The sequence below is a fragment of the Dipodomys merriami genome, unplaced genomic scaffold (genome assembly GCF_024711535.1).
Source record: "Dipodomys merriami isolate MVZ:Mamm:240054 unplaced genomic scaffold, mDipMer1.0.p SCAF_29, whole genome shotgun sequence".
Lineage (NCBI taxonomy): Eukaryota > Metazoa > Chordata > Mammalia > Rodentia > Heteromyidae > Dipodomys > Dipodomys merriami.
In genome coordinates, this window is record NW_027204381.1 from 9,065,656 (window position 1) to 9,135,606 (window position 69,951).

Genomic DNA, 69,951 nt, shown 5'->3' on the forward strand with positions numbered 1-69,951 from the left:
TCATAGTTGCATTAACCAGCTTTTGTTACCACAATAAAATACTTGAGGCAGTTAATTTCATAAAGAAAAAAGATGTATTTAGCTTACAGTTCTGGAGGGTCAAGAGTATAGTGCCTGCATTAGTTCAGTTCTGGTGTGTGTTCCACTGTGGATAGTAGTGAATGGGAGCAGGTTGTTACATCTCAAGTCAGGGGCTGAAAGAGAGGAAATGGCCAGGTGTACTCCTTTTATAACAACCCTCTTTAAAAAAATTAGTAACATTATTATAAAGGCGATGTACAGAGGAGTTACAGTTACACAAGTCAGGTGAAGAGTTCCATTTCTTTTTGGAAAATGTCACTCTTCTCTCATTCTCTCCCAAGTAAAACAACCCTCTTGTGAGAACTAACAAGGGGACTCATGAGAAATTTCTTCTGACAGCAAACTTCCAATGGCTCAAAGACTCCCAATAGAACTTAACTCTTAGAGGTCCCATCTCTTCCCAGTATTTCCTTCCTGGTGATTCTGTCTCCAATCAAATGACTCTTAAGGATGATACAAATAAAATTATATCTAAGCCATAGCTCCAGTCATTCCTTCAAGTAGATTCCAATATGGCTTGACAGACTTAGGACTCAGTGTGTGTGAATGAGTCATATGTGTGTGAATGTACATGTGAATAAATGTTCTGGTGTGTGTGTGTGTGTGTGTGTGTGTGTGTGTGTGTGTGTGTGTGTGTTGGAGATGGAGGCATGCTTTTTGCCATGAATAAGCCTCATAGTTTCTGCTCATATCATAATCACAAGAAAGGCATATTGACTTAGAAAGAGACCCTAAAGCAATGGCTCGGGGACATATGTCTCCAGAGTGATGCATTTGGGTGTGTTTGTGTGAGTGGAGTGGGTATCCAAGTAGATTACTCAAGTGTTCTCTGGTTCTCCAGGTTATATTCAGATGCTAAAAATTTACAAGTGTGTTTGTTACTCTGCTGGTCCGGTGGGGATGGAAGTAGTCTCAGATTTTCACCTTCTTACAGCAATGAATTAATAAGGGTCACCTTCAAGTTTCAGTGAAGGGTGTTCTATCATTCAAGACCACTTCCTACACAAGGCGCATGCAAGTGTTTGCATGTGTGCATGTGCAAACGTATGAGTCTACACAGGGCAAGTTTCGCTCTTATTCAATTGGGAACCAGAGCTTGGTAGCTGACGTGTGCTTTGAGAGGATGAAATTCCTGCGGTCTCCTTCATTGTCCCTCTATCCTCCTTCCTTGGCCAATGGCCCAACCTAGGGTGTTAGGCGTGTGGCCCTCACCATTGCTTTCACTGCTTGAAAGAACAAAATCTTCACTACAGCCTCGAAATAGAGGCGATTGTAGATGTTTCCATGACACTCATTTATTCCTTTTGCAAATACAAATGTATTGGGGGAAGGGACGAGAAAAGACTAGGGGCAGGAGACCCGGCAATAGGAAGTCCTCCCAATTTTCTTATCCATGTTTTTCTGCAGGAATAGAAAACCCCTCTTCCCCTTTCACGGGGTCTTTTCCATCCCAAGCTGCTCCCCAAATCCATCTTGACTTCATGCTCTTGAGATGGGACTCCCTGTAAGGCAGAGAGTGGAGGGATCACATGTAGGAGGAAGCAGTGCTAATTCAGGGTAAGGGAAATTAACCCCCCCCACACAAAACTTTTATCCCCACAAGTTGGGGTTTAGTAATGATAAGCAGTGATGAGCAGTGATGACCGACACTGGGGGTGGCAGTGTGTGTGCACGCGTGTGTTCCAGAGAGGTCTGTGACACACTGCAGCTGAGCCAATGACTCATCCTAAATCTTAGTGACTTTTAGAGGTCATTTTAGTCATTCCTGGGTCTTCAGGCTGGCTGGAACTTAACTTAATATCACGTTTGGTGGAGGTGGTGTGTTGCTTTGGAGGAAGAGTGTCTGTGTGAGCAAGGGACTGGGGGTGGGGGAGGCTGTGCGTGACCTCTTTGAAAAGATCTCCAGCAAAGGACGTTCCCTACCTTTCCCAGGCTGCACGCCCGTGGGTTTCCCCCATCACACTGAATCAGCATGGTTCTCCCGGGAACTGCTTTTTTGCTGGATGGAAACCGGATGTTGGATTCCCTGAGTGGGCGGGGGCTCCATCCCTTCAGATCTGTCAGGGGTAATTGAGACTCCTAGGGACCCATCAGTCAGTCGGAGAATCTACCATTTATTTCACCAGAAACTTGCCATAAAGCCTAAGCAGAGAATAGAACAGAGCAAAGACGCTACAACGCCTTCTCCCAGGCAATGCGCATGATTCTGCGGCTCTGTTCTCACCGCACTTCAACGCACCTTGAAATGGGCTCGCCTCCTTCGCGCCCACGACGGGCAGACAGTTGAGCCAATCAGTCTTCAGACTGGTGGGAGGCGCCCAATAGGCAAACTGAGGGGGCGGGCTTAGAGGTCCGGCCCGGCTAGGCTTCACCGTGGACCTGGCTGCGTTCTGCCGAGGCTAGTAGTGCAGGTGCCGCTGCGCCGGGGCCGGGGAGGCTGCGCGCGGAGCCAAGCGGAGCCAGGGAGGGATGGAGAGCGGGCCGCCCGGGCTGCAGGAGCACCGGCAAGGGGCGTAGGCGGGCGAGAGGCGGGCGCTCGGGCACGAGAAGTGTGCGGGTGCAGGAGCACTTTGCGATAGGATGAGGCACTTGGCTGGCGCGCGGTAGTACTATGATTTGGTATGTGGCCACTTTGATAGCAAGTGTGATCAGCACCCGAGGTCTTGCGGCTCAAGGTGAGTTGAAGTGCAGCGTCCCTCCTCTGCCCCTCCCGGCCGGCTCTGTCGGCTCGTGGCTCCGGGGCTCCGGATCTCTGGCCACTCCCCCCTCCCCCCGGTTCGGTGCCGCTCCTTCCCGCTGGCGAGGCTCGGGCTCGGGCCAGGCGCGCCTCCCGGCACTGACCAGAGAGGGCCCGAGGGCTGATGGCCGGAGGAGCGGAGCCGGGCGGGAAAAGGCCGGTGCCCATGGGTCTGGCTGCCTGGCACTCGCTTTGGAATCGAGGTCGACTTGGTCCACTTTGGGCCCCGTGGTTCTGCTGACACCGGGTGGTGGTGGTGGCGGGGGTGGGGTGGAGGGGAGTCGTGCTTCTCCCTAACTCTGGCTGCCAGGGAGTTTGCGGGTCTCCGGGCAGGCTGCAGCACGCTCCAGCGCCGCGCACCGCTCCGCGGTGGAGCCCTCCCCGGGAGGTGCGACCCGAGCCTTGGGACCTTCCGCGTCCACCTCTTCGGCACAGGGTTCTATTGGCCCCGCAGGTGCCCCTCCCGCCTCCCGTCTCGGCAGCTGGAGGCCGGTCCCCCTCGCAGGTGAGAGAATTAAGAAAGCCGGTTCCGAGGAGTGTCATCTTTGGTCACCCCGCGCCCGTTTTAGCCGCACCTGGGTCCCCGGGCCTGGCAAAAGTTCCCGGGGAGCGGGCCGCGGGCTGGCCACGCGCCGCCCTCCCCCGCGGCCAGGCAGAGCTGCCTGGGGGCGAGGGCAGCGGGGGAGGGGTCCCCCGCGGTTGGAGTCTCGGAGCCGAGGGGGGATTTTTCTTCTTTCTCTTTCCGATTTCTCCTGATTGAGCTCGAGAAGAGCAAGAGGGAAGCCGCGCGTCGGGGGATACGTGCGTGAGCGCGCGGGCTTTTGCTTTGGAGACGGGCAAAGCGACTTGCAAGCCTCTGGGTGGCACCCGGGCTCTGGCTCTCCGCGGAGCCTGGAGGCTGCCAGGACTCTGAGCTCATGGTTCTCAGCGCGCAGACACGACCCGGCCGTGGGCAAGTTCACCGAGCCGGGAGGAGATGGCGGCGGGAGAGAGAACCAGCCCGGGGATGGGGGGGGGGCGCGAGGGATTGCAGAGGCGGGGGGGGGGGGGAGCGCGACCCGCCAAGCCGAGCCTCTACTCCTAGCGAGCACCGTGGAGAGAATCTTATCATCACCTGGGTGGGAGGTTTGGTGGGGAGGGGGGGGAGTGGTTTGAGAAAGTTTCAGGAATGGAAAATGTCTCCTATGCTCGTTGGGAGGGGGCGACTGAAAACAAGCGCAGAGGGAAAGGGAAAGGGTGTTTTTGCCAAGTGATGTGTTGGGCTGGCTGGTTTAAAAACTCTTCCTTTGTCAGGTAGGGAGACAGGCTGGAGTGGCCACAGAAGCTTGTGGGGGGGGGGGGGCGCGGACCAGCTGGCCTCATCCTCATCCTCTCCCCAGTCTCCTCGCCGTCTTGCAAAACCCGCATCCTCCTCCCCTTCAGGTTTTGGTATGTTCCTGCTATGGGACTGTCACTGAAAGCACAAAGGATGTGCTGGGATCTTTGAATAGAAGAGACATTGAAGGAAGGTTCTGAAATAGAGTCCAAAACCTAAGCAAGGGTGTGGGGTTTGGCCTGTTGTGTTGTGTTTTATTTATTTTTGCAAGTTTAAGCACAGCATAAAGGAAAACGGGTTTATAGTGCAGCAACACACGGAATGGCAGGGCAGAAGGAACTTCCCAACGTTGAAGGTTGTTGGGCATGAAGATGATGTATGTATACCTTCTTCCATAGTGCAGCAAGGTCTTTCCGCCCGGAATGGCTTGACATGCTCTCTTGTCTGAGAGCAGGGGTGACCTTCTTGGTCTTGGGATATGATGTTGGTCTAGGACCTAAAATGGCATGCATTCAAATCCCAATTCGATCACTTGCTAACCCTGTGACCTTGGACAAATTTGCTTAACCTTTCTTGATGTTACTTGCTTCAATGGAAATAAGTTATGATTATAAGCTTATAGAGGTATTTTTCCCCCTTGGGGTGGGGATAGTAGTGCTATAAATAAAAGAGTAGCTGCCACTCACATAGTATATACTCATGAAATATTGATGTGGTTATTATTTCAGAATTTTTGGGTTCCTGGCTCCCCTCTTATTTCCTTTCCCTTGGGTCATTCAGGGCATCAGGAGCTGGGTATGTGCTAGGAGGAAGTTCAGAAGGTTGTCTCTGTCAGGAAATGAGACTCCTTCATAGACTGACCTTGTCTGGGCAGAGCCTCTCATCCTCCTACATCCAGTGATGTGTCTAGGGTATGTGTGCTTCAAAGCTGCTTGAAAGCCCTTTGCAATGTGTTCAAAGCTAAATCCTTGTCAGTGTCTAGAACTTGTGGGAGGGTACAGAACTCAGCCTCTGGCAGGGAAAGGCTACTTGCTGTGTGTGGAGCTGGTATTGGGAACTTGCAAAGCCTAACTTTTCTCTGAGTGGCACAGATAACGTGTGGGGAGACCCCTGAGATGGAGGGACTTTGAGAGGCACCCTTAGGATTCACTGAAGTAGAGGAGTGAGAGGAGGAAGCTCCCTCAGGCCACAGTGAGTTGGGACTCTGTCAACCTACCTGTGTGAGATGTAGGTAGAGATGGACTGACTCTTCCTTTGACTCAGATCATGTGTCTGGGAGAGGACTAAAGTCAGTAGTCAGGTGGAAAGCATGAGGAGAAGTCAGTCTATTGGTGTCATCTCAGCATCCCAGATGTTTGCCTAGTAAGCTGAGGGGTTTCCACATTGTGGGAAGACCCTGGGCTAGACTTTGAGTCTGAACATCTCATCGCAGAGTCTTATCCCCAAGGCTGTTTTCCCTCTTGACCACAGATTCTGAATCATCCCTGGTACTAGTGTCCCCAAATAAAGTGGAGTTGTGACTCAAGTCCTGCAAGTGGTTAGATCAGTCCCCTCTACTCTGGCCTTGACCCACCCATCTCCCATTTGGGAAGGGGGTTTCACCCCATGTCCAGGAAGAACTGAGCAATGGCATTGATTAGTGGGTAAGTACATGGCTGTGTGTCCCAGCACACACATGATGGTGGTGGGGGTGTGTCTGGCAACAGATACCATGGGAGAAGCTGAGGAGGTTGTCACATAGGGCATGGCTGAGTCACAGTGGGAAGGATCAGCTTTCAGCTTCTGGCCAATGGCCTGACACATGCCAGTGTCTGGAGATATCATGTCTCAAGTCGTGAGTGGTTTCATGTTTATGGTTCTGACACAGAAAACTGATATCTGGTTACCTGAAGAGCAGGGTCTGTCTCACTGAGCTGCTGAAACCCAGCATCTCTCTGTCTCTCCCTCCTATGCCTCATTCTCTCTTGGTGCCTTCCTTTACTTCTCTGCCCTCTCCCCAGTCAGGCGCCAGCTAGCTTTCAGAGCCTAGCCTGCTTGCTCTATGCTTTCTTCTTTGGCTCTCTCTCAGCTCTGCTCGGTGCTCAACTGTCTATACACAGCTTTCCTGTTTGCTGCACTGAAGATGTGGGGGTGGGAGATGAGCCCCAGTGAGGGCTGAGATTTAACCAGTTCTCTATAAGAGCCCCTCCTCCATATCTGGTGACCTCAGCTGGGATGCCAGGTCTCCAGATAGCAGTACCCCCTCCCTCTGGTTCCTAGGATGGATTGTACAGCTTGTGTGAAGAGTAGATCTGAATGATGAAAGAGCTGTGATTGGTGAGAACTTTCTGCTGTCTGGAGGTGATAGGTGTATGTGTACTTTTGCATGCATGGGTACACCATGTGAAATGGTATATACACACATACATATACATGTGTGCACACGCATGTACAGGCACACGTACTTATATTTCTGTATATACTGTGTGCATGTCCATGTGATCTGCATGTATTTTGCCCTATACGTGCCCTATACATGCAAGAGTGGATGCCTGTATGTTTGTGAGTATATGCATGGACTGCAGCAGGACAGGGCCAGTTAGGTACAGGCCTGAGGTTAGTGTAACTCCTCTCTGAGTGACTACACCCAGCAGACTCCTTGTCCCCTTGCTTGGAACCTTCATCAAAGCAGCACAGAAGTCTCCAAAGTTGAAGGCTCTAGCCCAGAGGCTGGCTTGAAGGATGCCTGAGGTTCTGGAGAGAAAGCTTAGGCAGTAGGAAAGTCTGAGCTTGTGGAGAAGCTGACACTGGGCTATCAATTGCTAAGAGGGATGGGTAGCATCAGTTGGCATCTACTGTATCCACTCCAGAATAGAGAAGGAGGGGGAGGGGAGAAGAGACAGAATTATCATCAGTACCCTGCCTCAGGGGCACTGCTCAGGGGCACTGGTGTGGGCCAGTCTGCCGGAGGCAGTTGACCTATTTTTCTTAGGAATCTTCCTGCTTTTCTGTTCTCTCTTGCGTGAATAAGCAGGAAAGTGGAGAGCAGAGATGGGGCCTCTGTGAGGGGTTTGGAGAAAGATTCCACAGGACCAGGGATGTGAAGGAAGCTTGATTGCTCTTCTGACAAGAGAGACATTGACAACCCTGCCTTCTGCCTGCCTTCTCCCATTTGTAGTCACCCTTACCTTCCTCCTGGTCACGTGTGTCTACCAGGATGGGGGAGTAAGTGGTATACAACTTGCACACAGGCACACATTGTAACGAGGTGAGTCACTGTCCTCATTCTTGTTGGAGTAGGGAGTGTTGACAGTTTACTGGGAGTAAATATGGAACTTTGATCTCCCACTTAGTTATGGTGGCAATCTGGTCTCTTATCCTTGGCATGCTCAGCCTCAGTGCCTGTCCCTCTGCCTTCCTGCCAGCCAGCTTTGGGACACGGGATCTGATTGCAGGGGCTTTAGGGGTGTGTGGCTTTGCTTTTCTGCTGAGGAGCCATTAAAGGAACAGAACTGAGATTGAATTACCGACTTCCTTCCTGTCAGGGGCTCCTGGGGAAAGAGCTCTTGGAAATGCTGTGTAGCCAAGCAAATGAAGGTTGCTAATAGCATAGCTGCTGCCTCCTGGCTGCGGGGATAGGGGACCTCGCTAGGAGGGTTAAGGAGCAGAGTCACCCATAGATGAAAGAAGCTGTTCATTCCTATTCTCTCCTTTCTAATCCTTGCTGTTCAGTCTTCCTGGTTGTGCCCATTCTGGGGCTCACCTGGCCTCAAAGACCCTGCAGGCTGGATGGGGAGGGAGGCTGGAAGAGCAGTAGGGACACTGATCGAGAGGCCCTGGCACAATGTCTTTTATTAATGTATGTGTGTGTGTGTGTGTGTGTGTGTGTGTGTGTGTGTGTGTGTGTGTGTGTGCATGTGTGCATGTGCACATGAGTGTTTGTTTCTAGAAAGAGAGAGGGATGCTCAGGGTGGCCTCTGATCTACCTGCCTTATAAGGAGATCAGGACATCCCCTCCTGTTCTGGACACCGCTCTCCTCTCCACATCGTACTTCTTGGGTGCTTCTCATTGGGTAGGAGGGAGCCATCCTCCGGTGTGTGCCTCCCACTTAGTGAGAGCCCCAAGTCTGCTGGCTTCCTGGAATCTCCGGGAGCTTCCAGGCTTGTTGAGGAGGAGGGATTGGGGGACTATTGGGGGCTGTGTCTTTTTTGGACTCAGCAGGGATTATTTTTAGGCTGGCAGATGGAGGTGGTGGTGGCTGTCGCTGGTATTATTAGACAACAGGCCTGTGGTTTGGGAGTCTGGTGCCCAGAGGAGGAGGAGGAGGAGGAAGAGGAGGAGCAGCAGGAGGAGGAGGAGGAGGTGGAGGAGGAGGAGGAAGAGGCTGCAACAAGGATTTGTACTAATGATTCTTGGAGGCTGATGCTCAGCCACTACTAGACCTAGTCAGGGACTCTCAGATCTTAGGCTGAGTAATGCTCCTGGGCCAACTGGTCCAGCTATCATCTGAAATAGGTTCTTGGAAGTGTTCTTTGATCCTGGGCTGCAGAATCTGAGCTCTCAGGACCTGTGTGGTGTGAAGGTGCGGCTGGCTGAATGGGTAAAGAAGGGAAGGGGGCAGAAAGGAGAGGCCTTGGTCCTCTGGGGCTTTGGTGAGGGCAGGAAGTAGGAGAATTCTGACTTCCCTACCTGTTACGTGGGTAATTGTCCAAATAATACAGCTTTCCTATTGCTTGTCTGCAAAATGGAGACAAAAGTACTTGTGCCAGGGCCATTGCAGGCATTCAGTATCCCATTCGTGGCACAGAGCTTTATGGAGTAGAGCTAGTCCCAAATGAGGCTTTCTCTGCCCAGATCCAGTCTTTCCCCTGCTATTTAGATGATTCCCCATTCTCAGGACCCTTTTCTCCCTCAAGTCCGACAAGGTCCAGGTGAGGAGTGCTGGATGTGGGGCCGTGCCAGGCCCCGATGCCTCATGGTTCTGTGCCCAGAGGGGGTCTGCTGGCAGCCCTGGACTCAGCTACCCACTGAGTACCACCTGGCCCAGAGAACAGATGATTTGTATCCTATGGTTTCCTGGAAAGGTCAGCCAGCCTGCAGGGGGCCACTTCTTCCTCGCTTTCTTGCCAAGATGGCACCCCTTCAGGGGGGTCTAGGCAGACCCTCAAAGGCTCAGGGTGTACTGTTTCCTTCCTTCTTTAGTACCTCTGGGAGCCCCCTACCCATTCTCAGGCCAATCAGAAGAAGCCTGGCCCCGTGGTTCCCGTGAAGGGGAAGGGCCTGAGGGTCCCCTCCCTTGCAGGCACTATCCCCAAGCATTCTCACCCCCTTTCCCTGTTCCAGCTGGCCTTACTTCATGCAGGCTCCCCTCTGTCCTCCTGGTTTTCAGGTGTTCTGAAGGCCCGTGTCTGTGAGTCTCCATGTCTCTCTATCCTGTTGTCACTGCCCCCAGCCATCTCTTTGGTTGGACTGGGTCCATCTGTATCTCCGCACTTCCTTGCTTCTGAATTGCTTTCACTGTGGGATTTGGGCTTCGTTCCCCAGTGTTTGAGTTTATCCATGTCTCCTCTATCAGGCCCCTCTTCCCTCTTTCCTGCCAGCCCGAGTACTTTCTCTCTTTTTTCACACTGAGCTTTTCTGGAGAGAGTGTTTATTAGACATGCTTTGGCTCAGAAAGGATCAGGCTGTGGGAGATGGAGTGAGGGAACACACCCTCTGTGTGTGTGTGTGTGTGTGTGTGTGTGTGTGTGTGTGTGTGTGTGTGTGTGTGTGTGTGTGTAGAAGAAGAGCAAGAGCAGATGATAATATATTAGGATCCTGGAAACCAGGAGGACCTGGGATGACTTTTCTCTGTCTACTTTTGGAGACATTGGTCTCGTTTTGTCCTGTATGTCATTTTTGGGATGCACCTGGTCTGTAGATGCTCCTCCCTGATTGGAAGGGTCTCAAGAAGAGATGCTAGCTGAGTGTGTATGTGTGTGTGTGTGTGTGTGTGTGTGTGTATGCACTGTTGCTTTGGGGGTGGGCTTTACAATGGGCTCTATGTTTAACCCAGGGACTGGCTGGGACTGGGGCTGGGCTTGGGACTGGGGCTGGGCCCGGGACTGGGGCTGGGGGTGGGGGACGGAAGGTGTCAAAGAGCTGTCTCATTGCAATGCAGCGAGAATGAGGCAGCACTAGGTGCAAATGAGCAGTGCACAGCCATGTCAAAGCTGACCCACCTTCTAGCATTGCCAGCACTCCAGAACAAAACCGGACTGTTAGAGGTGCCCAGCGGTTCCCCTTGGTTCTCCTTCTGCTACTTGTGCTCTAGAGACAAAGGAGCCATCCTGCCCCACCCCAGGTTTCCTTCCCCCCCCCCCCCAGAAATAGCTCTTTCTTCCCTCACACATCTGTACTTTGTCTCCTCGTCTCCTCACAGGCCAGTCCTGCAGATGTTCGGTTGTTGCATGTGTGTACATACATATGTACATACATGTGTGCATGCATACATATACATGCTGCTTCTCTTGATGGTTCATGGCACCTGCTCTCCACCCATTGTCGTCGGTCTAGCACTGGTTTGTGCTTGTGGGTGAAGCAGGGCAGGCAGGCAGGCAGGTGTCCCTAGGGGTGTGGGGGAGGTGCCTGCTGCAGCTGGGCCCTCTCCTCCTTTTACCCCAAGAGGCTGGGCTGCAAACTCAGTCTGAAGCCAGGCTGGGGGATGAGGGGGGGCTTGGGAAACCTGCTGGGGCCTCTGGCAGGTGAGTGTAATGCTGCTTTGCTCCAAAAATACTCTGTGATCTTAGCTCTTTCTCTAGAAAACAGTGATGTCACTGGGAGCCAATCGGCTTCTGGAAGGGCTTGCCTCCTCCTCCTCTTCCTTCTGCAAGTTACAGGGAAGGGGGAGCGGGGAGAATGAGGCACGCAGAGGCACACAGAGATGACATAGACTGACATAGAGATTCAGACACAAGAAACACATATGCACACGGATACAGAGCCCCTCCATGCAGAAAAGCATGTGAAACCCCTTGCCCTCAAATGGACCAACAGCAATTCGTGGTTCTCATCCTCCAACACACACACACACACACACACACACACACACACACACACACACACACACACACACACACTTACCAGCTGATAGAAACAGGGAAAGGGACAGGCAGGTAGGCAATTACCCACATGTAGTGCTAGCAAGAGAAAGAGACAGAGACACACACGATGGAGGGACCTGGAAGACAGCCAGAGAGTCATAGTGAAGGAGCAGGAGAGAGAGAGAGAGACAGAGAAAGACAGAGAGAGACAGAGAGACAGAGAGAGACACACAGAGAGAGACAGAGAGAGACACACAGAGAGAGACAGAGACAGAGACAGAGACAGAGACAGAGAGAGACAGAGAGAGACAGACAGATAGACACATGGAGAAGAAGCTAGAGACACATAGAGAGACTTGGAGCTGAGCAGGAGATTGACAGACAGACAGTTGAGGGATCGACACAGCAGACACTAGAGAGAGGGAGAGACAGAGATAAACAGAGACAGACACGGAAAGAGCCAGAAAGGGGGGGAGGGTAAGGAGGAAGAGGAGGAGGAGGAGGAAGAGAAGAGACAGAAAGAGAAAGCAAATGTGAGAGACAAATAGAGATAAAGAGACAGAGATATAGAGGCAGACTGGAGATGGCGCTTTCTCAGATCACATGCATATGAGCATGCACGCACACACACACACACACACATACACACAGAGTGAAACACTGAGACATGAAGGAGAGACCGAGGCAGGTGGGATCCCATAGGGGTCAGAGGATGCAGAAAGAGCTCAACTTAGGCAGAGGGACAGAGGTGGGTTGTTCTGCCTTCCGTCCTTTCCCAAAGGAAGGGCCCAGCCAGCTTTGGCTCCAGGCCCAGTCTGCGGTTGCTGTCCTAGGTGCTGCCCGGCACCGTTGAGGTGCCCAGGCTGTGGCCTGGAGGGGAGGAGTGAGGTGAGAAAGGGTGTGGTCATCTTGGGAGGGGTAGTGCGGGGGAGGCAGGACTGGAGCTGCCCCTCGCTGTCCTTTTCACTGCCAGCACTGGACAAGGTGACCTTGCAGTCTCCCTGGCCCTGCCTGGTTGCTGGGCGCTGCAGATCCTGTTTGGGGCCCAGGAGCAGGTGCCAAGGAGGGTGGGCAGCGACCTGTGAGTCCTCCACCTTGAGTCTTAGGTGGGATGGGGGCCTCTTACCTGCCTCCTTCCCCACCTCTGTCAGCCAGGATGGGGGTGCCCTGTTGAGCTGTCCAGCTTTGATATTCTGTGCCCCAGGGTCCCCCTTCTCTGACCCAGCCTCCTGCTCTCGGAACAGTGATATCTGATAGATTTGAGCCTTGGAAATAAATGGGAGGGCTGCAATGCCGAGCTTCCTTCTGCTGCAGGGCTGCGCAGCAGGGGTGGGAGGAGGGGCTGGAGAGGCCAGCTCAGGCCGGTGGGGTTTTCCTCTGGTGTTGCCTTGAGCAGCCTGCTTAGCTTGTTAGGGATTCCCAGCTCGGCTCGCTCCGGTGTGGAGCACTCTTGTTTAGTGCTGGAACATCAGGCAGAGCTGGGGGTGGGGCAGTGGAGGAAGGCTGCCTTTGCCATCTCCTACGAGGCTCTAGAGGGAAGCTGCTTCTGGAGGAATGTTCCCTTGTTTGTAGGTGGTTATGGCTGGGCTGAGCTATTCATCAGTGTGTGTGTGTGTGTGTGTGTGTGTGTGTGTGTGTGTGTGTGTGTGTGTGTGTGTGTGTGTGTGTGTGTGTGTGTGTGTGTGTGTGTGTGTGTGTGTGTGTGTGTGCCTGCCTGGACTGAGGCTTTACCTGGGCACTATCCCTGAGATTTTTTTTTGGGGGGGGTCATGGGGCTTGGACTCAGGGACTAGGTGCTGTCCTTGAGCTCTTTTGCTCAAAGCTAGGTCTCTAGCATGTTGAGCCACAGCTCCACTTCTGGTTTTTGAGTGATTAATTGGAGATAAGAGTCATAGGGACTTTTCTGGCTTGGAACTACAATCCTCAGGTCTCAACTTCCTGAGTAGCTAGGATTACAGGTGTGAGCCACTGGTGTTTAGCTTGACCCTGAGCTTTTATGCTCAAGGCTAGAGCTCTACCACTTGAGCCACAGCTCCACTTTCAGCTTTTTTTTGGTGCTTAATTGGAGATAAGAGCCACACGGACTTTCTTGCCCAGATTGACTTCAAACTTTGATCCTCGGATCTCAGCTTCCTGAGTAGCTAGGATTATAGGCATGAGCCACTAGCATCAGGTTTTGCCTAATGGTCTTTGGAGCTGAGATTAGCTTGTAGAGCTAAAAAAATAAAAATACCACCCCCCTTTTTTCCAGTCTCGAGGCATGAACTCAGGGCCTGGGCTTTATCCCAAAGCTTCTTTTGCTCAAGGCTAGCACTCTACCACTTGAGCCACAGCACCACTTTGGCTTTTTCTGAATAGTTTATTGGAGATAAGAGTCTCATGGACGGGCTGGCAAGGTAGCTCAGTGGTAGAGTGCTTGCCTTGCATGCATGAGGCCCTGGGTTCGATTCCTCAGCACCACATAAGCAAAAAGAAAAAAGCTGGAAGTGGCACTGTGGCTCAAGTGGTAGAGCGCTAGCCTTGAGCTGAAGAGCTGAGGCACAGCGCCTAGGCCCAGAGTTCAGGCCCCACGACCAGACACCGCCCCCCCCCCCCATAAAAAAGAGTCTCATGGATTTCTCTGCTCAGCCTGGCTTCAAACTGCGATCCTCAGATCTCAGCCTCCTGAGTAGCTAGGCATGAACCAGGCAAGAACGACTTGGCACTTGGAAAAGCTTTCTCTCTCTCTTTTTTTCCCTCTCCCTTCTTTTCTTCCTTGGCTATATGAATGCTGGCTTGAAGCCTTCAGGGCTGAGGGAGTTTTGGGTAAGAGGTAGTAGGGGTGGGGTGAGGGTGCACAGGGGCCCTCAGGAAGGCAGAGGGTGGTTCGGGGTCACGGCTTTCACATCGGCATGAGGTTGCGGGGGCAGGAGCTCTTTGTCACCCACTGGTGTCCCACCTTGGCTGTCCCTGTTAGGTGCCCACGGCCTACGAGAAGAGCCTGAGTTTGTGACTGCACGAGCTGGTGAGGGTGTTGTTCTGCGATGCGACGTGATCCACCCGGTGACGGGACAGCCCCCGCCCTATGTTGTAGAGTGGTTCAAGTTCGGGGTTCCCATCCCTATCTTCATCAAGTTTGGCTACTACCCTCCTCACGTGGACCCTGAGTATGCAGGTAAGGTGTGGGTGCCGAGGGCCGTCCCCACTTCGCCTCTCTTTAGTAGGCGCCTTCTGGGTCTCAGGGTCGCCTCCCTCCCCTCCCAGGTCTCAGGTCCCTTTGCCTTTGTTCTGATCAGTTCTGCTCTGTCTCCGGACTGGCCCATCATCTCTGTTTTTATCATCTCTACCTCTTTCCCTCCCATCTTTGCTTCACTAGGTTTTTATTAAGTGAAAAGAGGAGAGGGAGTAGGAGTTGAAACAGACCTGAAAGTCTTCAGAACGACACAGCCTTGGGAAGGTAGTGAGCGCTCAGCAGTACCAGGGCGAGCTAGAGAGAGGACTCCTGGGAGGAAGCAAGATCCCACACTGTCCAGGCAAGAAGGAGAGTCAGATAGAGCTGCCTTTAACCACACGTGAAGAAGACAAGGCTGCAGGATCTCTTGTCTGCACACTCCTTTTCTCTTCCCCCCTAGTTCGGAGGTTGGGGCATACTCCCATTCCCAGTTCTAGTAGCCACCCCCTTCTGTGCCTGACCCTGCCAAGACCTGGTCTCTATCTCCTCTGCCACTCACCCTCCCCTTCCTTCTCCTGGCCCTGTTTGTGTCTTGTTCTGCAATTACTCTGTCAGCAATGGCCTCCCTGTGACTCATTGCTACCGCCTGCCAGCCTGGACAGTGCAGTGTGTGTGTGTGTGTGTGTGTGTGTGTGTGTGTGTGTGTGTGTGTGTGTGTGTGTGTGTGTGTGTGTGTGTGTGTGTGTGTGTGTGTGTGTGTGTGTGTGTGTGTGTGTGTGTGTATGTGTCCGCGCGCGCATGTCCATCGATGAATATGTGCTGGAGTTGAAAGGATAGGAAGAAGCAGGACACTGCTTCTACTTTTGTCTCCCCTGTAGCTTATAAGGTCTGAATTGCCTTTTCTTCAGGAAGCTTCCCTTCCAGCCTTTCTTTCTCTCCTTCTTCCTGTGGTCAGGGGTAGCTTGGTTTGTCTGAGTTTTTAAGGTAGATTTACAGATCCAAGATGAGGAGGAAAGCAGAGGAGGTGGTGGTGGTAGGGATCTTGGCTTGGTTTGAAAGAGGTTTGAGTAGCTAGCACAGATGAGGTGAGCCCTTTAACGTGGTATCCCAACTGCCAAGCCAGAAGGGCCTCCTTTCTCTGTGTGAGAGGAACACAGAACTGTCTTTACATGGACAGAAGGTCCTTGCCTGCGGCTCCTTGTCTTGATTTTCCCCCCTTTTTTTCTTTTTTTTTTTTGAGACATGTTGTCTATAGACAGGGCTGGTCTTAAACTCACTATATATGCCGGTCTATGGTAGCTTACACTTGTATTACTAGCTACTCAGGAGACTGAGATCTGAGGATCATAGTTCCAAGCCATCCTGGACAGAGCCCTTACTTCTAATTAATCAGCAAAAAGCTAGAAATGAAGCTGTGGCTCAAGTGGTAGAGTGCCAGCCTTGAGTGGAAGAAGCTAAGCCAGTATATATGAAGCCCTGAGTTCAAGCCCCACTACTGGGCACAAAAGAAACCAAAGATAAACAATAATAACAAAGAACCCCACATTTTCTTCCTGCCTTGGCTTCCTGAAAGCTGGAACTATAGGAGGAACCATCATATCTGGCCGTCCTTAGCCCTGCCATCCTCAGCTCATGGAGTTGCTGGGCTTTGGGAGGGGCTGGTAGCAGGATCTAGAAGGACTCTAGAATCCAGTTCCCAGATAGCCTTTACTCTATCCTACCTTAGGGAAATCAGGCAGACAGGAAAGTGTGAGGTAGTCCTAAGCATCCAGCTGAGACGGGTGTATTATTTAACCTGAACAGAGATGCTCTATAGCCTGTAGGGCAGCCCCAGAAAACACTCATCTGTCTGAACTCTGTCATTTCCTCATCTCTGTGTGTCATCCTTTATAAGCTGGGAGCTAGTGGTGCATACCTGAAATCTTAGCTATTCTGGAGGCTGAGATCTGATGATCACGGTTCAAAGCCAGCTGGGCAGGAAGTCCATGAGACTCTTATCACTATGGTTCAAGAGTTAGAGCACTAATTTTGAGCAGAAGCAGCTCAGGGACAGTGCTCAGGCTCTGAATTCAAGCCCCAGGTCCAGCAAAAAAGAAAAAGAAAAAGAAAAAGAGCCAGGAAGGTATTGATGGCTTGTGCCTGTCATCCTGGCTATTCAGGAGGCTAAGACCGGAGCATCTCAGTTTAAAGCCAGCTATGGCAAGAAAGTCTGTGAGACTCTATCTCTTAAAAAAAAATAAGCTGGCCTGGAGGTGTGGCTCAAGTGGTAGAGCACCAGCAAGAAAGCTGAGGAAAAACGCAAGGCTCTGAGTTCAAGCCCTGGTACCAACACACAGATACCCAGAATGAATGTTTGTGTTCTAAGTTGTTGAGGCTTTTTTTGGGCTCACACAGTTGGCTGCTGTTGTGGGCTGGGGCAGAGTTGTCTGGGGATGGACAGTGGTTTCATGGCCCACCTTTTCCTTGGCTACCTACTGGTGTGTTGGTGGGTACCAGAGGTCATTTAGGGCTCTGCTATGGGAAGTAGATGGGTTCCCTTCTTTGGTTCAGGGAAGGCAGAACTGCTAGCCCTGCCCTGCTGGCTTACTGGGCTTTTGTTCACTGTTTCCCCCCACCAGGCCGGGCCAGTCTTCATGATAAAGCATCCTTGCGGCTGGAGCAGGTACGCTCTGAAGACCAGGGCTGGTATGAGTGCAAAGTGCTCATGCTGGACCAGCAGTATGACACCTTCCACAATGGCAGCTGGGTCCACCTTACCATCAATGGTGCGTATGAGTCCCCTTCCTTGGGGCTTTGCTCTGCCACCCTCTGTCCTGACTACTGGTCTTTCCCTCAGCCTTTGCCACCAACAGGAGCCTTGGGAAGCCTTGGTCCTTTGAGACCTCAGCTTGCTCCTCCTGTGCCCCTGGAGTCCATGGGGGTACAGAGGTGCAGTAGCTCACTGTGTACAAGGTGATGTCAGAGTTCTCCCTCTCAGGGAAGCGATCTGTTTCTGGGAACCAGGAGGGTTAAGGCTTTGTGGAGGGCAAAGCAGTCACTGCTGCTGTGACTGCTCTGCTGTGGGAGGAGCCTGGGAGCTCAGGAAAGGTGCTTTCCCTCTCAAGTGGAATTCCTACAGCCTCAGCATTCGTCTTTTTAGGTCACTATTTGGTTTCTTGTTAAACGTATATTTATTATACAGAGAGTCTGTTACAGGCTTGGCCCCAACACCAGATGGTGGGGGAAATACTGACGAGCAAACCCAGACATGGTCCTTGTTCATACAGAGTTTATTAGCTAGTAAAATTAAGGATCCTAGGGAGAGGATGTGCTTTAATGGTCATCAGTTATTTATAGCTCAGGTTAAATGGGTTGTACTGTGTACACATACAAGTATCTGGGTGGGCAAGTGTTAGGGTAAGCTTGTTGAGTTCTGAGGCTGGGAGCTGGGGTCCACAGCAGTGATGGAACATAGGGGCAGGTCTTCAGTGTCTCCATGGAGGAAGAGTCTTCCTGTATGTCCTGATGAATCCTTACCTGGGAGATACTGGCACCATGGAGAAAGGACAGCAAAAGGCATCCACCCAGTGGGTGGGGAATGAGGGTGCTCTCTTTCTCTCTCTTTTTTCAGTCTTTCTTTTCTTTCTTTCTATCTTTTTCCCTCCCTCCCTCCCTCCCTCCCTCCCTCCCTCCCTCCATCCCTCCCTCCCTCCCCCCTCCCTCCCTCCCTCCCTCCCTCCCTCCCTCCCTCCCTCCCTCCCTCCCTCCCTCCCTTCCTTCCTTCCTTCCTTCCTTCCTTCCTTCCTTCCTTCCTTCCTTCCTTCCTTCCTTCCTTCCTTCCTTCCTTCCTTTCTTCTGCCAAATCTGGGGCTTGAATCTAGAGCCTAGGTGTTATGCCTGAGCTTTTTTGCTCAAGGTTAGCACTCTACCACTTGAGCCACAACTCTGCTTCCAGCTTTTTAGTGGTGGTCAATAGGAGATAAGAGTCTCATAGACTTTCCTGCCTGGGCTGGCTTCAAATCTCAGCCTCTTGAATAACTAGGATTATAAACATGAGCCACTTGGCACCCAGCCTTCTTTTTGTTTTATTTCATTCTTTTGGCCAGATTCTTATTCTTCTCTATTTAATAGATGACAAAAAAATGTTTTTGGCCACCACTGTGTCACAGACACCATGCTAGTTATTGAGTCTTCAGTATCCTGGATATGCCACATACCATATAGATCCTTCTGGTTTTGGTGTCTGAGACTATAGAAGTTGTGGTTGGAAGATAGAAATTGATGTTGTTCCTGGCCTGGAAGCTTCTCTCGTTATTGATCTTCTCTCAAGACTGGCTCTGTCCACTCTACCTACAAAAGATGGATCAGACTCAGGCTGCTTTGGAGCCTTGGAACCTATCCAGAGTCTTAAAAGAACAGAATTTTTTTTATTAAATATTTTTGTTTTGGCACTGTTGGGGATCTGGCCAGAGGCATGTGAAGCAAGTGCAAGTACTGTACTATTGAGCTAAACCCTCACCTCAGAATAGAAGATTTTAGCAAAAGCATTGGCCTGTAGCACAGGAAACTAAAGATGGCCTGAGGTGAGAGTTGGCTCAGGCATTAGGTACTGCTGGCTCCAGCCAGTTGGTCCCAGGAGCCTGATGGGAGTTAGACTTTAAAGTCTGTACCTATCCAGGCATCAGTGGCTCACAGCTATTATTCTAGCTAATCAGGAGGCTGAGATGTGAAGATTATAGTTCAAAGTTAGCCTGGGCAGCAAAGTCTATGAGGCACTTATCTCCAATTAATCACCAAAAACCTGGAAATGGAGCTGTGGCTCAAGTGGTAGGGTATTAGCTTAGAGTGAAAAAGCTAAGGAACAGTTTCCAGGCTCCGAGTTCAAGCCCCAGCACAAAACTAAAAAGAAATGAAGTTTGTCTCTACCACTGCAGGCTTTTTGTGAATCACCTGCTTTTGATTCCAGCTGTCAAGGGAATGAAACTCTCCCTTAATATCACTCAAGAAAGACAGACTTAGGAAGGTAAATTTGCTGCTCAGGGCTTTCCTCATTGTACAGCAGGAAGCCAAGAGTCACCAGTCCTTTCCTCTCTCCTGGGCCCCTCCTTAACTGCCCCAAACCATCCTGAGTGAGGGCCTTTTGTCTTTCATATCCTGCTAGTTGATGGTGTCCATTCCAGGGATCTTTGATACCAGCCATTTAGCTGACACTCAGTTGAATTTGGTAGGATATGGTTTGGAATTGTGTGTTCTGTTGAATGTCTATCAAGTAGGATTTGATTCTTTGGTGATTTCTGACTGCTCTTAAAAGAGTTGGCTTATTTCATTACTGTTCACCAGCAGTATTACCCAAAGCCAGTTAAGTCACCTCTCTGAGCTCTGTTTCCTTGGTTATAAAAACAATGTCTGTTTGCAGGGTGATTGTGAGGATTCAATGAAATTCTGTAGGGGAAAGAATCTTGCTGTGTCTGGACAATTAAATTCATGGGGGTGATTATGGGTAAGATGCTAGCCATCCTCCTTGGGAAAGAAAGAAAGAAAGAAAGAAAGAAAGAAAGAAAGAAAGAAAGAAAGAAAGAAAGAAAGAAAGAAAGGAAAGGAAGAAAAAGAAAGAGAGAGAAAGAAGGAAAGAAAGAAAGAAATAGAGAGGGAGGGAGGGGAGGGGGGAGGAGGTATAGTTAACAGGGGGCTAGAAGCTATCAAAGACTTTGGTCATTTAACAAAGACCCTCTAACCAGACATTGGCCCTGGTGGCTCATGTTTGTCAGCCTAGCTACTCAGGAGGCTGAGATCTGGGATTGCAGTTTGAAGCCAGCCTTGGCAACAAAGTCCATGAGACACTTATCTCCAATTAACCACCAAAATGCCAGAAGTGAGGCTGTGGCTCAAGTAGCAGAGCACTAGCATTGAGAAAAATTGCTAAGGGACAGGACTCAGGCCTTGTGTTCAAGTCCCAGGTGGGAAGAGGGGAAGTCTCCTCCAGGAAGAGGGAACAGCATGTTTGGGAGCCTCGAGGAGGAAAGCAACTCATTCAGAGCACACATGTAGGTTGTTTACCACAAACCACTAGGTCTCTAGAGCACTAAGGATGAACACCATTTGTTGCACACTTGAGAGCCAGGACTTAACAATATAGCAGAGTTTTGCCATAACCAAGAAGCCTACCTGAAGACCAGGCAGAACAGAGCAGATGTGTCTCATCAGGAGAGAGCTATTACTTCTCTTGCTTCTCCTCTTTCCCTCTTCTGAGTTTCAAGGTTCCTTCTGTGTAAATATTTCCACTATCCAGGAATGGCTCCAAGTGCCAGAATTCCACTGCTTCCAGACTAGAATGTTTCGTGTCAGGCATTTCCTGACGAGAACACCTTTGGAAATTGAAAGGCCAGTGAAGAATTAGAATTACAAATCATTCTCATTTGCCTTCTATGTTTTCTTTGAAGACCAGTTGGGTGGAAACAAACCCAATTATTTCTTTATCACATGTAGAATACCCAAAGAGCCCCAGCCAAGTCTTGCTTTAGGTCGGTGAATTACTTGGAGGAGAGGCCTGCCTATTTCTAACCTGCACTATTAATTATAGGCCACTTGCAAAAAGAATTAAGCCTGGAAATGCAGCTGGCAAGCTAACACCTAATTCAGTAAATAACGGAGAGTCAAACCATTATTTTCCTAAAAACTTGAAATTGTTCAAAGTACTTTCCTGATTAGCACCTAAATAATAAAGTAATTATGTAATTAGCAATTAATTTGTCACTTCAGGATGTAATTTAATTTATTATCTTTTCTTTTAAGCTTGACACTGGAGGTAATGGAGGCTGTGGCTGCATTAATTGTATTTCAGGGGACAGGCTGGGCCAGGGTGGGGGTCTGAGATGAACAGGGCCTGGAGGCCAGGGTTCCAGAATTCCTTTACAGGACTTCAAATGGCCTTTTGCTATTATATTTAGTATATTCTTAGACCCTGTATGAGAATCGCTTTCCCTGAGGATGTGTGGTGTATGCATTCTTGTATGCTTAAGGCATCCCACAATCCTTCAAGTGTCTCTGTGTGTACATATTGGCTTTGGAGATCAGAGATCCAGCGGTCTGGCTGTGGTCTTCCTTTTGAAAGGTTTCATGTATTCGTATGTGTGTTGGACCCTCAGTATCTAGATTCACTTATTCCTTCATTTTATTCAGTGAATGTTTCTTGGGTCTGCTCCTATATCCAGGAACTATACTATAAAAGCCGGGCTTTTTGTGGAATTGCAGAAAGGGTATCTGCTCTAGAGAACCACAATTTCCATTAATGGGGACAGCTAGGAAGCAGGTTTCTCTACAGGTGGAGTTCAGTTCGTGATAGATGAGAAAGGTGCAACAGGGACTAGGACCTTCTGGAAGTGCCATCACAGATGCACTGGTCAGGTAAGGCAGAGATGGCAGTTCACATGAACTGCACGAATGTGAGGGCTGGGAATAGAGATCCGGGCAGAGAAAACTGCACACACAAAGACCCTGAGGTTGAGAATCCTTGGCATTTTGGAAGTGGACAAAGAAGGCCCAATATGGTTAAAGAATAGTGAAGATAAAATGTGGAGGGAGATGAGGGAGATGTGAGGCAACACTTCAATCCTCCCAGGACAAGGTCACGATAATAATAGCAGAACCACTGAAGTTTGTTTAAACATATGTTTACATTCTACCAGGTCCTTTCCACAAATATCATTCTTCACAGCAATTCCAGAGGATGGAGGGTGGGGAGGCTGAGAAACCTATCTAAGGGTATGCAGCAAGGGGCATGCTAGCACTTGAACTTGGATCCTGAGTTCTGGGTGGTACCTTGAGAGGAATTCAGGATGTCCTGTCCTGTCTAGCCCAGCCCCGGGACCTCAGGGCTGGAGTTCAGAAATGGAAGGCCATAGAACCGCTAGTCCAAAGGTTTAGGATTGACCGGATTGTCTCTACAAGCAGCTCAGGCAAATGGGACTCAGACTCATAAAAGCCGATTATCCAAACAGGATGGTGTTTTAATCACATCTCCAATGCAGCAGGAAGATGACCTGGAATAATCAGAGACTTAGGAAAGAAGTAGCCCCTAGTCAGGCTGCACATCTGTATCCACAAGAGCCACAGAGAGACAGGTGGAGGACTTTCTTAATAGAACTGGGCTCTGCAATCTTGACCTGAGACCTGTGTGAGATGACAAATGTCCTGGAAATGAAGGATCCTAGTGAGGATGGAGTTGCACAAAGAGGGGAAACCCTCAAGTTAAACACTGACGTGTGGTAGGGGATTCTGGGGTAGGGAGGCATGAGAACTGTATTTTTCGTTTTTTTTGTCAGTCATGGGACTTGCACACAGGGCCTCGGCACTGTCCCTGAGCATGTTTGCTCAAGACTAGTGCTCTACCGCTTGGAACCACAACTCTACTTCCAATTTTCTGGTGGTTAATGGGAAACAAGAGTCTCACAGACTTATCTGCCTAGGCTAGCTTCAAACCTCGATCCTCAGATCTCAGCCTCCTAAGTAGCTAGGGTGACAGGTGTGAGCCACTGGCGTCCAGCGAGAGCTGAGTCTTATTTACATCATGTCCCCAGTGCTGGTTGTGGCATTTTTCCTAGTAGATGCTCAATAAACATTCCCTTTCCCTCCTCTGGGAAATAGTGACGTTTTATAGGATGAGCAAATTCTGAAATTTGGGCCCATCCAGATTGAGACTGGGACCTGGATTTCCCCTCCCCTGTGATACCAGTGGGCAGGACTTTGCTTACCCCTTGTGTGTTCCTTCATCGGTGCATTCTGCCGAGTTGCAGTGCACACAGGTGGGCTGATTCCATCCCTCACCTTTGTGGTCTCCTTTGCAGCCCCTCCCACCTTTACAGAAACACCCCCCCAGTACATCGAGGCCAAGGAGGGTGGCAGTATTACCATGACCTGCACAGCTTTTGGGAACCCCAAGCCCATCGTCACCTGGCTCAAGGAGGGGACGCTCCTCGGTGCTAGTGGGAAGTATCAGGTGAGCTGAGCGTAGCCCTAAGGCTGAGGTGCTGCGCTTGCTCCTCCTCTCCTTCTCCCCTTTGCTCTTTTCCCCTCCCCGCAAGGCACTGTTTCCTGACATTATGTGCACTGGGTCAGGTGGAGGCAGGAAAGCCTATAGCCTGGTCTGGTTGAGGCATCTGCTCTGTCTTGGAGGGGGATGGGTAGGCAGGCACCTGCTCTCTACCTTCCTGTGCTATGTCCCCCATACCTTCTCCAAAGCAGCAGCTCTCCCTGCATCTTTCTGCTGGAGGAATGTGTTGGTGGGGCTCCCTGCTGGCTGCTGAGTTATGTCTGTCCTGGGCCCTTAGGTGAGTGACGGCAGCCTGACGGTGACATCAGTCAGCCGAGAGGACAGAGGCGCCTATACCTGCCGAGCATACAGCATCCAGGGGGAGGCTGTGCATACCACCCACCTGCTTGTCCAAGGTAAGAGGCCTTCTGTAGACTCAAGCCCTTGAGCTAGCAAAGGCTGCCCAGGCCTGCTGGGCTATGGATGCCGTGTTACCAGGGCACAGCTGGGCTTGGTAGAGAAGCCGGGTGGTAGCTCCTGCAACCAGCGTGCCTTGCTGACAAGGACATTGTATGCTGCAGCAGCAAGGTCTTGTGCTGAGCCGTTTCCGGTTTTGCTCTGTCTGGGGAGCATCTCTGTCATGGCTCCACCTCCCCGAGGGAGGAGACCTCCCTCCGGTCATCTATCCATTAGTGTTGGCATCAATAAATAAAGACAGAAATGCAGTCCAAGCCCCAGATATTTAAACACTACTGAGGGCATTTGGCAGACCCGGGGTCTGTACAGTCAGCACTGAGAGATGCCAGTCTGTCCAGACTGTGCTCCAGAATGCCCTAGAAGGGCTGGTCACTGACTACTCAGAATGGGCAGGGCTGTCTGCAGGGGTCCCTGCCTCCCTACCCTCCATCTAGTGAAGGGATACAGTAGGAATTAATGGCTGCTGAGTCTAGTTGGAGGGACAGAGAAGCTGTGGTGGCATTCACTTCTCCTGCCACTGAGGGTTGAGCAGCAGCTGGGACCACAAGTCCCTCTGCAGCTTGGTGAGAAGCTGTCCCTCTCTTGGGAGAGGGCCAGACTGCAGCCTGCCAGTGTCTGTCAAGCCAGCCCCAGCGCCTGCTGGAATTTTACCCTCCCTCTGCTCCCCAGCCTCCTCTCCCTGAGCCACCCTCTTAACCTCTGGCTTCTGCCCTGTGCCTTCCTGTGTGCTCTTTCCCCATCAGGACAGGTGATGTTTGTTCCCTGTTCCCTCCAGGGCCTCCTTTCATCGTGTCCCCTCCTGAGAACATCACCGTCAACATCTCCCAGGATGCTCTGCTCACCTGCAGGGCCGAGGCGTATCCCGGCAACCTCACCTACACCTGGTACTGGCAGGATGAGAATGTCTACTTCCAGAAGTAAGCAGCATCTTGTTCTGACCCTCTCCCAGGGGTCCTCCTCCACCCCAGATTTCTAGGGGCAAGGATCTGTGTATTGGGGGGAGTTTGGGGCACGGGGTGAGGTGAAGTTGACTCATTGTTTGCCTGGCTTGGACAGTTTCACCCACCGGCCAACACCCTTTATGTCTCCTTAACCACTCTGCAGTGACCTGAAGCTGAGGGTGCGGATCCTGATCGATGGGACATTGATCATCTTCCGGGTGAAGCCGGAAGATGCCGGGAAGTACACCTGCGTCCCTAGCAACAGCTTGGGGCGATCCCCCTCTGCCTCAGCGTACCTGACTGTGCAGTGTGAGTAGATAGCTAGGAGAGTGACTGCCTCTGGCCATTCCAGAAGGTTCCAGGCTATGTGACAGCCAGGTTGGAGGCCAGAGGGCACCGAAGAGCAAGCACCTTGTTTTGGAAAGTGTGCGTGGAGGAATGACCAAAGGAGGAAAAGACAGGTTCTGAAAGAGTCCATGACCAGGCTGGCCGGTCGGGATGAGCTGACACTTGCTAGGCAGCTTCTGTGGGTGAGGCCTGACCATGAGGCGTCAACTAACTCAGCACTTCAAGCTTAGGTTGGGTTCAAGAACATGCAGACCTGTCCTTTGAACAACTGCCCTTTGGGAAGATGATCCTTACATTGCATGCTGGCTCATCTGTACCTCGAGTTGCTAACTACTAGGTGCATTTTTCAGGTGTCTGAGGGTTGGATCTTAGAATCAGTGCAGGGTTCATTCCTCTGGTAGCTACAGCACTCAGCTTCCTATACTATGAGGGGAGGGGAGTAGGGCCTACCAGGGTAACTCAGTCCAGTTTCTACACCCTCCTCTCTGGGGGGGTGCGAGAGATCCAAATGAATGTGCTGCCTCTCAGCCAGAACAATCGAGGGGTTCTGTGTCAGCAGAATAATTCCGTTTGCTTATCTTTAATACTTGAGCACCGGTGGTGGTTTCCTACCTCTTGGCAGGCTGAGCCTTGTGAGAGAGGGAGAGAGAAGGATCAGTAATGAGGATTAATGTCTTCCTTCTGATTAGTGGATGGCTCTGTCACTCAGGCAACAAAGGCCCCAGGTTGTTGCTGACTGAGGCACCATCATTTCAGGGCTGCTGTGGGAGATTTGTACGTACTCAGGGATGTGGAGTGTGGCAGGGGTGATCAGTAAAGCAATGTGGAGATGGGCTGGTGCGGGGCCAGCCTACAAGCTGAGGACGAGTAGAGGACCAATGGGTGGCCCTGGGAGGCAGAGCCACTCTGGCTGCTGCAGAATGGGTGTGTGGACCAATCTGTGTTGATAGTAGGCTGGTGGAGCCACCTGGTTATGCGGAATCCTATGGAAGTCTTCCCTTCCTCTCACTTGGTCTCCTCATCTTCATGGATAACTTTGTGGAGGAGTCAGAGGCCTTTGTTGTCTTGTACCATGACAGCTCAGAGGGAATTGTAGCATGCTGGAGTAGAATTCCAAGCAAGTGAGATGCTGTTCATATGTGACTTAGGATGTGGCCACGCTAGAGAGGAAAGACAGGTGGATTCCATTCTGGACACAGGCCAGGCCTTCTGGCCACGAAAGTGGAAAGTAGGGTGAAGAAAGGGAGCACAAAGCTGTAGTCTTCAGAAAGATGGTGAAGCAGCCAAGGCAAAGGCCCCTCAAAGCTGTAGGCCACCAACCTGTTGGAGAAGTGTGTTCATTACCAGTCTCTCCTTGGCACCAACATCTCTACCCACTCCAACGTCTTCTTTTTTACCTTCTTCTGCTTCAAAGGGAATCCAGGGGGTTGAGATTTACAGGTGGGTGAGACAAGGATCTTTATTTCTGCTAAGGAGCAGTGTTCAGAGTATTTCCCATTCATTCATAAACCCTTTGAAAACCCTGGAGGAATTAAAAAAAAACTCTACCATACAAAAGTGGGAAGCTATGTCTAAATATATAACTCCGCCTGGTATTTATGTAATGCACTGTTCTCTGAAGAGCTCAAAATGCTTAAAAGGTACCACCAGCTTATTCATCCTCAAGGCCTCCCTCATTCTGAATCTTCTTCTCCATAGCCCTCAGGGGTATCTGGGGGAAAACTGAGAGGAGGTGACTCAGTCTGGAGCGCAGGGCTGTGGGGTTCTTCATTGCTCTGCTGGAGGCTTGCCTCCATTTTGTGGCCAAGGTTGGGTCTGCGTTTCAACTGCAGGGTCCATGGGACGCAACACGGAAGCCGGACAACCAGCAGAAGGAACAGAGAGGAGGAAGAAAAACTATAATACCCACGTGCTAGGCCTGCGATGGCCTTGCACATAGACCTGACATTGCTCTTTTGGCTTAGGATGTCTAGAGACATCTCTCTTGCTCCCAAGAGAGACTTCAGGAAAGAGAGGGGTTGGGAAAGGGCATGGGTTTATGGTTCAGAATTTGAGGGCTGGAGAAATGAACTGGGCAGTCAAAGCACCTTGCTTGACAGGCAGTCTGTTTTAAGGTGCGTTTCCAAGCACTGCACACTTGGGCAGTTGAGAATACCTCTGAATGTCTCCAAGCATTTGAAAACTTGCTATATTTCTTACAGTTCTTAAAAACACAATAGAAGGTAGGTGCTCCTGGCACATGCCTGTAATCACAGCTCCTCAGGAGGCTGAGATCTGATGACTAAGATTTGGAGCTGCATCACACTCTTATCTCCAATTAGCAAAAAGCCAGAAGTGAAGGTGTAGCTCAAAGAGTAGACTTGCAGCCTTTACTGAAAAATCTGAGTGAGAGCTTGAACCCCTGAGTTCTAGCCCAACTGCTGGAACACACACACACACACACACACACACACACACACACACACACACACACACACACACACACACACACACACACACACACACACACACACACACACACACACACACACACACACACACACACACACACACACACACACACACACACACACTAGATTGGGCAGACCAGAGAAAACTGCAGCCTGCTCCCCCACCAACAGTACGTAGCCCCTAGGCTTTACTTCTAAGAGAGTTAGGTTAGTTATTCTTATTATATGCTCTAGTCCTGGCACCTAGAACTGAGCCACACAGTGAGTCTGTGGGCTTGGGGGGTGGACGCGAAAGTTCTGCTTTGTTGGTGGGAACATCTGGGTGTGCGCTGGCCTGCCTCTGCCTCCCTTGCTCATGTGGCTTCTCTGACAGTTTTCTGTTCTGCTCCTGCTGTCTCTCTGCAGACCCAGCCCGTGTGCTCAACATGCCCTCTGTCATTTATGTGCCCGTGGGCATCCATGGATATATCCGCTGCCCTGTGGATGCAGAGCCCCCAGCCACCGTGGTGAAGTGGAACAAGGATGGGCGCCCCCTGCAGGTTGAGAAGGTATGAGCAGAATGCACAGCAGGGCAGTGGTGGTGTTGGTGTTAGTGGTGTGTGTGTGTGTGTGTGTGTGTGTGTGTGTGTGTGTGTGTGTGTGTGTGTGTGTGTGTGTGTGTGTGTGACCTGAAACGCTAGGATTGTGACCTCTAGCCTGTGGTTTTTGCCAGCTCCTCCTTCCTCCTCCAAAAAAAACCAAACCAAAACAAACCATTAAACAAAAACCCTTCTGGGAAAAACCAACAGCTGTAAATGCTAGAACTCAGTACCTGACCGCAGTTTGCAGGCATCCTGGTTCTTCCTGTCCCAGGTTGTCACTTGCTCTTCTGTCCTGTGCTCTGCTGAACCAAGCTCAGGTCTTGCAGGGAGCGGGGGCGGGGGGGATGGAAAGGGAGGAGGGGGGGAGACGGACTCCTTGTCTTTCCTGACGGTCGCCACCATCCTTGTCTTCTCTGGCAGAACCTGGGTTGGACGTTGATGGACGATGGCTCCATACGCATCGAGGAGGCTACAGAAGAGGCTCTTGGCACGTACACATGTGTGCCTTACAACACCCTGGGGACCATGGGCCAGTCTGCCCCTGCGAGGCTTGTCCTGAAGGTGAGGCCCGATGGCTATCTGGGGCCTCCATGAGAGCAGGTCGCTGGCTGCCAGCTCACACGTATGCCTGTGTCCCTCTCAGGACCCCCCGTATTTCACGGTGCTACCAGGCTGGGAGTATAGGCAGGAAGCTGGCCGGGAGCTGCTCATCCCTTGTGCAGCCGCAGGGGACCCTTTCCCCGTCATCACCTGGAGAAAGGTACCTGGGCTCTGAAACTCCTGGGCTGCAGGGAGGATGGTTATCAGTTCTGCCCAGACTTGCTATGACAGGCCACTGGTCCCGTGGGAAGGTGACATCCTGGAAGCTGTGGGTGCTGAGGAGGGTCAGTAGTGGTCTGAGGGCCCAGGGATGGCCCCTTACCATCCTCCCCCTTCTCCTCCTCCTCCTCGGACTCCCGTTTTACCTTCTCCTAATCTCCATCCCTGCTCCCGCCCTCCTTCCTGCCCCCTTGTTTGGCAAGGTAGGGAAGCCCAGCAGAAGCAAGCACAATGCCCTGCCCAGCGGGAGTCTTCAGTTCCGCGCCCTGAGTAAGGAGGACCATGGGGAGTGGGAATGTGTCGCCACCAACGTGGTCACGAGCATCACTGCCAGCACCCACCTCACTGTCATCGGTATGTGGCTGGCTGGGTCAAGCAGGGGCCCGGCATGGGAACCTGGGGCACCTTCCCCAGTGACTGTTCCTGGGTCAGCCATCCCTGAATCCAGCCTGTCACCTGTAGCTGTCATCCTGTGGGAGCTGGGTACAGGAATGGCCACAAAGGGCCCCTGACCTTGGGGAGGGGTGAGTAGATGGACTCACCTGACACAGTGGTAGCTGTGTGGCCAGCAGGGAGTCTCCTGAGTGTGGGCAATTGGGAGGGACCAGAATCAGGGAGAATCAAGTGGGGACACTGTGCTCAAACTTGAGAACTGGAGGAAGCTGATTGATGTCCCTGGTTCTAATTACCTGGGACATGTGTGTGTGTGTGTGTGTGTGTGTGTACAGACACTCAGCCTCTCCCTCCCTTTTAGCCTGGCCCTTTGAATCCTAATGGCCAACACTGAGCATTTACTACCTGTTTATGGCTCTGCATCTCATCCTTCACAACCTCAGAAAACACCTGGCTTCTCCCCAGAGGCAGGACCCATACCTGGCATTACCAGGACTCAGACCCAGGCTGATGTGTGTGCCACACCAGCTTTCTAGTGGCGACAGGAAACATTTCTTGGTGTTTCTGAGTCCAGTAGAGCCCAGGAGTTTGGTTTAAGATGAGAGCAGTTCCCAAATTCACTGGACCTCTTGCTAGTGAGACTTGATTGCATGGTGGGACGGCTTCCGGGTCAGACCTGGCAGGGTCAGAGGTAATGGAGCCTCAGATTCTCCATCATCCTCTGGCCTCTTGGGTTTCCTACAGCAGGATGGCAGGTGCCCAGCTAATGAGCTCAGCTCCTTTCAGTCTGAGAGGTCTCCCTTGGTCTCCAGGCACCAGCCCCCATGCCCCGGGCAATGTCCGTGTCCAGGTCTCCATGACAACTGCCAACGTGTCCTGGGAGCCAGGCTATGATGGAGGCTTCGAGCAGACATTCTCAGTTTGGTACGGACCTCTGTGAGTCAGCCCTGCATGTTTTGCTCTCTGCTTCCCCCTCCCTTGCCCGACTCAGGCAGACCCAGGGTGGGTGGAAGGTCCAAGGACACTGTGGGTCTCTGTCATCTGCCACCTCTTCAGACAGCAAAGAGGCTCAGACAGTGACTAGGTTTTATGGGTGACTCAAGACACTCCGTGTTCCCACAAGAGAAGTTGAGGAGACCAATTGGGGTATTCACTTAAAAGTTAACCCTGACCCTCTGCAGCTTTCTCCCTGGCTTTATTTCAATGCCTACGCCACACCCCGATTTTTGTGTTCTGTCCCATTCTTTATCCAGGGTCCTCTGGCATCTATAGGAGAATACCTTTTTTGGGGGTGGGGGGTGGGGAAATGGTGATAGTACTGGGTTTGAACTCAGGGATTTATGCTTGTTTGGCTGCTTGATTTGCTGGTACTCTAGCCCTTGAGTCACACCTCCAACCTTGCTTTTTGCTAGTTGTTTTGGAGATGGAGTTGCATAGGCTTTTCTACGGTGGCTGCCTTCAAACCATGATCCTCTGGATCCCAGCCTCTTGAGTAACTAGGGTTACAGGAATGAACTACCACTGTCTGGCTGAGACTCTGTGTTGAATCGTTAAGGGTATTTGGGGAAGAGCCCAGGCTGAGGCTGTCCTTTGCCCAGTGGTTCTGGAGACCTGGCGTTCATGTTCCTGTACTTGTCTTCAACATCACATTACCTCCCTAAGGCCCTGGGTCCCTGTTGTTTTCATGTCCTTATTAGTAATTTAGGCAGATCAATGATGTGAGATCTTTGTCTCAACCTTTTGGGTAAATACAGATCTCAAAATTGTATGGACCATGCTGCAGATAGGAGCATAAGAAAGATGGGAAGAAAAGCCCAGAGGAATCCTTCCCATCGCTCTGGTCTTCCCTCTCCTTACACTCCTGTCCCGAGCCAACAACTGCAGGCTTCTGGGTCCTGGTGATAGAGCCCTCCTCCTGTCAGATCCAGACTCACATGGATGTCTTTCCAGCCTGGTTCGGACTTGAGTCTGCAGAACACAATGCCGGGGGATCCTTTGATACACCTTTAAACTGCATGGGAGGCTGCAGGAGGGTCTGTGAGGATCTGGGCCCTGATTTCTGTAGTGGTTTTGGGGAACTGTTCCCAGGCAGGATAATCTGTGGGCGTTTTGGATTCTAGATTTGGTGAATTGTGACCTGGATGATGGCAGCAGTAGCCAGAAGATGCCCCCAAGCCTTAGCTCTGTTCCTCCACAGTGGGTGTGTAGGGGTGAGGTGGGGGAGGGTAACACGGATACGCAGGATCAGAATTCCCAGCACTGTGAGGGAAGGGGTGTTTGGTGTGGCTTCAACCATCTTTGGGGGTGCCTGTGTGGGTTCCCCTTGTTGCTTGTGGCGCTGCTCCACACCGTTGCTCATCTGCATTGCTTTGTCACCCTTTGCCCACCAGCTTTGGTGCCCTGGACGGGGAAGGGCAGGGTGTGGTGTGCCCAGGTTGTGTTGGTCCTCTATTTTTCCTTTCTTTCAGACTGCCTTCAACTCTGTACTGACTCAGATATTTGGTTGCCAGTTTTTTTCTTTTTCGTTTTCTTTTTTTTTTTCTTTCTTGGCGATGCTTGCTTTCTGCTGCCTCAGCTCACCCTCCTGGGCAAACATGATAGGGAGCCTTTCAACCTAGCAGGGAAACCCAGTGGGCACCAGTTTAGTTACAGTTCAGGGCTGCAAGGAGTATGCCAATCACACGGGACAGCGTCTCCTCCCTGTGGTAAGACAGTGGTACTGCACTGACCAGGGTGGTGTCACTGCCTATTGGGACTTGGGGGTTCCTTTAGAACAGTGGGAAACCCTCAGGCCTCATCTCACGACTCTCCACTCGCATTGTGACCACCCCTTGACTGTAGTGTTGAACCCTCAAGCCTTAGGAATCCTGGTCCCATGTTGGGGATATCTCTGGTCAGTTTTGTAGTATATCTTGGACACTCTTAGATGACCCGATGTAACTGGACTGAGTGAGCTCCCAGGGTTCCTCTGGGTCCTACATTTGGCTCTCCGGTTAGGGAGGTCAGCCAAGGTCACTGAGGTTCCTTTGCTAGTCCTGATATTGCTCATCCTGACATCCAGTGTCCCCACTCTCCCCAGGCAGAGCCCTCTTGCAGGGTGACACTCAGGATGGGATTTTCCCACAAAGCACCTGGTCCTCTGACCAGTGTCTTCAGCATGATTTGTACTTGTCAGGCTCTTTCTGTAGGGATGCACCAGCAGGGGCAGGTAGCCGGGCCGCAGGAGGGTTGGCCAGCTAGAGCCGGGCAGGTCACTCCCTCACCCCCCTACCTTGGCTATCCTCTCTCCCTTCCCTTGAACCTGGGAATGCTTGTCCCCTCACTGCCTTCTCCTTGAGGACCTTGTATGCATGCTCTTCTCTCCAGTGTGACCCACCCCACCCCTTGTCCCCCATCCTCTCTCTCTCTCTTGGCCAGGATGAAGCGGGCACAGTTTGGGCCCCACGACTGGCTGTCCTTGTCAGTGCCACCGGGCCCTAACTGGTTGCTGGTGGATACCCTGGAGCCTGAGACTGCATATCAGTTCAGTGTCCTGGCCCAGAACAAGCTGGGAACCAGCGCCTTCAGTGAAGTGGTCACTGTGAACACTTTAGGTGAGGCCAGAGTCTTGGGGGCTTTTCCTAGCAGAGCTGGGGTAGACAAAGACAATGATAGCAATGGTCTTAGTGTCAACATTGAAGGGCTTAGTAAGTACCAAACACCTTACTTACTAAGTGCTCTCTATAATAGTTCCATTTGGTTTCCCAATAGGGATTTTCCATGTCACCCTGTAGCACTCACCTATTCCAAATTCCTATGGCATCCTCAGATGGAAGGGAGAGATTCTGTATCACACCCTTTCTTATTAAGCTACCTATTTGGTGGGTTTACTTCTGGTTACCATTGTGGGTGCTCTGTGAGGCAGAGCTGGCTCTTCCTAGATGAGGGAAGGGGAGAGCGCAACTCTCGCTGGTTCCCCCAGTCCTTTTCTACAGGGCCACAGGTAATCAACAAGTGTGTAGGATGCTCATCTGAGCTCTGAAATGCCTCCACTGGGTCTCATGTTGTGCTCTGGGGCCAGAAAGAGAATCCAACACAGTGAACAGTGGGTGAAGTTTTCCTCCTTCCTGGGAGGCAAACAAAAGCTAGAATCATGTGTCGCTTAATAACAGGGACATATACTGAGCATCCCCAAGAAGGGTGTGGTCAAGCAGTGTTGTTGTTGTGTGAACATCACAGTGTGTATTTACACAGACCAAGATGGTAGGACACAAGAAGAACAAAGATGCAGCCAAGAGACACGGTAAACATGGGATGGATGGAATGAGTTCTGGCAGAGCAGAGTAGTTTTGCCAGAAAGGTTTTCTTTCTTTCTTCCTTTTTTTTTTTAAAAGTAGGTGTATACTTTAACGATAAAATGTATACAGTAGGGTCAAAACGCAAGTCGGCAACATCATCCTCTAATTTCTGCATTAAGAATTCTGGGCTGTACAGAGCTGCACATTAATACATGTAATGCACCAGCTTCACCACGAGCACCAGAGGGACCTGCTGTCCCTGGAGGCTAAGCTCTATTTTCATCTCACAGGACTGCAGTCTTCTGCAGTTCCTCATTGGCCATGCGTCATGTAGCACATGACTAGAAGCACACTTAGTTCTCCCTTCCCTATAGTTGTCTTTTGAGGAGGTACCTGCTTCCCCTTGTGAGAGTTCATTGAACCTACCATGGAGGTAGAGTCGTGAAGCTCTGGCTCCGTCTTCCCTTGAACAAGGAGGGCTATTCTAAATCCCATTCTCTTGTCCTTGCAATGCCACATTCATTCCTGAGTGGGCCCAGGTGGGCTCCTGAGTGGGTGGGGGAGGCCACCACAGCACTCTCCACCTTCCCGGTGCCAACCTCCTTCTCCCTCCCTTGCTGCAGCATTCCCTATTACAACTCCAGAACCCCTGGTGCTGGTTACCCCACCAAGGTGCCTCACAGCCAATCGGACCCAGCAGGGTGTGCTCCTGTCCTGGCTCCCGCCTGCCAATCACAGCTTCCCCATCGACCGCTATGTCATGGAGTTCCGAGTCGGGGAGCGCTGGGAAATGCTGGATGATGCCATTCCAGGAACTGATGGGGATTTCTTTGCCAAGGATTTGTCACAGGTCAGCCTTTGCTTGTCCTGGCCTATTTATTTTTTATTTTTCCCAGTCCTAGGGATTGAACTCAGGGCCTGGATGTTGTCCTGGGTCAAGGCTAGCGCTCTACCACTTGAGCCACAGCATCACTTCCAACTCGGAGTAGTTTATTGGAAATAAGAGTCTCATAGACTTTCCTACTTGGGCTGGCGTTGAACTGTGATCCTCAGATCTCAGCCTCTGAGTAGCTAGGATTACAGGTGTGAGCCACTGGTGCCCTGCTTTTCTTTCCTTTTCTTTTCTTTCCTTTCCTTTCCTTTCCTTTCCTTTTTTTCTTTTTTCTTTTCTTTTTTTCTTTTCTTTTTTCTTTTCTCTTTCCCCCTGATTCTAGAAGTGACACTGGAAACTTGGAGTGACCCAAGTCAATTGAAGGAGGTCATATTTTATGTTACATCTTCTCACCTACACTCCTGGCTTCTCCTAGATCTGCTGGTAGGATTTGAACTTGGTCCTCAAGATCCAGGGGGGCCAACTTGGTGGCCATGGGGGACTGCACTGATGGTTCTCCCTAACAAGCAGACACCAGCTAGGGCAGGGAAGGTCAAGGTGAGAGGCTGGCATGGATCATTAGAATCTGGATTCACCTCTTCACTAGGTCAGTGGAGTGGGCTGAGAGGGTCTCAGAAGGATGTGTCTTCTAAGCTTGCCAAGGGAAGGACCCTTCCTTTCACCATTTAGAGTTCCCGGACAAAAGCATCTAGCTTTTCTCCAGAGGACTCCTCAAAACCTGAATGTCTCTGGATCTTGACAAAGGCAGCAGCCTGTTTCCTAGTTCTGATCTAGCGTATCCTGGAAATCAGCCCTGGTGGGAGTATTTACACCAGAGCCATTGGCCAGGGTGAACAATCACTTTTTATCATTCCATACTTACCATGGTCCCATGGGAGTGCTGAGCAGGATCAGTAGTGTGGAGGCAGGAGGGGGAGGTGGGAAAGGGGTGGTGTCCCTAGTCCATCATCTGACTGGATATTGTCCTTGGGGCTTTAGGACACCTGGTATGAGTTCCGGGTTCTGGCTGTCATGCAGGATCTGATCAGCGAGCCCAGCAACATTGCCGGAGTCTCCAGCACAGGTACTCCAGGGTCTAGGGGTTGTTTTACACTGACAGAGACGTCAGCCGCAAAGCCATGTGAGTCCTTCTGTGGAATAGCTAAACCAGGAGGCCAGGCTGGGTTGGAAACTAAGGAGATGTCTAGTTGACACTGCACAGGTCCTAGCATATTGGAAACCTGTCCAGTCCGTGCATCTATGATGCAAAGTATTTTATCCCTTTTAAAAGACCTTCTGACAATTCTGCAAGATAGTTGTAGGAGATTCCATGACTCTTCTCATCATGGTTGTCAGAAAGAAACTTGCTTTAAGTGTTAGTTGGTATATGTTTCCCCCTTTCTTCTGGTGCTTTGTGCTGTCGTGGGGGAAGGCCTGGGAATTGGAGGGTCAACAAGTGTTTATGGGGTGCCTATTATAGGCTTCTTTATAATTATGTGGGTTTTATTTGGAAAATTGTTGTTTGGTATTGTTTTCCTCCCTTCCTTCCTCTCTGTAGATTTTTTTCTTTTTTCTTTTTTTTTTTCTGTCAGGCTAAATAAAGCCAACTCCCTAGCATTTTTCTCAATTTATCTTTCTTTGTCTTGGCATGGGTCCCATATCTTTACATCTCTCTCTAGCTCCTGTTCGTCAAACACAGAGCAAGTTTCGCTCCCTGCCAGAAACGGTGTTCTTGGTATGGAAGAGGCTCCTGCCTAGTAATCAAGCCACTGCATAGAGAGACACCTGGGACCCAGGGGGGTGGGCAAGGATCTTGGCCAACCAAACAAAACAATAACAACAAAACCCCTGCCATGTATGGGAGCTTCCAGGAATTATCAGAGCATTGTGGTTTGGGCAGGTTGGGGGAGGGAAGAGATTGGGGGAGGGGAAAAGAGAGTGTGATTTCTGTCATATATTAAGCCACTCTGGCTTCTGTAAAACAGTTACCTTCTCTAGGCAGCAGAACCCAGCTTCCTTCTGTTTTAGCTTCTAACAAGGGATCAGACTTGGAGAGATGGAGGAACAAGAAAGGCAGGCCACAGCCAAGGCCCAAGTAGAAAGCTTGCCTGTTTTGAGGGCTCACTTCTTCCATGCCTGCTTCTGTATGTAGTAGCTTTATGCCTGGCTCCCAAAAGGAAGCATGTAGTCTGAGGATTCTACACCACATTCTACCTCAGTGTCATCTGGATTTAAGGCCCCTCTTACCCCGCCCCCCCCCCCCATTTCCCAAGGCTGTGGCATTTGTTTCCACTGAATCCATCAGCGTAATTTGGCGTACTTTTCTCTGTTATTATTATTGACATGGCACTGAACTCTGTCCAAATGTACTCAATATATCGATTTTTGCCTTTGATGAACCTGAAGAAGAGCACTTACTGATCTGACTGTCAGTGGGTCCAGGAGCCTGGGCTGAGGTCTTCGTCCCTGCCAAGACCTTGAAGTCTAGGGCTAGGGTTCAAGTTAGCCCCATGAATCTGTGTAAAGGAGGAGAACTGAGCCCCTCTCACCTAGCAGTCCTCCATGGCTTGGGTGACCAGGATGCATTTAATCCTTGCTGTAAGACGTTGCATGCTGTGTCCTTGAAATGACTTAAGAGATGGTGGGTCTTTTGCCAAGACAGCATGAAAGAAGGCAGGGAATCCAGGAGGTCAGAACGCCTGAATCTGGCAAGGGCATGAGCAAGTCACTCAGATCCAGTGGTCAGTGCTGCCTGTACCATGGGAATAGGCCACCTCTTGTTCACAGGAGAAGTGCAGGCAGTTCTGATTACCAACATGTATGGTACTAGGCAGATGTAGGTGGTTTACTGATGGGTGAACTCCTCGGGGAGAAGATGTGCATATCATTTCTTCTTTATGGCCTATGAAGAGGTTACCTGACTTTGGTAGTCTCTTTTTCTCCTTTTTCAGACCACCAAATGAACTTAGAAACTTCTTTTTTTTTTCCAGTCTGGGGCTTGAACTCAGGGCTTGGGCACTGTCCCTGAGCTTCTTTTGCTAAGGCTAGCACTCAGCATAAATTCCAGCTTTTTCTGTTTATGTGGTATTGAGGAACTGAACCCAGGGTTTCATGCATGCTAGGCAAGCACTCTGCCACTCAGCTACATTCCCAGCTCTTCTTTACATTTTTTTTCTTTTGGTGGTATTTGGATCACACTCTGGGCCTCACATTTGTTAGGCAAGTCCTCTATCCTTTGAGCTATGCCCCCTGGTATTTTGGATTTTTTTTTTCAGATGGGATTTCATATTTTTGTTTGAGTTGATCTCATACCTGGATCCTCCTACCTCTGTCTCCCAAGTAGCTGAGATTATAGACAAGTACCACTGTGCTCAGGTTGTTGTTGTGAGAAAGAATTTTGACCTTTTTCTCCTGAGTAGCTGGACTGGGAGATGTGCACCATTACATGAAGTCCCTCCCTCCCTCCCTCCCTCCCTCCCTCCCTCCCTCCCTCCCTCCCTCCCTCCATTCCTTCCTTCCTTCCTTCCTTCTCTTTCTTTCTTTTTAAAATAAATTTATTTTAAAATTATCTTTAAATAGTTGTACAAAGGGGCTTCAATTCAACATGCTGATTTATGAGTACAATGTATCTTGATTAATGCCATCTCTCCCATCATTCTTCCTCCCCATCTCTCCCACCCCATCCATCCCCTCAAACTTCCTAGTTTCATTTGCGCTTATTCATTCCCCACTCCTTAAAGCCGCTCTCTTCAGATAAAACATGCTTCAGCTTCTTAATATTCATTTAATTAAACCATCTGCTAATGACTCAAAGGAGCTTAGTTCCTTTCTATACCTCTTTAAAGACTCCATGTTGGAACCAAGCAGTAGGGAAAAATCCTTGGGGATGGAGTGTCAGAAGGGGTAGATGATGCTGGAGCGGGTCTGGGACCCATGCGTGCTCCTGCCCTCCTTGCAGACATCTTCCCACAGCCGGACCTGACTGATGACGGGTTGGCCCGGCCTGTGTTGGCTGGGATTGTGGCTACCATCTGCTTCCTGGCGGCTGCCATCCTGTTCAGCACTCTGGCTGCTTGTTTTGTCAACAGGCAGCGCAAGCGCAAGCTCAGGCGAAAGAAAGGTGAGTGCCGTCGCTGTCCTAGCTGGCTCTGTCTGGATGCTCTCTCTAGGGGAAGGCCTTGTCACATTCCTCTCCTTCCCTACTGTGGGGAAACGGAAGACTTATGGGTAGAGATGCCAGTGAGATTGGGTTTGAAGGAGAGAAAGGGGTGAGCAGGATTGGTGGGGAGGGTTGGATAGTCTTAGGGTACAGGGGTGGGGGAGCCACAGACTAGTGGTAGTCACAGACCTAGAAGCTGGTTTCGTGTGAGGACTCCCTGTTGATGCTGGGTTATGGAATGTTGGCGTTTTGTGAGCTCAGACCTTAATGGGTTCTCTCCCTTGCTTTCTCCTTCCAGATCCTCCGCTCTCCATCACTCACTGCAGGAAGAGTCTCGAGTCTCCGTAAGTGTCTCTGGCTGTAGGTGGTGAGGGGGAGGGGAAGCTGCACACAGTGGGCAGTTTGCCTCCCTTGGCCCATTTTTGTGTGTTTGTTAAGCTGTCTGCGTGGATGGAAAGAGCACTTGTAAAGATAAAGTCCATACCAACAGGCTGTTTCTTTCTCTTAGTTTTGCAGTGGGTTGCTCTCATTTCTTTTTGACCTGATGGATTTGTTTCCTTAATATGTCTTGCTTAAATCAATGTTAAACATGAGTTTGCTTTTCTTGAACAACTGGGGAATGGCACTGAAGGTGTGCTTAGAGAAAGCCACATTTAGGGGAAGGCCCGAGGAAAAAGTAGTGATGTATGTGTTCATCTCCCAAAGGGACAATGCACATCTGCACCGAGGAGTCTGCTAGGGGGCTTCTGACTGAAATGAAAACAATAAAAATATGCAGCCCATCTAAGCTCCTTTTCTCTCCCCCCCTCCCAGTTGTAGGGCTTAAACCCAGGACTTGGGTACTGTCTCTGAGCTCTTTTGCTCAAGGCTAGCATTCTACCACTTTGAGCCACAGTTCCACTTCTGGGTTTTGAGTGGTTAATTGGAGATAAGAGTCTCATGGGGACTTTTCTGCCTGGGCTGGCTTTGAACTGTGATCCTCAGCTCATAGGCTCCTGAGTAGCTAGGATTCTAGGCATGAGCCATTGGCTCTCAGCTAAGAGCTTATTCTTTACTATTGCCTTGGAAGGTATTGGTGGGTTTTGCTAAGACAGTGAAAAGAAGCTGTAGACCCCACTCATTGCTTCCTTTTCTTAATTCTCCCTGTAGCTTGTCCTCTGGCAAGGTGAGTCCGGAGAGCATCCGCACACTCCGTCCCCCATCTGAGTCCTCTGATGACCAGGGCCAGCCTGCTGCCAAGAGGATGCTGAGCCCCACCCGGGAGAAGGAGCTGTCCTTGTATAAGAAGACCAAGAGGGCCATCAGCAGCAAGAAGTACAGTGTGGCCAAGGCTGAGGCCGAGGCTGAGGCCACCACCCCCATCGAACTGATCAGCAGAGGTCCCGATGGCCGCTTCGTGATGGACCCCTCTGACATCGAGCCCTCCATGAAGAGCCGGCGCATCGAGGGCTTCCCCTTTGCTGAGGAGACAGACATGTACCCCGAGTTCCGACAGTCTGATGAAGAAAATGATGATCCACTGGTGCCCGCATCTGTGGCCGCCCTCAAGTCCCAGCTGACCCCTCTGTCTTCCAGCCAGGACTCTTACCTGCCACCACCAGCATACAGCCCTCGATTTCAACCCCGGGGGCTTGAGGGTCCCAGTGGCCTGGGAAGTCGGCTGCAGGCCACGGGCCAAGCACGGCCCCCCGCCCCCCGGCCCTTCCATCACGGCCAGTATTATGGGTACCTCAGCAGCAGCAGCCCCGGGGAGGTGGAGCCGCCCCCCTTCTACATGCCGGAAGTGGGCAGTCCCCTGAGCTCGGTCATGTCCTCTCCACCCCTGCACTCGGAGGGACCTTTCGGCCACCCCACGATCCCTGAGGAAAACGGAGAGAATGCTTCCAACAGTACGCTGCCATTGACCCAGACACCCACGGGAGGACGCTCCCCAGAGCCCTGGGGTCAGCCGGAGTTCCCCTTTGGGGGGCTGGAGACCCCAGCCATGATGTTCCCCCACCAGCTGCACCCATGCGATGTCGCCGAGAGTCTGCAGCCCAAAGCCTGCCTGCCCCGAGGACTGCCTCCCTCCTCCCTCCAGGTGCCCGCAGCCTACCCGGGCATTTTGTCTCTGGAGGCACCGAAGGGTTGGGTAGGTAAATCACCCGGCCGGGGCTCTGTGCCAGCGCCCCCGGCCACCAAGTGGCAGGACAGACCTATACAACCTCTGGTCAGCCAAGGGCAGCTAAGACATACTAGCCAAGGCATGGGCATACCTGTGTTGCCTTACCCCGAGCCGGCTGAGCCGGGGGGGCACGGTGGCCCCAGCACATTTGGCCTGGACACCCGGTGGTATGAACCCCAGCCCCGGCCCCGGCCCAGCCCCCGGCAGGCCCGGCGCGCCGAGCCCAGTTTACATCAAGTGGTGCTACAGCCCTCCCGGCTCTCACCTCTGACCCAAAGCCCCCTCAGCTCTCGCACCGGCTCCCCTGAGCTGGCTGCCCGAGCCCGGCCTCGCCCTGGCCTCCTACAACAAGCAGAGATGTCAGAAATCACCCTGCAGCCTCCAGCTGCAGTCAGCTTCTCTCGCAAGTCCACGCCGTCCACCGGCTCTCCATCCCAGAGCAGCCGCAGCGGGAGTCCCAGCTACCGGCCTGCCATGGGCTTCACCACTCTGGCCACAGGCTACCCCTCCCCTCCACCGGGCCCTGCCCCTGCAGCCCCGGGGGAGAGCTTGGATGTGTTTGGACAGACATCTTCCCCTCGCAGGATGGGGGAGGAGCTTCTCCGGCCAGAGCCCCCAACAACGTTACCTACTTCAGGGTAAGTATGAGCTTCTGTCTCCTGCCCATCTACCCTGGTCGACTCCCTGCCCGCCCTACCTCGCCCTGCCCACCACCACTCTCCATCATCCCCCAGCATGGTTGGACTTGCGCAGCATCCCTGTCCAGGCATTGGCAGGGTGTGCTCACCGGGAGAGCTGGGTTACCTGCCAAGAAACTTCAAGGGGCCCAAGGGGCTTCTTACCCTGCCCAGAGCTTTCCAGACCTTCCTTCCCCCCACCCTCGAATGTGGGGAAGGGGAGGGGGACTTGGTATAGGGGGCAGTGATTTCTGTGATTGGAGTTGAGGCCCTCTAGGTCTCTGTGGTTCATATCCAGCCTCCTCTTCCATGGCCTCTGCTTGCTAAGCAAGACCATGGAGTCCCACCTCCCTGGACTACCAGGTCAGGACTCTCCTGTTCCCGACCCTTGCCCCTTAGCAGTTCTAGTAAGCACTTGACTTCGGGCCCTGTCCACAGCCTCTCCAGACAGGTGTATCCTGGAGGTAAGGCCAACAAGCTCGGGCCTTAGGTTTAGGGAGCCACGTGCCCCACCCTCCTCCCCCCATTCCACCTATGTGCCTCGTAGGAAGCTGCAGAGAGACAGACAGACAGACAAGCTTCTGCGATCAGCCCGCCTGAGAGAGCACATTCTATACTGTAGCCGCTGGTATTCCAGGTACCAGAGTCGGCCTGGACACCTGTCTGTGCCTCTTCTCTGTCCTCCTACCCTTCTTCTCCCTTTCTTCCTCTTTGCCCTTCCTTCCTTCTCAAGTCAGTTCTCTCTACCTTTTGTCCTTCTCCATCGACTTTGGGGGTTGACCTGATTTGCTCACAAGAGCCTGCCACAAGTAACTGTAGCATTCCTCTGTCCTCCTTTCCCTCCTCCCTTTCCCTTTCTGTCACCCCCTTCTGGTGCTGTACTTTGGTCTCTCTTCTTGATGTAGCTGCCTGTGGTGGGGAGCAGAGTTCCAGAGGAGGCTGGCTTGGTCGTAGGGGCTGGGAGGTAGTTGGGGAGGAGGGATCCGAGCGCCTTCCCTGTCCCCCTCTCCCCTCCCGTCTGCTCTGTTACCTGGACCACGAATTCACCTCCCACCCCAGTAACACTGGGTGCTCCTGGCAGGCAGCATGGGAGGTGGAGGAGGGCAGGTCTAAGCGAGGGTACCTGCCTCTCTCTGCAGGAGATGCTGTCACGTGCCCTGTCTGTGCTTTGTGCAGCACACACACAGCTCACCTGCTTTGTTCCATCCTGCGTCTGGTTCTCGTCTCCTCTCCTTTCCTTTCCCTCACCCATTCTCTGGCCTCAACTGTGGGTCTCTGCTGGCTGTGCCCCCCTTCCTCCCCTCTGGGTGTGCGTGGGTGGTTTCCCTGGCCAGTGTTGGTAACTGCTTTGTTTCTGATTATCTCAGCTATCTGGGCAGTGTTGTCGAGACAAGCCTCTCCTCAGCTCAATAGGTAAGGGAGCTCCTCGGCTGGGCCGGGCGGGGGAGGGCAGGCGGATGGGGCTTTGGCAGGGCCATCGCTTCCTTGACAGGGGATCCAAGCCACATCCCCTCACCGCCCCGTGTGTGTGGGGGGGCAGCTGTTGCTCGTCGATTCCCATGGCTTCTGGGTTCCCCACATCACGCTGCTCCAACTGCACCAGCTGCCTGCTGGCCATACCTGGGCACTACCTGGCCGAAGCTTTGAACCTCCCAGCCCACCTCTGGCCCTTCCTAGAGCCTTCTTGCAGTTACTTCCACCCAGATCCCCCATCAGAGCTGCCAGAACTCCCCCAGGGGACTCAGGACCCTGCATGTACCCCGAGGGATGTACAATGTCCGCCCCCCCCAGTCAGCTTTGCATCGCCGCCTTTGGACACCTGGGCCCATACTGGAATCCAGGACCCCCTCCTTACCATCTCTGCCCTGTTTTCTCAGCAACTTTAGCCCTACTGCTTCCTTCCTTCCTAGCAACCCTCCAAAGACTTATCCTCTGGGGTTTCTGGTCCCTCAGCCCCCTTGGTGTTAGGTTTTCTCAAGGAACTCAGTGTCCCTCCCTTCCACATCTCGGTCTTCCTCAAGATTGGATGGTCTACAGTTTTCATGACAAGGCTGGGACAGTAGTGTCCCTACTTTCCCATGCTCCTTGCCTCTGCAGCCTCTTCTTGGTGGTTATAGGGCTAGAATGTGGCCTGGCTTTCAGGTCCACATTGATAAGATGATTGGGAATGCTCTCCCATTAAAAGAAGACCAGTTTCCCTGGACAAAAGGAAGTCTAGTTTGCAGGAAGAGGAAATCCCCTGAGATCAGCACTGAACTCCCCCCCTGCCCTGCTGTGCCTGACTCCTTTCCAGATAGATGCCCAAAGAATATGGCCATTATCGGAGGCATCAAGTCTCTTCAAGGGGCACAGGAATCACAGGCTCCCCCTCTCTCATGTAAACTCAGAAAGATGCTTCTTTTTCTTTTTTCTTTTCTTAACCGCAAGCTGGGTGCTGGTGGCCCACACCTGTAATCTTAGCTACTCAGGAGGCTGACATCTGAGGATCAGGGTTCAAAGCCCAGCGTGTACAAGAAAGACTGTGAGACACTTTATCTCAAATTAACCACTCGAAAATCAGAAGTGGAACTGTGGCTCAAAGTGGTAGAGCACTAGCCTTCAGCAAAAGAGCTCAGGGACAGCGCCTAGGCCCTGAGTTCAAGTTCCATAACTGACAAAAAATAAACCACAAAAAACAAAACTCCATTACCCATGCTTCTGGGAACCTACAAATTATGTTGTAGGCCTGGATGGGAGAGATACAGTCTTCGGTCTCCTCAGGTGAGAAGGAGCTACATTCCTTCCCCAACAGGCTGCATTTCCTAACTCAGGACCACAGATCTCATGCAGTCCAAAGAGTGACTTCCCATAGGAGGAGACTCCTTTGACATGGCTTTACCTCCTGCATGCAGTAATGAAACTGTCCATAGCACAAGAGGCCCAGGAATTTCACTTGAGGCCGTCTGGGTGTCATGTTGCAGTCTCCCAGGCTGGTAGAAGCATGAGCCTTCTGGGTGGATCTGCATAGGAGAGAAAATGGCCACTCCTCACCTTCCCCATTCTCCCCACTGTCCCCATTAAGACTCCTTTCCTTGTCTGGAGGGGCATGGTAGCTTTAGACCAGCTCTTGCAAAGTGTCTGCATTTCGCTCTCATTGGTCCCTTCCACTCTCTCCCAACTCCACCGACCCCTCCTCTTCCTCTAATAGCTACACCCTGCCAGATTCGAGGGAAAACAGTCATCCTATCGCTATTGTGGCAAACCCAGAAACCAGGGGCAGCGACGAGGGACCGTTTTCCTCTCCCGGGCCCGGCCTAGAACAACAGATCCTTCCATAGTCCTCTGGGTTAGACCCTCATGGTGCTAGACAACAAACAGGCGCCTCTGCTCACTCTCCTGCTTGCTGAGAGCCTCCCTGGGGTGCAGGAGCTGCTGGGGCCATGGGGAACCGGTAGTCCCTGCGGAGCTGCTGTCTTCATGCCGTGCCTTTGCATGTGTCCCCCTCCGTCTTGCTTGGAGAAGTTGTGACGACTCTTGTCTATGTGCGTTATCTGTTTCCTTTCCCGTTGGTTTCTCTCCTGCTCCCTTCTGCCTATACCTGTGTCATTTTCCCAACCCCCTCCTCTTTTCTCTCTCTTTCTCTCTCCCCTTTTTCTCCCTCTTCCCAACTCCCATCTCCATGTGGAGAGTTGTATTACGTCGACCTGTTCTTCTGTGGGCTGTTTGGAGGCCAGGGGTGTGTGTGTGAGATCTCCACTCAACTCCCCTCTGATGTTGGCAGCACCCCAGTTCCCCTGTCTCTAATTCTTTCCCCTTTAAGACATTAGCAGCATCACCATGATGGAGGAGGGTGGGGATGGGAGGATTGCGGCCTCCTTTTCCCAGGGGACCAGGGGAGGGAGCTTTCATTTGGACTTGAGCTCTTCCTAAATTCTGAGGCCAAGCACTTAGTCAAACCCTGACCTGTGGACTGACTGTTCATGGGGTACACAGAGTGATTTCACCTGTCCTGAGTTATAGTTGGTAGTGTGTCTGTCACTCACAGCTACTCCCCAGGCAACTGGAGTTTGGTCTCAGGCAGTCAAGAAGAGGAGGAGGAACATGCTTTTAATCCACCGCTCTGCCTTTTGGTTAGGGATAATTGAGAACTGTGCTGATAGCCATCTCTTAGGGCACAGAGGGCAGGGAATTTCTAGATGGATTCAAACTTTCCTGTCCTGAGGTTGGCCTGCATCCACTTGGCTGCCTCTTTCTTTGGCTACGCTACCTAAGCAGAATACCAATAAAATATGACCTGTTGGGCTAAATGGTTGTAGTTGGGGTTTTGCATGGGTTTTGAAGAAGAGAGAGGAGAGAAAGAAAAGAGAGAGGAGAGAGTGCAGAGAGGAGAAGAGAGGAGAGATATTGAATCCTAGGCAATTTTCAGAGAGTCAAGAAACATCACGGGGGCAGAGAACTGGGGTTTATGGGAAATAGGAAACCAGAAAACTGCATAGGAGGCATTGAGGCTTCATCTTTCATTAGTATCCTTACTGCTGGAAGGAGGGGAACCCTAGAGTTGAGAGCACTACTGGACTGATTGGAAGGAGAACTGAGACCTCAGCTTGGAGAGCCCAGTTGAATTCTGCTGTGAACAGGCCAAACTCAGGTTCACCTCATTAACTTTCCTCCAGAGTCAGCCAGGAATTCTTTACCCCAGCTTCCCGGCTAAAACATCTGCATCCCAAGAAAGGGGATTAGTCCCAGTGACAGAGGGTGGTGTCTTTCCTTAAAAAGGGAGGCGACTTGATTCCAGTGGGCCTGCCCTGCTGTTGGAAAAGTCTGATAGAACATATTTTCTGTCTTTTCTATGGAACTTGCCTAAAATAGACCCATTTTACCCGTCTACCTTCCTTCCATCTGTCCTGCTAGACACTGGCTTTATTTTTTCCTCTGGCATTAGGCAAATGTCCTGGTACCTTCAGGCGTTGTCTTTCTTCTACATTGCAGTGCCTGGGAGCTGCATCAGGCACTAAAGCAAGTGGCCAGCAGGTGTCCTAGAAAGGCAGAGGCTTGGCTGCTTCTCAAAGGAAAGTTGGTGTCTCTAGTCAACGCATCATTATTGTTTGAGGATTTTTGTCTGAGGATATGACCTCAGCTAGTTCTCCTCACTGCTAGTCTTTCTTACTCTATTTTGGACATGAGAGCAGAGAACACCAGTGATTGGCAATGAATGCAGACAGGATAGATTTACTGCTTAGGTGTGGTATGGTATGGCGTTGGCATGGAAGCCATACTTTCGTTCCATTGGAGCTTTCATCCCCTGTATTTACTGGGAAGGAATTGGAAGGGCAGTTCTTAGCTTCATATAAAGAGTCTTGTTCTGTCCCTTCATCACTGGATGGTTTGATAAGATGCAGAACTTTTTTAAACTTCAGTCTCTCCATCTGGAAGATGGAGTCAATACAGTATTTGCCTTTTGGGGTTGCTGTAAATATGGACAATTGTGGTAGTTAAACCTAGGACAGTGTCTGACATGGTAAGTGGCAAACAAATTATGATGATAAAAATGATAAAAAATGATGATGATAATAATATTTTGATGGTTACAATAATATCTATCCCCCCCACTCCTGTGGAAATTTTCCTTGGGTTAAAGAATCTCCAGGGTATTTCTGGCATTCCCTTTACCAGCCTCTTGCACAATCTGAACATTGATTGCACTGATCATTTGAATCCTATCCACGTTCTGATCTCAGCTGCGTGAAGTCTTTGGCTGTCCATGTGTAACCTGCAGAGTTTCCTCCATTTCCTACTTGTGGTGTGTTAGAGTGGATTTCTCTTGCATCCCATCCACAGCGTCTTACTGGGCACGTGGCGTTTGCTCCCAGCCAGTTGAGAAGAGGTGGAGGAAAATGCGTTTCAAAACACTGCCTCTTTCTGTTGGCCTGGGACAACAGATATTGTGCTGTAGCTGTGGGTCACTCAGGGATCTGCCTCCTCTGACCCCAGATTGTTCACTGTCAAGTCATTTTTCCGAAGAGGCCGGGCAGGAAAGTGGGTGGGTGGGTATTCATGTTTTTGGTTTTCCTTTTAGGCAGCCTTGGTCCAGGCTGAGAAGCAGGTGAGCACATTCTCCTAGTTTAGGGAAGGCAGGCTCCTCCCACCCTATTTTCATCCTTTACCTTCCAAATTGCCTTCCAGCTGCTGCTGGAAGATGTCTGTGGGTAGATTTGAGTTTATAAAAGAGGAAGGAGTGAGGACATAGGAAGGAGTGGGGACCTGGCATGTTGGCTTCTGATGTGAGCTGGACCACTCCATGAGACAAATTACCTATGTGGCCTATATGTATGCCTGTGTGCACAGACACATGGCCCCATGTGGGCTGCTCAGCACTGATGGCAGGGGGGCTGTATAGAGGGAAGAAGTTGGGTGTGACTTGAACTTTGGGGGAGCTACTTAATACTTTATGCACTAAAAGGCTCTGGATTGATGGTATCCATCAAAGAAGATGGAAGCCACTTCTCTGCCAGTTACTGCCGGAAATTCCAGCGACCAGAGATTTACCTACCATGAGGCTGTAAGTCCCTTCTTTCCTCAATATCCCATGTTGGGGAGATGGGGCTATGGTGTTTTCTACTTTCTCTTTTTTTTGTCTTAATCTCAAATGGCTTACTGACCTTTGGGATCTTCCTTCTTCATTCTTCTCAGGATTTTTCATCTTCAGATCAGGGTTTATCAAAACCCAATTGTGATGGGATGGAGGGGAGTGTTGGGGGGGCAGGGATGTAAGTCACTACATGGCTTTAGTGCTTCTGATATGCTAATACCAGTACTAGTGGGAAAAAAGCATGCCCTGTCTCTCTTTCTCCCTTTTATTCCTCAGGCTCCAAGTTGGCTTACTTTGAGAAGAAGTGGCCTCAGTAACATGTCTTCTAGATTCTCTTCTTTGATGACTCTTGAAAAATTCTCTCCCAATAGGCACAAGACTCTCGCGGCCCTTTTCTCAGTTTCCTTTGATCTCCTTTGTTCCCTGAGTTACACATGTCCTTACTGACAAATGACAAAATCCATGATGCAACTGAAGTAGTACAGGAAGAGGGGCCTGGATATGTTCTCCTCTCCCAGCTACTTCAGCATCTGTATACTTGTGATTGGATACTTAACTGTATAGCAAGGGAATTTGTGAGGCTGTAGATTTGAACACGTGCCATAATCCACTTCCACCTTCTTCTCTGTTTTCTTATTAGACCAAGGAAATCTGAGTCTGTGGGCAGTGATGTTGACACCCCTGCTAAAAGTTCTGGTCGATGTCCAGCACTTGTTGCTATTTGCTGTGAGGTTCTGACTGAGTCTTGCAAGTGGATGGGAAATCACATCCAGCTTTGGGTGTAATGTCGCCTCCATCTAAATGGGTGTTGGGTGTCTTACTTCCCCCTTCTTTTTTCTGGAGGTGGAAGACAGTTCATTGGGGTTGAAGCTGCTTTGTCTCCAGCTTTAATCTGCCCTTTTTTTTTTTTTTTTAAACTTTTCAGTTAAAAGTCTTGGTTGTGGTGATTTGTGGAAACGGCACATGTGGAGTCTTTCTTCTCTGACACTTCCTCATCCCAGCCTTGGGTGACGTGTGATGGGGCTTACTATTAAAGTCTCTTTCTCTCCAGGTTGGTTTCCACCTGAGGTAGGCCGCCTGCGGCTGGAGTTTTGGCTTTTCTCCCTTCCAGGAAGCAGTAGCAAGGCAGGTGTCAAGGACCCATCGTGGACACCCCGGACTCCTCAGCCTGGGCTCCATCCTTCTGTGGGCAGCTCTTTGGTTTTCTTCCAGCCCCTCTTCGAAGGCTCCCTCATCTGGGAGCTGACCTGTGCCTCTCTAATTGTCCTTTGCAGAATTCTTCCACCTGCATCCGGGAATGCTGCTGCTCCTGAGAGGCTGGAGGCTCTGAAATACCAACGGATAAAGAAGCCCAAAAAGTCATCCAAGGGCTCTTCGAAGTCAAAGAAACGATCCGGTAAATGGTGGGGGAGCTCCCGGTCCTCTTTCAGTCTTGCTCTGCCCTTACCATGAGGACTGTTGGATCCAGGATCCCTCCCTGCCTTAGGTTTTCTCTAAAATTGAATCCATCCGCTTCTCTTGTGCTCGGTTTCCTTTTACACAATCATTTTCAAGTAGCACACACATGGTTTTCATGTAAAATGGGGGAGATGAGGTGAGAATCTGATTGCCCTTCCTCCTAGTTCATTTCCACCCCCTAGGAAATGATCACTTTTGGTGGCGTGTGTACCTGCATATGGGCTTTAGAGAAGAGATCATGTAGCTTTAGTGTGTTTTTGAATGACATATACAGTATTGTATTTTTCCCTCCTGTTCTTCACACCTTGCAGATGTCTGTATCCTATGTATTTCTCCTCTAAGGAATCAGGCCTTCTAGTTGAGCTTAGGGTATATGTTGCATAGATCAGGCTGTACAGGCTGACCACATGGCCTCAGTGAGATAAAGTGAAAGAAAGCTCCTTAGCTTGCAATGAGCCTCTTTGTCAGAAATGTGGCCAATGTCTATCCAGCATTGATACGTGGCTTCTAAAATTGTGCAGAAATAATTCAGCCCTCTTTTAGAAAATTCCTTGACATTTATCCAATATTCTGTTTCCACTGATGGCTTAAGGAATGTTGTGGCAGTCTGTCAAGGAGGAGAACCGAGCAGCTTCTCTGTAGATCTTTGAGGACTGCTGTTGAGTCACTTTCTTTGTAGACAGGGTTATAGAGAAATGTGCAGGGGAAGCCCTCATCTCCTTAGGAATCGCTGATGAATCACTTACCCAGCAGGTGGCATTGGTTTCCTGTCAGTTTATGGATGGGGATACTGAGTCAGAGAAGACAAAATAATGACTTTTTTTTTAATGGTTTGGGTGAGAAATTGGAGCCCAAAGCTGCATTTTCAACAGATTTAAACCCATTTCAACTTACGCCCGTGTGTGTGTGTGTGTGTGTGTGTGTGTGTGTGTGTGTGTGTGTGTGTGTGTGTGTATCATCGTGTCACTTTATAATAGGGACTACATTCTAAGAATTTTATTGTTAGGCAGTTTTTTCCTTGAGTGAGCTCATAGAGTATGCTTATACAGATAAGACAATATGGGTTCATCTATAGGTCCACCACTGTATACATGGTTCGTTATTGGCCAAAGTGTCATTATGTGGCACATGATTGTGAGTGTTAATAAGCAAAATCTATTGACTTATTACAAAGCAGGCCACAGTAGATGCCTGTATGTTTTCTTGTTCTGATGACAGTGATCCTGATGCCTGTTCTGTGTTAACGATTCTCAAATGTCTGTCCTTAACCCAGGTGTCTTCTAGGAGGTCGAGTCTCAGATTTCCAGTTGACTGTTGAACATGCACTTGTTTTCATATAAATTTTCAATGTCCTAGATGGAGTCATTTGTTCTCTTCTCCAATTCTGCTTCTTCCTACTCCTCCCTAGTGTAGTAACTAGCACTGCTTCCTGCCCCATTTTTCAGGCAGCTTCTCCTTGGCTTCTTTTCTTCTGCTCATGATGCTCATCTGGTTCATTTGGTAAAGTCTGTTGGCTCAATCTTTGTAACCCTGTATCTGAGTGGTCTACTGCAACAACACCTCCCTCCCCCTGAAGTCTGAGTCCTCTCCTCTTCTGCCTGCACTGGTGCATTATCTCCCAGATACCTGCCCTCCTGCGAGGTTCTTTCTCCTTTGGTGTGTTCCACACATAGCAACCAGATCCTTTAGAGGATCTGAAACATCCTCTTTCATGGGTATATACATGTGCACATACTTCTGATTGAAACCTTCCAGAAAACTTCCCTTGGCTACTGGAACAGATTTCAAACTCCTTTTGTAATTCCCCCATCTTTCCTGCCTCTTTTCTATGACCTCTGTTCTGTCCCCAGAATGTGCCACATTTGCTCTGCACTTGACATTTCTATGCTGGCCATTCCTTAAGATGGGAATAATTGTCCCTCAGGTCTATGGAAGGCTCCTAAGTTGAAACTCTAGTTGGGTGTGAACCCTTCAGGGAGCAGAAGCAGTGTCCCTGTGACATGTCTCTGTTCCATGGCCCTCTTTTATCTGTCTTTGTCACATTGTTAGCATCTGTTTTTTTTTTTTTTTAAGTCTTGATGATTTGTCTCTTCCTTCTCTCCATCACACTTCTAGAAAGTAAAGCTTTTCTGTTACATTCCCCAAAGGGCCATGAGGTAGAGAAGTGGTGCTGGTGGTCCAGAAGGGGCCAGGCCTGACTCTGCCATCTGTGATTGAAAGTCTGCCATGGCTTGGGGTGGGTGAGAAAAATGTGTGGAGTCCCAGTTCATTCTGAGAAGCTCCAATTCCTGGTACCCAAGAGGCACTGCAAAACAAATATCTAGAGATTGGTTGGTTGATGGGATCTATGTGTTTATAGGAAGAAAAATGACTACTCAACTTCCTTGCTTCTTAATTTTTTTTTTTTGGTCTGGTTGTGGGACCTGAACTCTGGGCCTGGGCGCTGTCCCTCAGCTCTTCAGCTCAAGGCTAGCTCTCTACCCCTTGAGCCACAGCGCCACTTCTGGCTTTTTTCTTTTTGCTTATGTGGTGCTGAGGAATCGAACCAGGGCCTCAGGCATGCAAGGCAAGCGCTCTACCATTGAGCCACCTTCCCAGCCCCCTTCCTTGCTTCTTATAAGGAGGGGTCCAGAGTTGGGTTGTTGATTGCCTTAGTGTGAAGGAAGTTGGTTTCTCCACCCATTTGGTCTTATTGTCCACGTGTACTCTATGATTTTTGTGTTCCAGTAGAAACTCAGAATGTAGCTCTGGTAGATGTACAAGGTGAGGTTGAGAGCCTCCTTTTTACCCTCTCTCTCTCTCTTCTCTCTCTCTTTCTCTCTCTCTCTCTGTGTTTGTGTGTGTGTGTGTGTGTGCCTGTCTGTCTGTCTGCCTGTCTGTCTGTCTGTCTGGTTCCCTCTCTATAGACGGTTCTGCCTCCCAGGCTCAGCAGCTTCCCAGTTCTCAGGTTCTGTGGCCCGACGAAGCTGTCTGCCTCCGAAAGAAGAAGAGACACTCTCGTCCTGACCCCTTTGCCCGGCTTTCAGACTTGTGCCACCGCCAACTTCCAGAAGACCAGACGGCCATCATCAACAGCGTGGATCATGATGACTCCGGCCACGCCACTCTGCTGTGACTCGAACTACTCTAAGTGTCCCTAGGGCAGGGTGCTGGGCTAAGAGGGCAGGGAGGGACATTGTGCGGGGCTTTGTCCTTTTCTGTTAACCAAGGGATGGCCCAGACCTTTGGTGGCACCTGTGTGCCCTCGCTCCTGCCAGAGTGAGAGGGTCTCCTCCAGATCTGTCCAGCTGGACTTATCCACAGGACAGAGGGCTGGGGACAGACCTGCTGCCCATGGGTAGAAATTAGGGGGCAAGTGAGGGACAAGAAGACATTTGTCTCTACTCCTCCTCTCCCTCTTCATAAAGTTGATTTCTTTTTTCTTACCTCTTCAAATGTCTTTGGAAGTGAAGAAGAGGAGAACAATGGCTTTTACTGCCTTCTGCTTCTGTTTCAGTTTTCTGAGTCCTAGGAGAGGGCTGGACTTCCACCCCATCTTCCAAACTGCACATATATATAGATATAGGTACAAATGCACTTGTATGTAGTTGGTGGGTTTCTCTATGTGTATATATATATGTACATTGAAACAAAGCGCTGTTTCTCTATGTGGACAGTGAAGGAAGGAAGCAGGTAGTGGACAACTGGGATTTGTGAGCAGGGTGGTCTCAGCTGGTGGGGTGGCCTTCTATCTGGTCTTGAGAGACTGATTATTCCTGCTGAAATGGGTTCATGCCTCTCAGATGAATTCACTTTTGTGCTCTCTAGATTCGTATCACTAGAGTAGAAATGAGGTTCTGTCACAATTACCAAGCTGCCTGCTTTGGAGGGTACAGCAATGAGTTACCATAGAACTAAACACAAGTCTTAAACACAAGTCTTCATTGCTCGATTTGCTGGGGGTTGGGGTGGGGGGAAGTGGCCCAGGTGTAAGGCCAGACTGGCATCTTTCTTCCTTCCACAGTTTGGCTCATGTTAGAGAAGTAGAAGCCACAGGTCAAAAGCTCTGGAGCACACACCCAAGCTCAGACGATCAAGCTGTAGTACCTTTGGGTGGAGCCAGTGCCCAAAGTCCTGTGGTCAAAGGCCTCCCACTGTGGAGCCAGCTGGACTGAGCACCTAACTGCTGGAGCTCTATTTATATCCACCTTGGCTGGCTCAGTACTTTCCGCAGTGCTGCTCTGCAGTGCAGGGTTAGCTCCTCCTTTCCTTTTGTGGGAGCTAATTCTCCACATTGATTAATTGCCACTTGTGAGAGCCTCCTGCAGAGATCCTTTGCATCTGCACCACGTGCTTCCAGCTGACTCTGCTTTGGCCCTGGAGTTCTCCATTCCCAGGACCCAGGCTCCAGTGGCAGGAGATCAGATTGAAAGGAGACCATCTTGGGTGACTGAGTTCTGGGCTGTTTATTCTCAGAACAAACTGGAGCTGGCTAAGGTACAGGAATGAAGGAAGCACCAGGGTTTGGCTAGAAGAGATGAAGTCCACCTCTCCAACATGGAGGGTGGTGGGTCCCTGGGCTCTGATCCTTCCTCTGTTCAAACCTGCTTCTGGTTTCAGACTAGTAATACCTATCAGCTTTTGCGAGTTCATCTCCCTGCTCAGTTGCATCCCTCTCTTCCTGTATGACTATGGTGCTGCCCCCAAAGCAGGGCAGAAGGCTGAGGCTGGGTGGAGAGGGTACCTGCTCTCCACCTGCCCACTTGCACAGAAAACATCCTTCTGACCTGGCCTGGAGCATGGGGAGCGGCCAGCTTCCTTGAAATGTTTCCTTCTTGGTGCTTCTGTCTTGGTAGGTGTGCTTGCCTCACTGCAGTTGTCAGTGACCATGGCAATTGCTCAATGACCTAGGCAAGGTGTGGGCTGGGAAGCTGGTTCCTTATAGAAGCTTCCATTTTGGAGAGGTGGACTTCACCTCTTCTAGCCAGGCTCTGGTGCTTCCTTCTCTCTCCTAGTGAGTTAGGGACCAAATCCATACTTGAGGCTGCACTGTGTAAGCCACACCGCTGCTCATTTCTGGATGTAGAGGGAAGAGTCCCTGCTGCTTGGGAGTTAAGACTGTATACCCTTGGGGTGGCACTGTACCCTCTGGCTAGTGGACTTCTCGAGACATTGGAGTCTGCTTGACCACTGAGCAGCAGCTCTGCAAAGTGGACAGGTACAGTTGTGTGACTCCTTGCATTCCTTGGAACAGCAGCACTACCCCTACCAATGTGCCACAATGGACATCTCTCCCAGGGGTGTCAGGAACAAGCCTACTTGAAATGTCAGGGTGGGATCTGGAGGCTCATAGCAAACCATCCCGAGGCCTTGACTCCCCTACAGCATGTGATTCTAGCCTTAGGTCCCAGGATGGGATGTAAATGTGGAATGTTAAGGTTGTTGGGCCTTTGCGATGGGTTTAGCAAACTGTGACTCAACCTTTGTGGGAAGTCTGGCCCTGTTGCTGTTGTAGCCTTTAGATTAGATTAGAAAAGAAGAAAGAGAAGATAGAGTGGAAGGCTTTGCTTCCTTATCATGGTATCTTGGACCATGAGTTAAACCCTGTGGGCTGGGCTTGTTGAGGCCCTGTGCTAACTCTGGCCTCTTGCTTGCCTTGGCAGTGCCCATTACCTCAGACCAAATAGTAGGAGCTGTGCTTTTTGCTGGTCACCAGACAGCAGCTATGCTGTGGTGTCCCCAGGGCTAGGAAGGGTCCCAAGGTCTATCCATCTCTCAGTGGCCTCAGACTCATTCTCCTTCCAAGAGGATTTCCTTCTTGTGACAGGGCCCTTTGAGGCCAGCAGCCCTTCTCCTCCCCTGGGAGATATTCCAATCATTCCTGCAAAGGAATTTGGCAGATAACAGTCCCCAGTGCCCATCGGTGGAGGGTAAAGGTGTCAGAGACATACTCTTCAGTGTTGGGCATAAGCACATGTTGGGCTGGGAATGTGAACATAATTGGTCTATGTATCCATTTCTAGGGACCCGTGTTTCCTGCCTTTGAATATGTCAGCAGCCACTATTGAGCTTCCTAGAGTATCTACCCTGTTCTCTGTGGGAGAACATGCATCTTCCAAATCTCTCCCTTTAGGGTGTGGTAGAAGGCTTGAAGTAGAAGCTACCCAGATATCAAAGCTATCCTTGTGTCTCTGATTTCTGTCAGCCTCTTCCTTCTGCATTTTGGCCAGCAATGATTGCTGCAGGATTAGGTGATTCATGGGCCAGGAATAAGGTAGAATAGTTCTCTAAGTGAGAGACTACAATGGTTTAGTGGAAGAATGAGTAGAGAGGCCAGGGGACTGGCGGAGCCTGCATCCTGTTTCAAGGCAGGGTCTGGCTATTTGGGCTATGCTCTAGGGGAGACTCCAGCAGGGAGGATGGAGTGAGTAGTTACTGCTATTTTTTTCATGCTCTGGGTATTTTGTTTTTGTTTTTGTTTTTGTTTGGTGCCAGTCCTGCCTCAGAGCCCAGGCACTGTCCCTGAGCTTTTGTGTCTAAGGCTAGCACTCTGTCACTTGAGCCACAGCTCAATTTCTGGTTTGTTGGTAGTAATTGGAGATAAGAGTCTCACGGACTTTCCTTCCTGGGCTGGTTTTGAGTAGAGATCCTCAGATCTCACTTCCTAAGTAGCTATGATTATAGGCATGCCCCATTGGGCACCAGGCTCTAAGTTTTGATTAATAATCTAAAATACCTGGGGCTGGATAGCTTTCAGTGGTTTATTCCTCTACCCTTTTCATGTAGAGGGAAGTGTGAAGGTGTAGATGGTGTGGAGTTTCTTGTTTTTGCTTTTACTCATGGCAAGATTAACACCAGCTTCAGGAGAGAAACATGTTATCACAGAGCAGCAGGGCATCCTTTACTGCCCGTGTGTGTGGCTGGAGCTTTTTTTTTTTTTAAAAAAAACTTTTATTTCCAATTTTGTTAGCAAAAAGCCTTTTGGAGGAGCCAGGGGAGGGGGGCTAGGAGAAGAATCGTAGATAACTCAATTTTATCAACATGCTGAGAACCTTAGGAAAAGATGTGCAAGCTAATGATTCATCTTCGGGTTGCTTTGCTTGCGTGTCAAGGATCTTTGGGGAGCACTGCAGAAGTTTAGGGGAGCAGATGAGCAGGAATGTGAGGAGCTTCTGGTGCTTACTCTGGGAATGTGAGCATTTCCATAAGTGTTCCTTGGCTTGGCCCTACCTTCTGTGTTGTCTCTGAAGTGAAGCCAGAAGAGGCTCCCAGTGAAATGGAGGCTCAGAGCCCCACTGGCTGTGTTTGTTGCTTTGTGGGAGGAGAACTCAGGAGGCATCTTATTGTCCAGTTCTTATTCAATGTGCCCATGGGGCAGAGTGTTTCAGGAAGGAGAGGTTGAGAGTCACAGCCCAAGAAGAAACCTAAGACTTTGCCTGGGTGTGCCAGGCTGCAGGGTGGGGGGCACAGAATGTTAGATTGGTCATGGAGTAGGGAACAAGGATCCTGGGATAGCCTGGTAAGACCCGGACATGGGGCGTATGATAATGTAGTTATTCCTAACAATGTAGTATATATACATTGTTGGATCACCCCCACGGAACAATGGTGGGGGCTCAGAGTGCAGTGAAAAGCAAGTATGCTGGTATGGGAGGGACATAGCATGCCACTGAGAACAGGTTGTGGACAGGGCCAGGCCTACAAGCTCAGATTAGGTCTCAGAAGAGGTCTTGATTCTTAGCTGGCCTCCCATATCCCTCCTAGAATCAGCCTCTGACAGTGTGGGCCCAGTTATGGGTGTCTTCTTTGTCATGTTCCTTAGCTGTATCTGTCTGTGTAGCTCCTCAGGTTGAAAGCTGGAAGCTTTGCCTTGAAATGCTGGGACTCTGTGCCAGTGGAGAAGGGAAGATTGTTCCTGGAAGCTGTGTGTTTATTCTCATGAGCGGAAGGGATGGCTTGCCTTTCTTCCTCTTCCGTTATCTGAATATGTTCACAAGACATTGGTGATGGGGATTCCTTCAGGCCATGAAGCTGCACAGTGGCCTTATGCCTAGAGCTTTGCCTTTACTTTCTCTTCTTTCAATAGGTTAAAGTCAACATTCTACAGCTGAGGTAGGAAGAGTGGAAGAATTTCACTCTGAAATCAGAGATCAGCTATTCTGCCTTCCTTTCTTAATGTCTGCATCCCTGCTTCCTTTCGGATCCAGAGGTAGGATTTTTTTTTTAAATCTCTTCTTTAGAAGAAGTCAGTAGACCAAGATCAAAGCCCAGATGGGACTTTACACTCTTACCAACTTGGTAGTTGCGTAGGGGTGTCTGTTATCACCCCTCCGTCTGACCAACAGTGAACCTGCATGGGTCCTGAGTCTTATTTCTACGCCTCTGTCTGTACTTGCAAATTACCCTTGTAGGAGCAAATATGCTATCTTCACCAGATGTTTTATCCTTGTGGCTACCAAAAAGTTAGAAGAAGTGTTTCTATGACCTCATTTTAAGCTTTAGAAAAATTCTCAACTGATGAAGTCTGGTCCAAAGATACCCCTAGACCCTGAGAGTTTCTGGGTAGATAGGAAAAATTAGGCAAATATTAATGATTGGCCATGCTTTAGAAGGGGAAGAGTCAGGGTATCTTGATTGCTAAATACTTTGGTGGAACAGCAGCCAGTCTGTGAAAGTCACCTGGACATTCAGTGGGTCAGTCACAACAGTTAGGTATTCCAAACAGAGTTGATAAGATACTTGTCAGCTTTGGATCTCTGGCTGGGAGATCTGGATTGGAGAATTGAACCCAGGTAATACCAACTGCCAAGTCTTTGGTTGTCTGCCCTTCCTTTTCCATTAGATGGTGACAGGAGTGGCTGTCTGAGCCTGTGTTTCTTCTGGTTCTGGAAGGAACATGCCCCACCAATCCCATCTCCCCCTGGCACTGGATTTTTTTTTTTGGATGTATTTTAGGAATGAAGGCTAGTTCTTCTCCCACCCCCCGCCATATACATACCAATTAGGTTCCCTTTCCTTCCTTTCCCCTCTTGCATATGGCTCCAGAGATCTCAAACTTGTGCATGGTTTATGATAGGGAGGTGGTTGGGAGGGAAGGGAATGGGGGAGGGAACAGGGCTGGGATGGGGAGGGGGATTTGCACTTTCAGCCTTAGACATACTGCAAGCATGCTTTGGGGCGACATGTAGAGTTTTCACATAAGTAGATGGTAGGGCAAATGCCTGCTGCTCCTCATATTGGGGATGAGGGCTCAGGAGTATTTGCTTCCTTTGGCTTATGGATCTATGAAACCTCATATTTTGTGGAGGGAAATAAACCTCCACTGGTTCAGTCATCTTGCAGTCTTTGGAAGGGAGACTGTTACTTATTCTATCAACCAGTATGTCTGTTGCCCACGAACAATGGGAGGTCTGTCATGAGTTGACATTGTCCTAGCTGGGTGAGAGAAGTGGGATTATCTCAATTGTCCCATCTCTCTGCAGGGACCAGATTACGTCCCTGCTCCTAATCTGCAGCCAGCTGTCTCTTCCAGTGTTCCTTTCCTAGGTTCAAGAAGTAAGTGTGGGGCTGGGAAGGTGGCTCAGTGGTAGAACGCTTGCCTTGCATGCATGAGGCCCTGGGTTCAATTCCTCAGCACCACATAAGCAAAACGAAAAAAGCTGGAAGTGGCACTGTGGCTCAAGGGGTAGAGCGCTAGCCTTGAGCTGAAGAGCTGAGGGACAGCGCCCAGGCCCAGAGTTCAGGCCCCACAACCGGACCCAAAAAAAAAAAAAAAAAGAAATAAGTGTGCTGATGTGTGCAGACTGTTTGTGTGTGTTTTGTGAGTGCATGGTATCTGTATGTGTATGTGTGATGTGTGTTTGTGGTATGTATGTATAGTGTGTGTGGTGTATGGCTATGTGTGTTTGTGTGGTATAGTGTGTGTGGTAGAATGTGGTGTGTATGTGTGTGTGTGTGTGTAAGAGATTTGTAGGGACACACTGCTTTGCCTGAGTAGTATCAGGCCTAGGAGACCCTCTTTTTTCTTTTTTGGTTGGCTCTTTCTTTGTTAGACAACTTCTGTTTTGGTAGGAGGGTCACATTCACTAATACACCAACTTGAGTGTATTTTTTATGGAGATTGTATATAAAATGATATAAATATATAATTGTTCTATTTTAAGGAGAGAAGGGGAACTTATGTAGGGGGGAGGGCAAGGATCAGATGCAATAGGTATGATTCATAGTGGGAACTTGAGGCAAGTCTATGTGGGGAAGGGGTGAGTAGGAGGGCAAGAGAGGCGAGCCAGGTGGACGAGCAAGGGCTCTTGCCTTCTGCACTCATCTATAAATAAGAAAAACCTATATAAAGTCTATCTAGCTGTCTTATCTAATCTATATATCTATATATCTATATGAAGTCATAGTTTGCTTTATTTTTGTACCTGTGCTTAGAGATGCTTTGAGCAGTATCACCTTCCCTGGGTGGTCTGGGGTACTAGCTCATGCCGTGGTGCCACCTTCTCCCCCATCTTTCCTGGGATACTCTCTGTTCAGAGCTGCTTGGGTCTTTTTGATGGAAATGTGTATATATGGGGGGGAAAAGCCCTTTCAAACAACAACAACAACAACAACAACAACAAAACTCACTTGCAGAAGGATAAGCAGGCTAAAAATTGTGGGGAGTAACTGGATTGAATAGCCCAGAGAATCTGGATCTGTGTGTTTCTAGCCAGGAGAAAGAACCTTGACTTGTGCAAGTTGCTGAGAGGAGCTCCATTCTGGCAAGGATGCTGGGCTCATGCAGCTCTTGGAGCTATGGGGGTAAGATTTTGTGAGGATGACTGCGTGGGCTCATTCTTGGAGAAGGGACACCCTGGTGATTATTGCTGCAGATTCTTGGAACCAGAGTGAATGTGATATTTAATATAAATAGATCATCTGCGCGTTCTTTAATTTATTTTTAATTGGACAACAGAGTGCTATAGGAAATGGGGAGTTCCGATGCTGGGATCCTGAGTAGAAGATCAGGAGTAAGGGATTCATTTTGTGCAGGATTAGCAGGATGGGGCCTAGTTGGGACCTTCCTTCTGGCACTCAGCTTGTGACTTCTGAAACTAAGCCACATCTTGGAAGAAAGTGACCCAGAATGGCAGACTTCGGGAGCAGGCGAGAGTTCGCTTCTGTGTGAGCAGTGAACTTCTTGTGTTCTGAAGAATACCTCTGAGAATTCAAGACCTCACTTATGCTGCAAGAGTACCACATGCCTTGCAGGTGTCTCCTGGGTGCTAACTCTTTCTTCTGATGTTCCAAGTGCTCTGAGTGGTATGTTTGAAGCTGGTGTAGGGCCAGATGTTGCAGGAGCCATGAGAGACTCAAGCCTGTAATCTCTTAGTTCTTTCTGCTCCCCCTCATCCTAAAAAGAGAAAAAAAGCAACATTAACCCCTCTTTTCCCACCAAATATCTTGCTCAGAGCTCTGGTCTACAGAATTTACTCATTGGAGGGACCGAGATGCCTGACCATGAAGATCCTTTTGCCTTTTGAGGTTATTGTGGGAAGAGTACGTTGGGTGGAAGAGTAAGTTGAAGCTTGAGTCTTAACTCCTGACCCTTACATAGACCTTAGGAGGCCCTGCCATTCGTCAGGACACTTAGCGTGGGTCCCCTGAGTGATCTGTTTCAGAGCCCTTCCAGTTTTCTAAGGGTACTTCAGGAGATGGAAGGGTTCCTATACTGGGTCCAGCTGGCAGTGTGTCAATGCTTGCAGGTGGCTGTTCTTTTCACATAGCCTCCTCGGGAGCCCAAAGCTGGATGTATCATGTAAGATTTTTTTTTTCTGGCAGTTTGAGCAAGAGGAAGAACACAGCAAATTCAATGTTACTTCAAGCTTCCATCCCCTCCCAAGCTACCAAAGAGGGGTTTCCATGACTATTCTTTTGACTCTCAAAGCCAACCTCCTTCTCTGTAACTCCATCCTACTACTGGTCACATGACACCAACAGTTGACACTTCAACACACAGAGGGCTCATACTCCATAAGGCCCAGGGTGCCTCCAACCGTCCATGTTCTTTCCATATGAAGCCAAAAGTTTGATACTAAGAAACCTCAGCTGCACCAGAGAACCTGCACATCACCATTCCATTTTGTGATGTCTGTGTGGCCTCTTTATATGGGGAAGGAAAAGGGGAGACAGAGACATATCCTCTATCTTAAAGTACCAGAGCCTGGGGAGGATGTGTTATTTACCTATGCTCTCTCCATGACCCAGATCTCAGCAAGATGGCAAAACTGTGGACATTGGAAAGGGCAGATGACTCACAACAACCCACCATTTTTTTTTTTTCAGAAAAGACAGCCTTTCACAAAGGCACATGGAATGCAGGGGACTGGGATGTGATTGTATAGGGGATAGAAAAGATGTCCTGTCTTTGAACCCTCAGTTAATGGGACTGTAGATGGGAGGGGTGTGTTCTACCCCAGGGCTCTACATGCTGTGACTTATTCCTTGGACCCCAGGAGGTGGAAGGGACATTCCATTTTGGTGCTCTTCCTCTTTGGAAGGAAGTAGGGGGAATCTATAGCATTTTGTTTTGTTTTCAGTTCTGCTACCTCTGCTATATAGAACAAGAGTGTGGAGTAGACAGATCCACTGGGAATCGTTCTCCAAAGGTCACCACGGGCTCTCTCCTTTTCTCTGTGGACACCAACCAAGAGTTTGAGGAAGGGAGGCTCTGATGTGGCTCTTTGGCATTTGCCTGGGTCTCCTGCTCCTTTCTGTTGGTGTTTGTGAGGTACTATCTGGAGCAATATAAAGGTAGGAGGTGAGGAAGTGGGCCTCCTTCCTGTTGGTGAGGAACTGCCCGCCCTATTGGCATGTGGAAGTCTGTCCTGATGTTGACAGAATGACATGTGCAGACTCTGAGGACTGGGGGTTTCTCTGTGGGAGGATCTTGAGGCGGGAACACTGGGCTGAGGTGTTAGAACGGGAGTGGTTGATCTGCACTCACGGTTCACCAAGTGGGGGCACATCAGTGCCAGAAAGTCTTCAAGTTTCATTCAGATTTAATTTCCTAACTGCCATTTGTGGGACCAGGGATGGGGGCTCCGATGGGATGTGCTTTTGCAGGTGGCCCTTCCTCACCCACAGCCCCTGACATGAAGGGTCTCTATCTCATTTCATGTCAGCAACTCTAGGGCCCCTTTATTGCCAACTTGCTTTCTTCCACCAGGATGGACTGAGTCATCTTGGAGATTTTTCTTCCATCACACACCTGGAGTCAGTTTTCATGGCAATTCCTTTCTTCCTATCACTCTGTAGTGTGTAGACACACGGGGTGAGGGGTGAAGAGTTCGTAGAGAAGGAGCTCCTGATGCTCCCTCCTCAGAGCTCCTCTTGGACTGCACACCTCCGGATGCCTGGCAGTCCCTCTCGTTCTCGCTCTCAGTTCTTTTCCTAATGCATCTGGATATGACCATCCGTTTCGTCATGAGATTTCTTGCTCTCATTTCGAACCCATTTTTATTTCTTCCTTCAACTTTCTTTGGGGGTTCCCCACCCCCATCCATGCCAGGTCTTCTTGAGAAGACTGCTCAGACCTCTTTTCCATTTCCCGAATGTTGAGTATTACAATGCCACTGCTCTAGGGTGCTTTATGGTGCTGTTTCTGAAGAGCCCAGCTGGACGGACTCGATCACCTTCGTCCCACTGGTTCCTTAGATCTTGCTGTATTTTATCTGTATTTGATTTTTTTTTCCTGGGGTTTTGGGAGGGGGGAGGCTTGGGGTGGCTTTTGTGTTCTCTCTTTCTTTTCTGTATGTATGGACTGGTTAACGTCAGTTAGCATGGGCAGCTGACTCCACGGTATTGGTTGGCTGACTTTGGTTCCAAATTAAAGACACACCAACACATGTATGGCTGCTCACAGAACACCTCTGAGTGGGACTTTGGATGGCTACTAGAGGCTTACTTTTTGAACTTCAGGTATGTAACTGAAAAGTAAATAAAACACTATTTTTTCAGTAAGCTTTTTTTTCTTCTTCTAAAAGATAACTTAGAATTCAAACTATAAGAACATGAAATTGGTGCTGTACCAAAGCCTTATACAACATATTCTATACTCTGTATAACCTGTCTCTGGGGAGCTCCCTGCTCCATCACCCTCCTCTTAAAAAAGCCTGGGAATGCCAGAGTGTGTCAAGCCTGGAGCTGGGTCTTGGGGACCTGTGGGGACCCCTGAGAACAGAGGAGATGGTGGAGATGTGGCATCATTATGCTACCTGAGCAGATGCTAGAAGAAGGTCAGGTGTGTGTGTGTGTGTGTGTGTGTGTGATGAGTGTGTTTGAGAGTAGTGATGCATATGTGTGTGAGAGACAGTGCATATAGGTGCACAATGCCAAAGCGAATGCACTAACTGGGGGCTTGAAAGGGACTCCCAGGTTGGCCCTGAGAGTGGGGAGGGTTGTGGAAACGAGAGGAGTATGTTTGCTCTCCCATCTCCTTCCCTTTCTTCTGTCAAGGAGGTGTATTAGAAACAGCTACACTCTCAACCAGGTGCTTTTTCTTCCCAAATCTCCAATCTCTAAGCATTTCTCCATCCAAGGGGCAGGCACCCGAAGCTATTAAGTAGTGTTCCAAGGCAGAGAGAGACCTTACTTCTCCCTAACTGTTGCTTTTTTTCTTGGGGAATGAGGGCTCCTCTTGTTGCAAGGAGTGGGGAGGGTCTCTATACCCTCCATTCCTAGGCCTGGGCCTGCTGTGGCTGCCACCTCTGCAGGTGGGCTTCCATTGGCTGTTTACCCCTTCTCAACCACTGAAAAGACCCCCTAAGCCACGCCCACTCCATGGCCCCAAGCAATAATGCCTGCTTGGCTACCAAGGACAGTGATTCCTTTGGCTTTGGTTTGCCAGTTAAAAACGGAGTGAGACCCCCTCCCCTCCAACTCAACTAACGAGAGAATTTGCAGTCTGCCTTCGCTCAGGCTGCTACGCCAGGCTCCACTTGCTGGTATTTTCAGGCTTGCTGAATACTAACCAACTCATTGCCAATAACACTGCATGTTCATATCCTGAATTAGAAATCAAAATGAGCGAACAAGTACATACGCAAACACACAAGGGAGGAACAAGGCACCTGAGTGGACAAGATGCATACCAGTGCTGGTGCCAGACAAGGGTGGCAAGTTAAGCTGATTAAAGGAAGATTAGTGTTTAATTGCTCCTCATGTAACATTACTCTGCTTCAGAAATGTTTTGTATTTTGATATAAATAAACATTTGCTAAGAAAAAGCTTGCTTTCTATTATTTTTGTGCCTCGTGTTATTTATTTCACTGGTGGCCCTAGGTCCTTCTAATCAAGCCATTTTTCAATTCACAGCAGCTCAACATGGTCCGGAAGGGACTTTGAAACTGGGAGATAAAGAAGCTTAAGTTCACTCACTTGTTGAGCAAATCTATATTGAAGGGACCCTGTGTGAGTGCCTAATTTCTCTGTGAGTCTCTAATTTGCTCCCTGGCTTCTTACCTGGGAGCCAAAGTAAAGTGCTAAGGGTGCTATCCTGGAAGGTTTCATGTTCTAGTGGTAGGGAGATGGACCATTTATAGTAAGAAGGCAGTAATTAGGGAAGTCATTATGGTAAGAAAAGTATCATAGAATGGAATGAAATAGCACTTGTGTGTATGAGTGTGTGTGTGTGTGTGTGTGTGTGTGTGTGTGTGAGAGAGAGAGAGAGAGAGAGAGAGAGAGAGAGAGAGAGAGAGAGAGAGAGAGAGAGCAGATAGCATATGGTGCACAATGCCGAAGCTGGGGCTGAAATTGAGTAGAATAAGAGGAAACTGCTGTCTAGAAGGAAGGGCTTAATTACAGCCTTGAGAGAGATAGATAATCACTGAGAAGATAATCATTTGAATAACAGTAAAAGGGAGCTCAGCTTAGTTCATCATTGAAGGCACATACACTTCTTTAAATTGCAGGTGTGTGTGTGTGTGTGTGTGTGTGTGTGTGCGTGCGTGCGTGCGTGCGCGCGCGTGCATGCATGTGCGTGCACACGCGTGCTGGTCTTAGGGCTTGAACTCAGAAGTTCCAGCCTTTGGTGATTAATTGGAGATAAGAGTCTTCATAGACTTTCCTGCCTGGGCTGTCTTGATCCATAATCCTTAGATCTCAGCTTCCTGAGTAGATAGGATTATAGGCATGGCCACTGACCCTCAGCTCATTGTCGGCAAATGACGCTTTCAATCTTTGCTGACTTTTCAGTGATATGCTGAAGGTCTGGTTTGACTATCTTTATCTACTGAGTGTCAAACAGAGACAACTCCCCACCTCCTGCAAAGTCTCATATCCGAGAGTCAAGGTGCATACCACTGTTGCCATTAAATTGCACTTTTACTTCCTGAAGGGATCAACCAGCCTTCCTCAGTGGGTTTAGTGGGTTTGGCTGCCTAAATTGGCATATTCCTCCCCCCCCATCATTTTTCTCAATTCTTATTGTATTTTTTTCTTGTATCCCTCTAGACAATGCTCCCTAGCTAACTTTTCAATGCCTGCTATGTTTCTTTTATTTATTTTTCTTTTTGAGACAAGATCTCACAATGTAGTCCAGACTGGCTTTAGATCCATGATCTTCCTGCCTCTTTTTTAACATTTTATTTGGGATTTTAGCAGAAGGCAAATGTCAAAACATGATATTCCTTTCATATATCTTGTTCTGGATGAAGACAACAATCACTAACTGTGATAGTGTTCGGTCACTGAGATAAAATTTCAGAGAAAAATCAACTTGAAAGGAGGAAAAGTTTATTTTGACTCATAGTTCTGATATTTCAGTCTATGGTCGCTTGGTCCATGACATTGGACCTATGACATCGGTGGAACATCAAGGTAAGAATGTGTGGGAGAGGAGGCTGCTCACCTCATGGAGGTGAGGGAGGGAGGAGGAGAGAGTCATGGAGCCTGGGAATCAGAGAAAAAGAGGAGAAGGAGGAGAGGAGAGGACTTGGACTCCAAAATTCCCTTCAGGAATACACCTCCAATAACCTAACTTCCTCCCACTAGGCCCACCTCCTTAAAATTCCACTATCATCCAACAACACCATGGGGTGGGGGCTAATTTACAAATACATGTGATTTTTGGGAGATATAGCCAAGCCATCCCAATCAACTAGCCAAGCACAAAATAGATTCACCTGTAAATTTAAAAATACCAGCCAGGTGCCAGTGGCTCACAGCTGTAATCCTAGCTACCCAGGAGGCTGAGATCTGAAGATTTTTAGTTGGAGCCAGCCCAGGCAAGAAAGTCTGTGAAGCTCATCACTAATTAATCACAGATAAAGCTGGAAGTGGTGCTGTGGCTCAAGTGGTAGGGTGCTAGCCTTGAGAAAGAAGATGTTAAGGGACAGCTTCCATGCCAAGAGTTTGAGCCCCAGGTCTGGGAAAAAACAACAATAAAAATCTACCATGGCTTAAAAACTTCTCCAAGGGCTGGGAAGGTGGCTCAGTGGTAGAGCGCTTGCCTTGCATGCATGAGGCCCTGGGTTCGATTCCTCAGCACCACATAAGCAAAAAGAAAAAAGCCGAAAGTGGCACTGTGGCTCAAGTGGTAGAGTGCTAGCCTTGAGCTGAAGAGCTGAGGGACAGCACCCAGGCCCAGAGTTCAGGCCCCATGACTGGACCCCCCCCAAAAAATAAAAAAATTAAAAAAAAACTTCTCTAAGAAACACTATTCACAATAGCCAGTTCAGAAAACAGCTCAGCTGCCCTACAACCAATGAATGGGTTAAGAAAGTGTGATGTGATGTGATGTGATGTGTGTGTGTGTGTGTGTGTGTGTGTGTGTGTGTGTGTGTGTGTGTGTGTGTGTGTGTGTGTGTGTATAATAGAAATGTATCCATCACTAAGAATAATTTGCAGGGAAATAGAAATAGATGCACCTGGAAAAAAAACATCGAATGAAATAGACTCAGAGAGACAAAGGCACATGTTCTATCTCATATGGGGCTTAGCCCCAAAATATAAACACATATGAAAATGCATGCGGAGCCCTATGCCACACATTTATGTGTCGCCAAACAGATTAAATATGGTATACACAGGAAGTGGGGTTCCATGGTGTAACCCCTTTGAATGATTAGCAGGCAATTCAACAAAATGAATACCAGGATGTTAAAATGTATCTTGTCTGAAGTGGGTGGGGGATAAGGAGGGTGACAAAACAGAAAGAGGAAGGTGGGTAAACACAGGCCTAATACCCAATGTATATACATGAAAATGGAACCAGAAAATGAGATGGGTGGGGAGGGGAAGTGCAGGAAATTGATGAAAGGGTCACACTGCTGTATTATAGACATAAATTGATATATTAAGTGGAAAACCCCCTTATACAATTATTTGAAGATAGTAACAAAAAGAGGAAAAATCTCCCCCAAATCTGTGAGATGGGGCGCTTCTAGCATGCACACAGCTATCCCTTGCCTCAGTTGCCTGTCACAATGCTCATTCCTATCCAGTTTTCATTTCTTCTTTCCATTGCCCTGTTTCTTAGCAGACCAGGATGAAACCATTTTTGTTGCTTCCTGAGGCTATGGTATTGATTCATTCATTCATTGTGCTGATTCTGGAACTTGAACTCAGAACCTCAGCTCTTGCTTGCTTTTTTCCCCCTCCAGCTGATATTCTACCACTTGAACCACAGTTCCACTTTCAGTTTGTTTTTTAATGGTTAATTGGAAATAAGAGTGTCAGGGACTTTCCTACCCAGATTGACTTCAAACCCCAGATGTCAGCCTTCTGACTGAGTAGGTGGGTGTGAGGCTCTTATGCCTGGCATTTTGGTCTTCATCTTTAAAAGCAGATACATGGAGGGTTTTTTTTAAAGCTTCCTCTTCCTTACACAAGTGTGCATAACAACTCTACCAAACCTACATTATGAATGCCAACTTCTGACATGTATCACACCAGGGTTCAGAAACAAAGTAAGTTCTGTGATGTCTAAATAAGGTTTTTTTTTTTCAAATAAGATTTCTTTACAGGGGAGTACACTGGGCCTCCAGCCTCTGGATCCTTTGCATGTTGGTGGCTAATGATTCCTGGGTCCCCCACCACTTCAGCGGTGCCACCACTAGCAGGAACCTTCATGCTTGAGAGGTTACATCTTTCCCCCAAGGGAGATACTTAGGTAGTGGCTAAGTACAGCGATACAATAGGTCACCCCCTCTACTGTGATTTCCAGATTCAGGCCAAAGCAAGAATCTCCTTGATCAATGCTGGTCCCTTTGATCAAAGTAGAGGTGAAAGAGATATGTTGGCTCACAGCATGTCTGGAAAGAAAACACTCCTAGGAGTTTCTTTTGGAAACTTTTGGACTTTTTTTCCCTCCAAGAATACCATTGATATTTTGAAGAGGAAGAAAAGTATAGGACCAAGGCAGCCAATCACCAATTTGGTGCAAAGGGAGTCAGAATAATCCTGTTTGGCATTATAAAGATTCTCATATGCACCAGAAAGGGAGACAAGGCTACAAACGAGATCCAGGGCTGGCAGAATTTTGAAAAAGGTTGGGTATTTACCTAGATGAGACTGCGTTATCAAATTATAGCTTTTATTGGGGGGGGGGGGAGGACGGTCGGTCGTAGGGCTTGAACTCTGGGCTTGGGCATTGTCCCTGCACTCTTCAGCTCAAGGCCAGCACTCTACCGCTTGAGCCACAGCACCACTTCCGGTTTTCTAGTCTCATGGACTTTGCTACCCAGGCTGGCTTTGAACCATGATCCTCAGATCTCAGCTTCCTGAGTAGTTAGGATTACAGGCGTGAGCCACCGGCGCCCGGCTTAAACTTATAGCTTTGATAGGAAAGAAATGAGATCCTCTAATCTAGGGTGAGGATATATATGTATATACACATATGAAAAAAAATATATGTATGAGAAGAATTCAACTTTAAGATGTCCCTGTGACCTCTGGTCCTTGCTGGAAGACAGATTCTCTCCTTAAGAGCATAAGAACAGGGCTGGGAAGGTGGCTCAGTGGTAGAGCGCTTGCCTTGCATGCATGAGGCCCTGGGTTCGATTCCCCAGCACCACATAAGCAAAAAGAAAAAAAGCCAGAAGTGGTGCTGTGGCTCAAGTGGTAGAGCGCTAGCCTTGAGCTGAAGAGCTGAGGGACAGTGCCCAGGCCCAGAGTTTAGACCCCATGACCGGACCCCCCCCCCCAAAAAAAAGAGCATAAGAACAGTTAGATGTCTCAAAGGAAGCAGGAGGTCTTTAAAAATATTATCTTTAAGTGGTTGTACGAAGGCATTTCAATGTCAAAGAGGTGATCAGTATCACCTTTCGCCATTTTTCCCATCCTTCTCAATCCCACTCATCCCCTCAATTTATCAAGTTCCATTTTTACCAGTGCACATTGAATATTAGGACTGCATTTGCCCACCCCTCCTCTTTCCATTCATCTACCCTCCTC

The 69,951-nt window shown here is 49.7% G+C and overlaps 1 protein-coding gene across 6 annotated transcripts; it reads left to right on the forward strand.

Annotated features, from left to right (window-relative positions):
- Positions 1–2,485: 2,485 nt before the first annotated feature.
- Positions 2,486–58,589, forward strand: Igsf9b (immunoglobulin superfamily member 9B). Of its 6 annotated transcripts, XM_070038341.1 has the most exons (21): positions 2,486–2,756; positions 14,152–14,349; positions 16,965–17,111; positions 23,169–23,320; positions 23,652–23,769; positions 24,606–24,747; positions 24,935–25,080; positions 27,975–28,117; positions 28,571–28,711; positions 28,794–28,910; positions 29,173–29,323; positions 30,175–30,298; positions 32,780–32,955; positions 34,263–34,489; positions 35,510–35,594; positions 38,469–38,630; positions 38,968–39,013; positions 39,819–41,471; positions 42,058–42,147; positions 42,878–42,923; positions 49,353–49,428. In XM_070038341.1, exons 1-20 carry the CDS (start codon positions 2,693–2,695, stop codon positions 42,921–42,923), a joined length of 4,128 nt encoding a protein of 1,375 aa, XP_069894442.1. In that variant the 5' UTR covers positions 2,486–2,692; the 3' UTR covers positions 49,353–49,428. The 6 variants fall into 6 exon arrangements, with proteins under 6 accessions (XP_069894442.1, XP_069894439.1, XP_069894440.1 ...); XM_070038338.1 differs by lacking the exons at positions 42,058–42,147; positions 42,878–42,923 and adding an exon at positions 52,443–58,589 and having other exon boundaries at positions 49,353–49,474; XM_070038339.1 differs by lacking the exons at positions 42,058–42,147; positions 42,878–42,923 and adding an exon at positions 52,443–58,589 and having other exon boundaries at positions 30,175–30,286; positions 49,353–49,474.
- The last annotated feature ends 11,362 nt before the right edge of the window (positions 58,590–69,951 follow it).

Excerpts from the sequence above, each read along its gene's own strand:
- Igsf9b (XM_070038338.1), top strand. The coding sequence starts at position 2,693 with ATGATTTGGTATGTGGCCACTTTGATAGCAAGTGTGATCAGCACCCGA. Across the intron at positions 34,490-35,509 it reads TTGCCAAGGATTTGTCACAG|GACACCTGGTATGAGTTCCG; the intron begins GTCAGCCTTTGC and ends TTGGGGCTTTAG. Across the intron at positions 38,631-38,967 it reads CAAGCTCAGGCGAAAGAAAG|ATCCTCCGCTCTCCATCACT; the intron begins GTGAGTGCCGTC and ends TTCTCCTTCCAG.